The sequence below is a fragment of the Zalophus californianus genome, chromosome 11 (assembly GCF_009762305.2).
Source record: "Zalophus californianus isolate mZalCal1 chromosome 11, mZalCal1.pri.v2, whole genome shotgun sequence".
Lineage (NCBI taxonomy): Eukaryota > Metazoa > Chordata > Mammalia > Carnivora > Otariidae > Zalophus > Zalophus californianus.
This window is the reverse complement of record NC_045605.1, coordinates 100,896,907-100,968,006: the sequence shown is the minus strand read 5'-3', so window position 1 is coordinate 100,968,006 and position 71,100 is coordinate 100,896,907. Positions and strand designations below refer to the sequence as shown.

Here is a 71,100-nt window from a genome sequence, read left to right as displayed (position 1 = left end):
AGATGAGCTGTCTTGTCTTGACACTCTACTTCTCACTCCCTCCTCTTCACTCACACTGAGTTCCCTGCTATTCCTGGACAATATAAGCTCACTCCTGCCTCAGGGCCTTTGTACTTTCTGGTGTCAATGCTCAGAAAGCTCCCTCACTTCCCTCAGGTCTTTGCTTAAATGTTATCAAATCCCCAGTGGACACTGTTCCCAAACTGTTCTATTCTTCATGGTCCTTATCAGTACTCAACTATTTTTTTTCTTTTTCTTTTTCTTTTTTTTTAATTTTATTTTATTATGTTATGTTAATCACCATACATCACATCATTAGTTTTTGACTCAACTATAGTACTCAACTATTATTATCATTATATTTAATTTGTTTGTTCGCCTGTCCATATACTTCCTTACCTAGAACATACTATACACAGAAGTGTGACTTTGTTACTTTACTGACAACTTCCTCTACAATACATACTTTATAGCCAGTTCACACTAATTTCTCAGTAAACATTTGTTAAATTTTCAATTAATCAATTAATTAAGCACGAGTCCAACAGCCAATATATTTGAACCACTGATAAGATAGTTCATCACCTATTATATAACTCTTTAGAAAAGAATTTAGAGGGGCGCCTGGGTGGCTAGTCGTTAAGCATCTGCCTTCAGCTCAGGTCATGATCCCAGGGTCCTGGGATGGAACCCTGCATCGGGCTCCCTGCTCTGCAGGAAGCCTGCTTCTCCCACCCCCCGCCCCTCACTTGTGTTCCCTCCCTCCCTGTCTCTCTCTTTGTCAAATAAATAAATAAAACCTTTAAAAAAAAAGAAAAGAAAAGAATTAAAGCATTTACTACGATGCAACTAGTTTTTTTTTTTCCTCTTTTTCACTCATCAGTTGTAAACCCCACATTTGAAAAGTTAGTCTGTTGAAAACCATACTACCAAGGGGTTAATATATAATCACCTTTTTTTATTGTTATGTTAATCACCATATATTACATCATTTGTTTTGGTGTAGTGTTCCATGATTCATTGTTTGTTCATAACACCCAGTGCTCCATGCAGAATGTGCCCTCTTTAATACCCATCACCAGGACAACCTGTCCCCCCACCCCTCTCCCCTCTGGAACCCTCAGTTTGTTTTTCAGAGTCCATCATCTCTCCTGGTTCGTCTCCCCCTCTGACTTACTCCCCTTCATTCTTCCTCTCCTGCTATCTTCTTCTTTTTCTTTTTTCTTAAAATATGTTGCGTTATTTGTTTCAGAAGTACAGATCTGTGATTCAACAGTCTTGCACAATTCACAGCGCTCACCATAGCACATACCCTCCCCAATGTCTATCACTCAGCCACCCCATCCCTCCCACCCCCAACCACTCCAGTAACACTCAGTTTGTTCCTGAGATTAGGATTTCCTCATATCAGTGAGGTCATATGATACATGTCTTTCTCTGATTGACTTATTTCACTCAGCATAACACCCTCCAGTTCCATCCACGTCGTTGCAAATGGCAAGATCTCATTCCTTTTGATGGCTGCATAATATTCCATTGTGTATATATACCACTTCTTCTTTATACATTCATCTGTCGATGGACATCTTGGCTCTTTCCACAGTTTGGCTATTGTGGACATTGCTGCTATAAACATTGGGGTGCACGTACCTCTTCGGGTCCCTACATTTGTATCTTTGGGGTAAATACCCAGTAGTGCAATTGCTGGATCGAATGGTAGCTCTAATTTCAACTGTTTGAGGAACCTCCATACTGTTTTCCAGAGTGGTTGCACCAGCTTGCATTCCCACCAACAGTGTAGAAGGGTTCCCCTTTCTCCGCATCCCCGCCAACATCTGTCGTTCCCTGACTTGTTAATTTTAGCCATTCTGACAGGTGTGAGGTGGTATCTCATTGAGGTTTTGATTTGGATTTCCCTGATGCCGAGCGATGTTGAGCACTTTTTCATGTGCCTATTGGCCATTTGGATGACTTCTTTGGAAAAATGTCTGTTCATGTTTTCTGCCCATTTCTTGATTGGATTATTTGTTCTTTGGGTGTTGAGTTTGAGAAGTTGTTTATAGATTTTGGATACTAGCCCTTTATCTGATATGTCATTTGCAAATATTTTCTCCCATTCTGTCGGTTGTCTTTTGGTTTTGTGGACTGTTTCTTTTGCTGTGCAAAAGCTTTTTATCTTGATGAAATCCCAATAGTTCATTTTTGCCCTCGCTTCCCGTGACTTTGGTGATGTTCTAGGAAGAAGTTGCTGTGGCTGAGGTCGAAGAGGTTGCTACCTGTGTTCTTCTTTAGGATTTTGATGGACTCCTGTCTCACGTTTCGGTCTTTCAACCATTTGGAGTCTATTTTTGTGTGTGGTGTAAGGAAATGGTCCAGTTTCATTCTTCTGCATGTGGCTGTCCAGTTTTCCCAACACCATTTGTTGAAGAGACTGTCTTTTTTCCATTGGACATTCTTTCCTGCTTTGTCCAAGATAAGTTGACCATAGAGTTGAGGGTCCATTTCTGGGTTCTCGATTCTGTTCCATTGATCTATGTGTCTGTTTTTGTGCCAGTACCATACTGTCTTGATGATGACAGCTTTGTGATAGAGCTGGAAGTCCGGAATTGTGATGCCGCCAGCTTTGCTTTTCTTTTTCAAGATTCCTCTGGCTATTCGGGATCTCTTCTGGTTCCATACAAATTTTAGGATTATTTTTTCCATTTCTTTGAAAAAAGTGGATGGTATTTTGATGGGGATTGCATTGAATGTGTAGATTGCTCTAGGTAGCATTGACATCTTCACAATGTTGGTTCTCCCAATCCATGAGCATGGAACGTTTTTCCATTTCTTTGTGTCTTCTTCAATTTCTTTCCTGAGTATTTTATAGTTTTCTGAGTACAGACCCTTTGCCTCTTTGGTTAAATTTATTCCTAGGTATCTTATGGTTTTGGGTGCAATTGTAAATGGGATCGACTCCTTGATTTGTGTCTCTTCTGTCTTATTGTTGGTGTATAGGAATGCCACTGATTTCTGTGCATTGATTTTATAGCCTGCTACTTGACTGAATTCCTGTATGAGTTCTAGCAGTTTGGGGGTGGAGTCTTTTGGGTTTTCCACATACAGTATCATATCATCTGCAAAGAGTGAGAGTTTGACTTCCTCTTTGCCGATTTGGATGCCTTTGATTTCTTTTTGTTGTCTGATTGCTGTGGCTAGGACTTCTAATACTATGTTGAATAGCAGTGGTGAGAGTGGACATCCCTGCCGCGTTCCTGACCTTAGGGGAAAAGCTCTCAGCCTTTCCCCATTGAGAATGATATTCGCTGTAGGTTTTTCGTAGATGGCTTTTATGATATTGAGGTATGTACCCCCTATCCCTATACTCTGAAGAGTTTTGATCAAGAAAGGATGCTGTACTTTGTCAAATGCTTTTTCTGCATCTACTGAGAGGATCATATGATTCTTGTTCTTTCTTTTGTTAATGTATTGTATCACGTTGATTGATTTGCGGATGTTAAACCAGCCTTGCAGCCCAGGGATAAAACCCACTTGGTCGTGGTGAATAATCCTTTTAATGTACTGTTGGATCCTATTGGCTAGTATTTTGGTGAGAATTTTTGCATCCATGTTCATCAAGGATATGGGTCTGTAATTCTCCTTTTTGATGGGGTCTTTGTCTGGTTTTGGGATCAAGGTAATGCTGGCCTCATAAAATGAATTTGGAAGTTTTCCTTCCATTTCTATTTTTTGGAACAGTTTCAGGAGAATAGGTATTAATTCTTCTTTAAATGTCTGATAGAATTCCCCTGGGAAGCCATCTGGCCCTGGGCTTTTGGTTGTTGGGACATTTTTGATGACTGCTTCAATTTCCTTAATGGTTATAGGTCTGTTCAGGTTTTCTATTTCTTCCTGGTTCAATTTTGGTAGTTGATACATCTCTAGGAATGCACCCATTTCTTCCAGGTTATCTAATTTGCTGGCATAGAGTTGCTCATAATATGTTCTTATAATTGTTTGTATTTCCTTGGTGTTGGTTGTGATCTCTCCTCTTTCATTCATGATTTTGTTGATTTGGGTCATTTCTCTTTTCTTTTTGATCAGTCTGGCCAGGGGTTTATCAATCTTGTTAATTCTTTCAAAGAACCAGCTCGTAGTTTCGTTGATCTGTTCTATTGTTCTTTTGGTTTCTATTTCATTGATTTCTGCTCTGATCTTTATGATTTCTCTTCTCCTGCTGGGTTTAGGCTTTATTTGCTGTTCTTCCTCCAGCTCCTTTAGGTGTAGGGTTAGGTTGTGTATATGAGACCTTTCTTGTTTCTTGAGAACGGGGCTTGTATTGCTATATACTTTCCTCTCAGGACTGCCCTTGCTGTATCCCAAAGATTTTGAACAGTTGTGTTTTCATTTTCATTGGTTTCCATGAATTTTTTTAATTCTTCTTTAATTTCCTGGTTGACCCATTCATTATTTAGTAGGATCCTCTTTAGCCTCCATGTATTTGAGGTCTTTCCGACTTTCCTCTTGTGATTGAGTTCTAGTTTCAAAGCATTGTGGTCTGAAAATATGCAGGGAATGATCCCAATATTTTGGTACTGGTTGAGACCTGATTTGTGACCTAGGATGTGATCAATTCTGGAGAATGTTCCATGGGCACTAGAGAAGAATGTGTATTCCGTTGCTTTGGGATGGAATGTTCTGAATATGTCTGTGAAGTCCATTTGGTCCAGTGTGTCATTTAAAGTCTTTATTTCCTTGTTGATCTTTTGCTTAGATGATCTGTCCATTTTAGTCAGGGGGGTGTTCAAGTCCCCCACTATTATTGTATTGTTGTCAATGTGTTTCTTTGCTTTTGTTATTAATTGCCTTATATAATTGGCTGCTCCCATGTTAGGGGCATAGATATTTACAATTGTTAGATCTTCTTGTTGGATAGACCCTTTAAGTAGGATATAGTGTCCTTCCTCATCTCTTATTACAGTCTTTGTTTTAAAATCTAGTTTGTCTGATATAAGGATTGCCACCCCAGCTTTCTTTTGGTGTCCATTAGCATGGTAAATTGTTTCCCACCCCCTCACTTTCAATCTGGAGGTGTCTTTGGGTCTAAAATGAGTCTCTTGCAGACAGCATATTGATGGGTCTTGTTTTTTAATCCAATCTGATACCCTGTGTCATTTGATTGGGGCATTTAGCCCATTTACATTCAGGGTAACTATTGAAAGGTATGAATTTAGTGCCATTGTATTGCCTGTAAGGTGACTGTTACTGTATTTGTCTGTGTTCCTTTCTGATCTTTGCTGCTTTTAAGCTCTCTCTTTGCTTAGAGGACCTCTTTCAATATTTCTTGGAGGGCTGGTTTCGTGTTTGGAAATCCCTTAGGTTTTGTTTGTTCTGGAAGCTTTTTATCTCTCCTTCTATTTTCAATGACAGCCTAGCTGGATATAGTATTCTTGGCTGCATATTTTTCTCGTTTAGTGCTCTGAAGATATCTTGCCAGTCCTTTCTGGCCTGCCAGGTCTCTGTGGATAGGTCTGTTGCCAATCTAATATTTTTACCATTGTAGGTTACATATCTCTTCTCCCGAGCTGCTTTCAGGATTTTCTCTTTGTCTCTGAGACTCATAAGTTTTACTATTAGATGTCGGGGTGTTGACCTATTATTATTGATTTTGAGAGGGGTTCTCTGTGCCTCCTGGATTTTGATGCCTGCTTCCTTCCTCACGTTAGGGAAGTTCTCTGCTATTATTTGCTCCAATATACCTTCTGCCCCTCTCTCTCTTTCTTCTTCTTCTGTGATCCCAATTATTCTAATGTTGTTTCGTCTTATCATATCACTTATCTCTCGAATTCTGCCCTCGTGGTCCTGTAGTTGTTTCTCCCTCTTTTTCTCAGCCTCTTTATTTTCCATCATTTGGTCTTCTATATCACTGATTCTCTCTTCTGCCTCATTTATCCTAGCAGTTAGTGCCCCCATTTTTTATTGCACCTCATCAATAGGCTTTTTGATTTCGATTTGGTTAGATTTTAGTTCTTTTATTTCTCCAGAAAGTGTTTCTCTAATAACTTCCACGCTTTTTTCAAGCCCAGCTAGTATCTTTAAAGTCATGATTCTGAACTCTAGGTCCGACATCGTACTAATGTCCGTATTGAGTAGGTCCCTGGCTAACGGTACTACCTCTTGTTCTTTTTGCTGAGGTGATTTTTTTCGTCTTGTCATTTTGTCCAGAGGAGAATAGATGAATGAGAGAACAAAATGCTAACAGGTTTACAACGTCCCCAGCAAATATACTGTATACAAATCAGAAAAGACCTGAAACCAGGGGAAAAGAAAGGGAAAGAAAGAAAAAAAAAGAATAAAAAGATAAAAACAAAAACAGAACAACACAGAAAAAGCAGAATGTGATCAAATATGATCAGGCTAGTGCATAGATCAGTGCCACACACTAGATTTTGGGCATATTTTGGTCTGTTAGAAAAAAGTGCCTCCTAAAATTTTAAAGGAAGAAAGACATATATGTACAAAATAAGGGTTGATACAATGAAGGGATAGAAGATGACTGTAAAGATGAAAATTATAAAAGATTTTATAAAAGGACTTGATAAGATAAGAAGTTGTTTGAAAAAAGAAAGATTTTAAAAAAAGAAAAGAAAAAAGGGAGAGAATATGATCAGTCAGGAGACTAGAACAGAGCCATACACTAGTGATTTAGGGTATATTTTGATCTGTTAGAAGAAACTGTATCTCAAAATTTTAAAGAGAGAACAACTTATATATATATGCCAAAAATAAGGGTAACTACTATGGAGGGATAAAATCTGACTCTAAAAATGAAAAATAAAAAATGTTTTTTTTTTTTAAAGAGATTGATAAGATGTTGTTTGAAAAAGGGAAAAAGAAAAAAAAACAGTTAACAAAAATCAACTTTGATGAACTAATGAATCATGGTAAAAAAAAGCCATGAATTCTATGTGCAGTATTCCCCTAGCGCTGGAGTTCTCCTGTTCTCCTTGATCGGTAAACTTGGTCTTGGCTTGCTGGCTGTTCGTGTTGATCTTCTGGGGGAGGGGCCTGTTGCTGTGGTTTCCAAATGTCTTTGCCGGAGGCTGAATTGCCCCGCCCTTGTCGGTCCGGGCTAAGCAAGCTGCTCGGGTTTGATCTCAGGAGCTTTTGTTCCCTGCAAGCTCTCGGCACAGCCTTGGAGGACCAGGACAAAAATGATGGCCTCCCAATCTCCACCCGGAGGAGCTGAGAACTCAGGGCCCCGCTCCTCAGTGCACCCACAGAGAAAAGCAGTCACTCCCTTGTCCCCGGTCTCCAGCCGCTCTCCGTGCTCACCCGGCCTGTGACCGAGCGTTTCTATCTCTGGCACCCGACCCCGTGTGGAGTCTCCAAACCCAGCAGATCCCTGTGGTGCGCTCCCACGCCGCTCCTCCCCGGGAAGGAAGGGGAGTCTCCCCGGATCTGCCGCCTGTTGGGTCCCTGCTGGAGGAGCAGTGGCCCGACTGGGCCGCGGATCACAGTTTATGGCAACCCCGAGCTGAGAGCCCGCGCCTCGGCTCCGTCTCTGCAGCCAGCTTCCCCGCTCCGATACCTGGGAGCTCTGGTGCACTCAGGCACCCCCGGTCTTTCTGTGACCCCGACGGTCCTGAGACCACACTGTCCCGGGAGGATTCCACCCCCCGCTTAGCCACTGCAGCGACGTCCCTCAGCGGAGCCTGCTTCTAAAAGGTCCGATTTTGTGCTCCGCGGCTCTAGCACTTGCCAGAAGCGGCCACGGAGGCCCCCTCCCCCGCCGTCTATCCTCCCGAATATCGCCTCGGATTCACTTCTCCGCACGTCCTACCTTCCAGAAAGTGGTCGCTTCTCTGTTCAGAGAGTTGTTGCTACTCTCTTCTTCGGTCTCCTGTTGAGTTCGTAGGTGTTCAGAATGGTTTGATCCCTATTCAGCTGAATTCCTGAGACCAGACGAAATCCAGGTCTCCTACTCCTCCGCCATCTTGCTCCGCCCCCCAATATATAACCACCTTTTAAGTTAGGAATTTTTCTTAAATGGCAAATAACACATCAACTGAATTCTATTTACTAAATCATAAAAAGACAAAATACAAGACTATGAGAGTTTTCTACCTGATTCAATTTTCAAAAATTTCTTCATACATACTGATGATTTGTTTAACTGCAATGATTCTTTCTAGACAGCCATAAAAAATGTAAACATGACAATACAACACTAAGCACAACCTGCTTGACATGCTAACATAATTTATAATAATTATGCATGTATTTTATTTTGATCCTTCAGTGAGTTCAATTTGTTACTAAAGCTTCCCAGGGGAATTCGCACTCCTGAATCCTTTCCCATCACTATAAAATTAGAAACATTGCACATCTCAAGATTTACAGAACTGTGCCTGAGAAATACAAATCAAAACCACAATGAGACACCACCTCTCACTCGTCAGAATGGTTAAAATTAACAAGTCAGAAAATGACAGGTGTTGACTAGGATGTGGAGAAAGGGGAACCCCCCCTCACTGTTGGTGGGAATGCAAGCTGGTATAGCCACTCTGGAAAACAGTATGGAGGTCCCTCAAGACATTAAAAATAGAGCTACCCTATAGCCCAGCACCTGCACTATTAAGTATTTACCCCAAAGATACAAATGTAATGATTTGAAGGGGCACTTGCACCCCAATGTTCATAGCAACAATGTCCACAATAGCCAAACTGTGGAAAGAGCCAGCCTATCGACAGATTAAAGGAAAAAGAAGATGTGGTGTATATATATGCATACAATGGAATATCACTCAACCATCAGAGAGGATGAATACTTACCATTTACAATGACGTGGATGGAGCTGAAGGGTATTATGCTGAGTGAAATAAGCCAATCAGAAAAAGACAATTATCATATGGTTTTACTCATATGTGGAATATAAGAAACAGGGCAGAAGACCGTAGGGGAAGAGAGGGAAAACAGAATGGGAAGTCATCTAAGAAGGAGAAAAGCCATGAAAGACTGTAACTATAGGAAACAAACTGAGGGTTGCTGGAGGGGAGGTGGGAAGGGATGGGGTAACTGGGTGATGGGTGTTAAGGAGGGCACGTGATGTGATGAGCACTGGGTGTTATACAACTGATAAATTATTGAACACTACATCAAAAACTAACGATGTATACTATATGTTGGCTAATTGAACATAATAAAAAAATAAATTAAATAAAATTAAAAAATTAAAAATTAAAAATTAAAAATTTCTTTAAAAAGAACAAACTACCACAACTCAAAAAAAATTCTTCTAAAATAAAGAAGTCTCTTCTCTTTTACTTTTGTTTGTTTGTTTGTTTGTTTTCATCAGCATGGGCTCATGTTTATTTGTTCTATACTCTGGTTATAATTCCATACTACGTTACTTGTTTTATTACTCAACTTGTTCCCTCTTGGCCATTGGAGGCACCTTCAGTTTGACCTCTGTTTCCTTTGGATATGCCCGAATCCTTCTCTTTGTGTTTTTGGTTTTGTTTTGCTGTGTTTTGTTTTGTTTTGTTTTTCTCTTTTTGGAAGTACAGGTTGCTCTAGGCTTATCTTGTATTTTTCCTGTCCCAGCCCTAAAATCAGTGATTTGTCCAAAGAGTCCTGCTTCCTTTTATTAGAGAACAATATTTAGGAAACAATATCTGAAGCCTGGATATTCTCATTACTACTGTGGAATCATTTCTAAGCCCTCTAGGCAGACACAGTTAGAAAATGTGTGTGTATATATGCACCTGTGTATACAAACAAATCTATCACATCTACACTTCTTTGTATCAATATATATATCGAGAAAGAAAAAGAGAGAAACATGACTTCATAGTGATGTCTTTAGTATAATCCCTTTTATTTTCACCTTTCGCCTTACTTCTCTGACCAACTCTAGTTTATTTGTTCAGCTCTAGTTTATATGTAAAGTCATTCAAAAATTGTTAACTAGCACCCCTTATGGGCAACAAATTTACCAACTAGAGTACCGTCTTTCTGGAATGTTCCTTCTATTTTTAGCCTGTGGAATTAACAGCTTCCAATCAACACATTACATCAGCTCTTTTTTTGCTCACCTTTCCGTGTCTTAGATCTTTTTGTAATAGTCTGCATTCTGTCCTGAGCTTCCTCCCACCTTCTAGCTGATTTTTTTTTTTTACTTGTAATGAGTAAAGTTCACTGGTAGTGATGTACAGTTTTATAGGTTTTGACAAATCCATTCATTCATGTATCTGCCATCCCAATACCATGCAGGATAATTCTATCAATCTAAAAATCCCCCTATGTGTCCCTTTATAAACAACAACTCACACTTCTCCTAACCCCTGGATACAACTGAACTATTATCCATTCTTACAGGTTTTCCTTCTCCAGGCTGTCATATGAACAGGATTATATAATATGTGGTCTGATTCTTTCACTTATTAAAACACACTTAAAGGGGCACCTGGGTGGCTCAGTTGATTAAGTGGCTGCCTTCGGCTCAGGTCATGATCCCAGGGTCCCGGGATTGAGCCTGCTCAGCAGAGGGCCTGCTTCTCCCCCTGCTCTGCCTGCCTCTCTGCTTACTTGTGCTCTCTGTCTATCTCTCTGTCAATTAAATAAATAAATAAAAATCTTAAAAAAACCCACACATTTAAAATCATTTATGTTGTTCTAAGAATCATCAGCTCATATATTTTTATTACTGAATAGTATTCCATTTACCACTCAACCAGTTTGCTTAACCATTCATCTTTGGGAGTATACCTGGTTGCTTCCTAGTCTTGGTGATTCTCCATGAAGCTGCTATAAACATTTGCAAACAGCATTTTGGGGACATGCACTTTCAGTTTACTGTGGTAAATACCTGCAAGTGCAAGTGCTGGGTCATATGACAAGTCCTTGTGTAACCTGATAAGGAATTGCCAAATTGTTTTTCAGAGTGATTGTACTCTTTTGCATTACCACAATGCAAAATGACTGATGGTTTCTATGGCTTCAAATCTCTAGAGTATTGGATACTGTCAGGTTTGGGGGGTTTGTTTGTTTGTTTGTTTGTTTAGCCATTTTAATAGACACATGTTGCTAATCTCTGTGGTTTTAATATATATTTTCCTAATAACAAATTCTATTGAGCATCTTTTCATATGTGTATTTCCTATTTCTATCTCCTCTGGTAAAGGTTCAGATCACTTGCACATTTATATTTGAGTTGTTTTTTCCTTATTGTTGTGTTTTAAGGGTACTCTATATTTCTAGAAAAGAATCCTTTATACAGTGACATCAGCAAATGGCAGAGTATGAGATACCAACCTTCATCGTCCCAGTAAAACAACAATTAGCTATCCACAAATGAAAATGGCCCTGGGAGGGGTTGAGAATCCACAGCAACACTGTGGAGCAGAAGCATGGAGAATAACTGAACAGGAAGGATCACTCGGGCAGCTGAGACATCTGGAGCCCTGCTAGGAACAAAGAAGAAGGTGGGCTCTCAGTGTCAGCCACATCGAGAGTGCTACCATGGTCTCCAGTGACAATAGGACTCCCCACAGCTTTGGCAATGGAGGACCTCTGTGACCCCCCAAAGTGTTCATTAGTAAAGACCCAATAGCCTGCTCCACGGAGGACACTTGTGGCTTAAGTCACCGAGGTAACCAACAACCACTCCAGGAGTGGACTCTCTGGAGAGGGAGACACTGCTGTGAGCCCCACCCCCAAGAAAGAGCCATACTTGTACTCCCTTGGCATTGGGGCCACTCCCCTTCCAGCCCTCCAGTGCCCTGGACCCTGCTCAGGGCACCCCCACTGTAGACCCCGGCTCTACGGCAGTTTCTGCACGTGCCTGAACTCCAGACTCTGGCTCCACAGCCACTTTGCATGTGCCACCCTTCAGCCACCAGAACTGCTGTCAGTGCAGCCTCCCAGAATCCTGGGGTCACAACAGCTCCACCCATACCTGTACTCCCAGCTGTTCAACCTCTCCTACCAGTGTCTGCACCTAGGACACCCAAGCCACAATTCCAGCAGGAGTGTCCACACACCAGACTGCAGAGATGTGTTCACTATAGGCATGACCCTTCTCCAGATACCAGCTCCCTGGATGCTCTGCAAACATGCAAACCTAAAGTACCAGGCCACACACACCAGGAGTGCCCAGGCCTCGGATCCTGGAGCTGCTGTAGCTCTGACTGTGCCCTCACTACACTCTGCTCTGTAGAAGCAGAATAGATCTCCAGTAACTAAAGCAATCTTGAGAAAAAACATCACACTTCCTGATTTCAAATTATATTAAAAAGCTATAGATATTGAAACAGTATGATTCTGCCTTAAAAACAGACCCATAGAACCATGGAACAGATTACAGAGCCCAGAAATAAATCAACACACATACAGTCAACTGACCTTCAACAGAAGTGCCAAGAATAAAGAGTGGGAAAAGAACAGTCTCTTCAACAAATGGTGCTGGGAAAACTGGATACCCACATGCAAAAGAATGAAATTGGACACCTACCTGACCCCACATGCAAAAATTTACTCAATGGATTAAAGACTTAAACATAATACCTGAAACCATAAAACACCTGGAAGAAAATACAGGGGGAAAGCTCCTTGACATTGGTCTTAACAATGACTTTTGGGGGTTTGATACCAAAAGCACAGTCAATAAAAGTAAAAATAAATAAACAGGACTCTGCCAAATTAGAAAGTTTCTACACAACAAAGGAAACAATCAACAAAATAAAAAGACAACCTATGGAATGGGAGAAAATATTTTCAAACCATCTATCCAGTTATGGTTTAGTATCCAAAATGTATAGGGAACACGTACAACTCAACAGCAAGAAAAGAAATAACTGTATTTAAAAAACAACAAAACACCTGAGTATGCATTTTCCCAAAGAAGACATACAAATAGTCAACAGGCACATGAAAAGGTGCTCAACATCACTCCTCTTTAGGAAAATGCACATCAAAATCACAATGAGTTATCCACCTCACACCTATTCAGATGGCTATTAGCAAATACAGATGTGAGGTATATTTTGAGGTTCATTTATCTTTATATATGGACATCAATTCTTGCAGCACTAACATTGTGATCTGAAGGGGCATCTGCACCCCAATGTTTATAGCAGCAATGTCCACAATAGCCAAACTATGGAAAGAGTCAGATGTCAGTGGACAGATGAATGGATAAAGAAGATGTGGTACATATATATATATATATATATATATATATATATATATATACATATAATGTGTGTATATATATATACATATATATGAATATTCTTATATATATATATATATGAATATTATTCAGCCATAAAAAGGAATGAAATCTTGCCATTTGCAACAACATGGATAGAACTAGAGGATATTACGCTAAGCAAAATAAGTCAGCCAGAGAAAGACAAATACCATGTGATTTCACTCATATGTGGAATTTAAGAAACAAAACAGATGAACATAGAGGCAGGGAGGGAAAAATAAAATAAGGCAAAATCAGAGAGGGAGACAAACCATAAGATACTCTTAACTATAGGAAACAAAATGAGGGTTACTGGAGGGGAGATGGGTGGGGGGATGGGGTAACTGGGTGATGGACATTAAGGAGAGCACTTGATGTAATGAGCCCTGGGTGTTATATGCAACTGATGAATTACTAAAGTCTACATCTGAAACCAATGATACACTATATGTTAACTAATTGAATTTAAATAAAATAGGTAAAAAAAGAATATCACTTTTCCATTTAATTACTGTGGCATCTTTGTAAAAAATCAGTTCACCATATTGTGTAGTTCTGTTTGTGGGATCTCTAATCTGTTCAATTGATTTAAGTGTCTGGTCTTTCACCAATGTACACTTTTTTTTAGCTTCAACTTCATTTATTTTGTTCCAATATCTACCTATGCACTGCTAATATAAAATAATAACATTAATTTAAAAGCAAATACACCAGAATATAAGTATGTGCATAGTTCCTTTGAAATAATATCCTTGAAAGATTTTTAAGGATACTTGACAATTGCCTTCATAGCCTGTGGCACATGTTCAGATTTACTCAGCTGGATCAGATCTTGGTCATTAAAGTATAGACAAGGTGTTTGGGAATAGCCACATGTCAGTTAGATCCAAGTCAACAAATAAGACAAGCATTAGAGGCCATAAATTTTGACTTAAAAATGAACTGTGACTATTAGGAAATGGGTTTGAGTTTCTTGAGGGTCTTGTAATTAGTTCTGTAGGCAATTTTTATTCTTAGAGATTTTAAAAAATTGTTTTATTTGGATATAGTTGACACACAATTTATATTTATTTTAAGTATACATCATAGAGATGCATCTTCTCTACGCATTATGCTATGCTCACCACGAGTGTAGCTACCATCTGTCACTTTAATAGAGCTTTAGAGTAAGTCATGAACTTCTATTTAAGAACGAGTTTAAGTATTCTAGTAGCTTTACCTCTTCACATAAATTGTTCAATCAGCTTGTCAGTATTTCCAAAATTCTTCCTCAGATATTGATTGAGATTAAGTTGAATCTGTAAATCAACATGAAGATATTGGCATGTTAAAATCTTCCAATCCATGAACATGATATACATCTCCTCCTTATAGCTTCTCCCTGAATCTTTCCATTGGCGTTTTTGGTTTTCTACTTTCCAGTACTACACATATTAAGTTAGATTCTACCTAATTGCAAATTAATGACCAAAGGGGCTCTGCACAAAACCTGATCTCTCTACAACGACATCATATGGAGCCATATTGGGATTTCAGAGGCTAATTAATGAGATTGAGTAGGAACTTTTAGAGAAATGGAGTTCTCAGGGGAACAGGACCCCTTGAGGGCATCCAGAGTTCCTCATCCAACTTACTTATAAAAGAAACAGTTTAACTGCTTCTAGGGACTTTGCTTGAGTTGTTAAGTGAGCACACATATATTTGCCTTATGTTGTCATTTCTTCTTTTCTTATTTTTGAAAGACATTAGTTCTATAATACAAAGTTCATACATTTCTGTATGCCCATTCTTGAAAGTTTGGATAAATGTATACAGTACACCACCCAGATCGATATACAAAACAGCCCCATCCACCTGAAATTGTCTCCTGCTTCTTTTGTGGTTAGCCTCTCCCATTCTCATAACCTCAGATCCTCATAACCTCTGATCTGCCGACCCCCCCCCGTATAGTTTTGCTTTTCAGATTGTCATAAAATGGAATGACACAAAATGCAACCTCTCGAGTCTGGCTTCTTTCACTTAGCATAATGCAGTTAAGATGCATGCATTTCCTTGCCTGAATCAGTAGTATGTTCCTTGTTATAAAACTTCATTCCTTTATTGAGATGTAATTTATCTACCATAAAACTCACCAAAGTATACAATGCACTGGTGTTTAGTATACTTACAAATTTGTGCAATCATCACCCTAGTTAATTCTTGAAGATTTCCGTCACCTCAGAAAGACTCTACACACCCAACTAGCAGCCAATGTTCATTCCCCTGCAACCTCCTTCCTCTGGCTCTAGGCAACAATTAATCACCTTCTGTCTCTATAGAGTTGCCTAGTCTATACATTTCCATCATGTCTTGTGTAATATGGGATCATTTGTGACAGACTTCCACTTGTCATAATGGTTTTGAAGTTTATTCATATTGTAGCAGTGCACCAGTACTTCATTCATTTTTGTTGCTTATAAATACTCCTCTGCATGCCTAAACCACACTTTGTTTACTCACTAATTACTTGATAGGCCTTTGGGTGCAGATGGTGTCAGTGTTTTAGGTATGGGTGCTCACAGAAGAGCCTTGGATCTGGTGTATGAGGAAGGCACGAACACAGCTGTGGGGTCCAATGTGTGGGCATTCCTGTGGCAATGGTGGCTCCAGTGTCCTAGGTGCAGGCATCCATGAAGAGGCCGTGCAGGTCAGGCAACTATAAAGTAATGAGGAAAGAAATTAAGGAAAACTTAAATAAGTTGAAAGACATCCCATGTTCATGGAAAGGAAAACTTAGCATTACTCCAGAATTTATATTCAGTTCCTTTATTACCATTTCTGTCTTGCTGTTGGTGTTCTTTAATGCTGACACATAATTCTCCTGGGTCTTGTAGTTTTTGTCCATTGTTTCCTTCAGTTCTTTGAGCATAATGAAGACAGTTGATTTAAAAATCTGTGTCCAGTCAGTGCAATGTCTATGCTTCTTCAGGGAGTGTCCAGTAATTTCTCCTTTTTTCCTGTGAATGGGACGTACTTTCTTATTTCTCTGCATGTATCTTTTTTTTTCAACTAACATCTTTTTAAATCTTATTTTATTTAAATTCAGTTAACATATAGTGTATCATTAGTTTCGGATGTAGAGTTCAGTTAATCATTGGTTTCATGTAACACCCAGTGCTCATTATGTCACGTGCCTTCCTTAATCCCATCACCCAGTTTCCCCATCCACCCACCCACTTCCCCTCCAGCAACCCTCATTTTGTTTCCTATAATTAAGAGTCTCTTATGACTTGTCTCCCTCTCTGATTTTGCCTTATTTTATTTTTCCCTCCCTTCTCCTATGGCCCTCTGTTTTGTTTCTTAAATTCCATATATGAGTCTCTGCATGTATCTTATTTTTTGTTGAAAACTGGAGATTGTGAATATATAGTGTGGTAATTCTGGAAATCAGATTCTGCACCCTCAGGTTTTTTGTTTCTTTGTTTTGCTTGTTGTGTATTTGTTTGTTTAATGACTTTCTAAACTATTTTTATTAAATGTAGTTTTTTGAGTGTGTGGTGTCTGACCGCTCTGTCCCTTCAGCTTGTGGTCATTTACTGGTTTGACATAATTTCCTTAAACACCGTGATTACATGATTTTTGTAATTCAACATTTGGCTGCTGTCCCTTCACTATTTTCAGAGTTCTGAGAACAAGTTTATTCTGACAGTTTATTCTTGGGTATTTTTGTTTGTTTGTTTGTTGTGTGTTTATGGATTTGGGGATTTGGTTTTTGGGTTTTTTTGTTTTGTTTTGTTTTGTTTTAGTGTTTCTGTGGAGTAACACACCCTTAGAATCTTCCATTTTCCCTGCCTCTGTCTATAAAGACAGGATTATGCCTTTAGGGTCCACTGATGAATGACCCATGATGATCTCCAATGTCTATGCCCTTTAATTAACCACAATAGCAAAGTCTTTGCTAGATGGGGTAAAATTACAATTCTAGGCAATAAGATCTAATATTTGGGGGTTATTTTTCAGTGTGGTACAGATTTATTTCTCACAGATGATCATATACATCCATAACACAGTTGTCTGGGGAAGCGTAGGGTCTCTCTATGTGGTGACTCAAAAGCACAGGCTGATGAAGGTGTCACTGTCTGGCTGCATCTGCGGATACATTATTGTCCTAGTCAATGTGGCAGAAGAAACAGTGGATGGCTGCACATATGCTTCAACTCACCCAGAAATGACACATGTCATTTCATTGGGACAGCCTGCTCCTTGCCATTTGTTCATGTCTCAGCCCAGCTTCAGTGGGGCAGGCACATGAGGAGAGCATGTGAAATGTTTGGACAACACTGTGTTGGTGACCCATATTATATCAATTATGTTATCCATGCTAAAATATTAATATGGAACCTTACAGAACAATTGATATGTGCTAGACATTGTCCTCAGCTTTGTATATGTGTCTTCTTATACTCTCCTTGAAAATCAATGACGGTTATGTGATATTATTATCTTCCTCTTTAAACATGGGAAGCTGAAGTCTGACCACGTTAAATCACTTTCCTGAATTTGAGGACATGCAACCTGAGTGCACTGAACAAATATGTAGCCATGATACTTGTCTACAATGAGAAGGATATGGGCATCTGCTTGGAAATATGGAATCATAGGTGACTGTGTAGAGGAAAGAGTGAGTCTATCTCCTTGTTGGGAAAAAAATCCCCAGTCCAGAGCTGCCTTGGAAAAGCAAAAGGGTTTAAAATAAAAATATATATATTTTAAAAAAGATTTTTCCAAGGAAATTTCTTGAATCTTCCTTGAGAAAGAGCAAGAAATAGCTTTTAAAAAACACAAAATAAAATTTTAAAACTGTAATAATATCAAGTACTGTCAAAGAAGTGAAGCAATTTTAATGCATTGCCAGTGAGAACACATAGTAGTGCTGCATTAGGAAACCACTTGCTAGTTTCCATTCATTTAAATATGTACTTACCATCTGACCAAGAAATCCAACTCAGAGACCCTTACCAAAATGAATAACACAATTCCTGACTTTTTAAAGGGGTAGAGGGAGACCAACCATGAGAGACTATGGACTCTGAGAAAAAAACTGAGGGTTCTAGAGGGGAGGGGGTGGGTGGATGGGATAGCCTGGTGATGGGTATTAAAGAGGGCACATTCTGCGTGGAGCACTGGGTGTTAGATGCAAGCAATGAATCATGGAACACTACATCAAGAACTAATGATGTAATGTATGGTGATTAACATAACATAATAAAAAAAGGAAAAAAATAAAGGGGTAGAGTCAGCCAGCTCTAGAAATTATCCCCCCAAAGTGATAATTGCTTTTATAAAAGCATGTATAAAGTACTACAAAATGATCATGAAAGTGCCCGGAATGGGCCAGAACACCCTACTGGCAATGAAGTTACTTCCTTCTGAGACTTGTTCCTCAATTCTTAAATGTCTGTGCTTGCTAGAGTTTTCAGATTTGGCCCAAATGCACAGACATGTGAATCCAATTGCATTTATTTTTGAAAAAAATGTTTCTTTCTGTAACTGATGTACCAAGAATGGCCAACGTATTGACCAAATTTCTTATCTATACTGTTTGTATAGACACAGATAGGACACAAAACAGCTTCTTTTGATGCAGGAATTTGAGATGTAGGGGTGTGGGTATGACTGTACCACAAATACATGCTCAATTCTGATCCTTGTTCTGTTGATAATCAGTTGGGTATAGACATGCTGCTGGCTGTTATCTTCTTAATTCACAAGATGAAAAACATTGTCCATCTCCCTCACAGTCTGCTCTCCTGCTCTGATGTGACAAGAAATATGAAAGTTCCTTGAAAAGCATAAAAGATGCTAACATTTTAGTCAAGCAATCTGAGTCGTTACTTTCCATGGTCTACCTCTTGGTTACTGCAGGATATTCAGCCAATAATATTGAAAGTCCAAACTTTGACGTTCCCAAAGAAAATGAGTTTACACTTGAGATACCCAAACAGATGTTAAAAGTTCTACAACCCCTGAGATTCAGAAAGGGAGCTATATTTGCCCTGCTATTCCTTTAGCATTCTCTAAATAAAAAGAATAAGGAGGCATTGTCTCCCTTTTTGACTGTCACCCCAACCCTTCATGTATTTGCAATAAGAGTGCTTTGGAGGTATGGCAAGTAGTGGGAAAAAGTCCTGCTGGTTTAGTGTAATAGAATACACCATACAGCAGGCAAGCTGACATGTGCCTCCAGAGTCATAATACAGTCCCCTTATGGCAGCACAGTCAGCAAGGACATCCCCGTGTCCTTCCACATCACTTTTAGAAGAAGAGCTTGCTCAACCCACACTTACCCAGTGTTCAGTCCAACTTGCTGTACACAGGCTCCTGCCCTTGACAGAAAACTGCACATATGGGCAAAAGACCTTGTTCACAGTCAGTTCCCATGCTAGTGATCAAATTGCATTATCTCGTGTTTGCTCAGTTTGTCATAGGTGCCTCTCATGATGATTCCCAAATGACTTTGATGGAGAACATTTCAGAGGTGACTGAATTCATTCTTGTGGGCTTAACAGATGCCCTAGAGATGCAGGTCCCTTTATTTGCAGTCTTCACTATCATTTACTTCATCATTCTTGTTGGGAACATTGGAATGATCGTGTTGATTCTGCTGGACTCTCGTCTCCACATTCCCATGTACTTCTTCCTCAGCAACCTCTCCCTCGTGGACTGCATTTATGCTTCAGCTGTCACTCCCAAGGTAATGGTGGGGTTTCTCACAGGAGATAAGATCATATCCAACAATGCCTGTGCTGCCCAGATGTTCTTCTTTTCAGCCTTTGCCACTACTGGAAGTTTCCTCTTGGCCTCAATGGCCTTTGACCGCCATGCAGCAGTGTGCAAACCCTGCATTACGCCACCACTGTGCCAAGTGCTATGTGTACCTCACTGGCCACTGGCTCCTACATCTGTGGACTCTTGCAGTCTTCCATCCATGTTGCCCTCACCTTCCACCTCTCCTTCTGTCGTTCCAACATAATTAATCACTTTTTCTGTGACATTCCCCCACTGCTGGCTCTCTTGCTCTGATATCCACATGAATGAGATTGTGCTCTTCACATTGGCAGCATTCAAAGTCTTTTTCACCCTCTTGGTTATCTTGAACTCTTATCTGTTCATTTTTATTGCTATCTTGAGAATGCGCTCAGCTGAGGGACAAGAAGGCTTTCTCTACCTGTGCATCCCACCTGACCACTGTTTCCATCTTCTATGGGACGATTATCGTCATGCACTTACAGCCAAGTTCTAGTCATTCCATGGACACAGACAAAATGGCATCCGTGTTCTACACCATGGTCATCCCCATGCTGAACCCTGTGGTCTACAGCCCAAGGAACAAAGAGGTCAAGAGTGCATTTCAGAAGGTGGTTGGAAAAGCAAAGTCTTCACTGGGCTTAGCCTACTGATTAAAAATAGCATGCAAACCATGTGATATTTCTATTGGACTTCTAGTATCTAAGAATATTTTTGTGAATTTTAATTCTTTCTTGTCTTTCATTTTTCTAAGAAGCTCCCTCCCTCCCAAATGAGATTGGTTCTAGTCATGCTTTGGGAATGTGACTGGGTAGGAAAAATTTTGGATATCTTTTTCCAGAAAGAGGATGTTGCTTCTATCTTAAAATGAGAATTATATTCCTGGATAATATAAGATCTTAGACTACATTGGTTTAAAGAGTTCGCAAATGAATCTCCTAAGTGTATGATACCAGAATTACATTTTTAATTACTAGAATTCAAAATAACTCTATGATTTTTGTACACGGTATAGAAGCATAGTTCTCAGACATTCATGCTCTTAAGAATTACCTTGAGAGATGTTGAAATGCAGAACTCTAGGAGCTATACAGATAATCTAATTTAGTATATTTCTGGTAGAGCTTAGAAATCTGTAGAATTGGGGTGGCTGGGTGGCTCAGATGGTTAAGCATCTACCTTCAGCTCGGGTCCTGATCCCAGAGTCCTGGGATCGAGGCCCACATCAGGCTCCCTTCCTGCTCAGTGGGGAGCCTGCTTCTCCCTCTCCCTCTATTGCTCCCCCTGCTTGTGCTCTCTCGCTTTCTGTCAAATAAATAAATAAAATCTTTAAAAATTAAAAAAAAAAGAAATCTGTAGAATTATCCCCCACTATCCGCATATACCTAGATCCTGAGCTTCCCTGAATTTCAGAGAGAAGAACATAGTTCAGAGGGTGAAAATATATCCATACTTATTCCTTACCTGAGTTCTCATAAAGTTCATATAAGAGAGTATGGATAGAGAGGACTGCCTGCATTCTTAGCAAGCTTCGCCTATATTTCAGATGAGTTTGGTGCGCAGATCACACTTTGAGAACTGTTTCCCTGGAGCAGCATTTCAAAAGCATTGTTGCAAGACCAGCAGCATCAGCTTCACCTGGAATTTTTTAGAAGGGCCAATTATAGAAACCCCCCACCCCAGACCTACCGATTCAGAAACTCTAGGAGTATAGCCCAGCTATTTGTGCCTCAGCAAGCCCTCCTAGTGGCTTTGAAAAGTTTGGAAACCACGGGACTCAACCTAGAAACACTAATCTAGAACAAGGGTTCTCAACCTTGGCTGCACATGACAATAATCTAGAGGAGATTTTAAAATACTGCTGCTTGAATCCACCTCCAGAGTGTAGGATTGAATGGATCTAGGGATAAGACCTGGACAACGGGAGATTGCCAGATGCAGTCACTTCCTCAGAGCCTGGTATAAAAAGGGGATGGAGACCAAAGAAAAGAGAAAATTTATATTTCGTACCTAGTGTCTGCTCTTTATCTGCATATATGAACTCATTCAGATCCCACACTACTTCTGAGGAGATCAGCCATATAGAGAGGAGGAAATGGAGGCTCAGACACAGGCAAAGGGTGGCAAAGAGAGAATTTTGAACCCAAGTCTGTGGGACTCCAGAGCACACCCTTTCCAGTTTAGTTCAGCTAACAATTGTTTAACACCATAATACAATGCAGCAGTCATAAAGGATATTAAGGTTAAGAATTTTTCTCTTTTGGCTCAGTTGTTTGAGCATCTAACTCATGATTTCCAGTTGGGTCATGATCGAGCCCCATGTCAGGCTCCATGCTCAGAGGGGAGTCTGCTTAAGATTCTCTCTCTCTCTCTCCTTTTCCCTCTGCCCCTCCCCCATACTGTCTCTCTCTAAAAAAATAAAAATTAAATAAAAATTTAAAAAAATTTTTTCTCTTTCATCAAGGTCCACTAATCTTCTCAGTATAACAAGATTATCTTTGTAACTAAAGCATTAGGACACAAGGAGACATGAAAAGTCACAATAATATTGATCTAACACCTCTTTGAAAGTGTTTAAATCTCTTTCAGTGTTGACATTCTGAAGAACCCAAATCTCCAAGCTCCTCACAGCTCTAAGCAGGAGCACATTAAACAACACTGGTCTTTGAAGTCATCAGAGGTATGTAAAGGGGACCAGAACCCATGTGTTCTGTCCATGCGTTGCTACTCTTACAATGAAGCCCTTGCTCTCTGGGAAGATCTGTCATCCCTGTTTTCTAGACATTTATGCTACGTACTCACTTAGATAAAGCAGCTTAGCCGGGAATCCCGTATGCTCCAGTGAATATCTACTTTTAGAAAGGTGGATGCCCGTGAACCTGAACATCAGATGTGCTCACCTTCCTCAAATCCCAAATGTCTCATTGCCTCACTGGAGAGAAATAAGAAAGACAGTAAAAGGTGAATGTGTGCCCAGAAAGCCTCCATGCTCTAACCTTCGAAGTCCTGGTGGGCTGGTGTGGGGTATGAGTCACAAGGGCTGTGTAGCACATTCAGGGGGTAGGTTTAGACAATGATTTAACCACATCAAACACCCTGTGGTGGACAGCAATGGAATAATGTAGCAATTCACCTCCTCTCAAAGATGCTTCTGTAACTTTTTAATAAAAATGTTTAATAAATGTATGCAACTAAAAGTTTCTGTCAGATTATTTCCGGGAATGGGACCAGCTATAGACTGAATGTGTGTCCCCAACTTTCATACATTAAATCCTAACATTCCATGTGATGGTAGTAGGAGATGGGTCTTTCAGAGGAGGCAGTTTAAGTGTCTGGTGAAGGGGATTAAAAAAGAGATCCCAGAGAAGTCCCTTGCCCCTTCCACCATGGGATGAAGTAGCAAAAGAGACAGCCAACTGTGAACCAGGAAACAGGCTCTCATTAGACATGAAATCTGCCAGTGCGTTGACTTTGGACTTCCCAGCCTCCAGAACTGTGAAAAGAAATAAATTCATGTTGTTTGTAAGCCACCCAATCTATGATATTTTGTTACAGCAGCCTGAATGAACTAAGATAGAATCATTAGGAACAGCCAAATGAACTCAAGCGCTCCCCCAAACTAGTAACTGTGACTTTGATTTTAACAAGATGCTGAACTTCAGATCAACAGTGAGGGGAAATCTTTTTAGTTGAGCCACAGAAGAATGAAATGATATCCTTAGCCACTCAGGTTCAATCAGGCCCAGAGACAGTTTTCTACAAGTCAAAAGATGATCCCTGGACCTGGTGTCCGATGGGAATTGTACCTGCCTGAGGACTGCTGTTAGCTCATATAACTGCCCTCTCATCTCTACCAGGCTTGATTTTTAATAGGAACCATCAAATGCTTATTCAGTGAAAAATTAAACCAATGAGTGAGGGGATGTGTGACTGGATGATTACATGAGTGAATAAATGAATGAGTGAATGAACTGAGATTGAGTAAATGAGTCAGCACCAAGCTGGGTCCCTGATGGCTAATTATAAGACTCAAGATTTGCTCATTTTATGTGCCCAAATAGAGGGCATCTCTCAGATCACCCCATAATGTTCTTTCTTCCCTCATCCCATGAAAGTACAAACCATGTTCCTCCTCACTAACCAACCCCATGCTTATATGTTAGAATAGAGTTCACCTGTCACCCTGCAAGCTTTTGAGGACTTCCAGATGATCACAAAATTCAAGAAATTAAAAATGATCAGTTTGAATGGAGCACTGGGTGTTATATGCAAACAATGAATCACGGAACACTACATCAAAAATTAATGATGTAATGTATGGTGATTAACATAACATAATAAAATTTTTAAAAATGATCAGTTTGAATCTAACATATGGAAACAATAAATACCAGGATATCTAACCTTTATAAGAAAACCTCTACTGATGCATATGGAATAGAAAAAAAATAATGACCCAGGGTGCCTGGGTGGCTCAGTCAAGTGGCCAACTCTTTGATTTTGGCTCAGGTCATGATCTCAGGGTCTTGGGATCGAGCCCCGCATTGGACTTCACAATCAGTGGGGAGTCTGCTTGAGGATTCTCTCTCTCTCTGCCCCTCCCCACACTCACGCTCTCTCTCTAAAATAAATAAATAAATCTTAAAAAAAGAAAAGAAAAAAATAATGATCCAATCTTTTCTACCCTGTGGCCTGATAGCCAGAAGGAAGCAGAGGGGATAAGAACTGGCATCCATTGAAGGCTTTCACTGTAATAGTGCTAGATACTCTCGCTCTAGATGACAGTGAAAGTCTTTATTCCTCATGGACGCCTCGTAGTTTGAGCTGTCACTCCTTGCAAACCAGACTGCAAGGACAAGACTCTTCTCAGGAATTCTCATTAGAAAGACAAACATCCAGAAAAGAAAGCACTAACACTCTTACAACCATAAGAAAATTGTTTCGTGAATTCTCCATTCTGAAGGAGTCTCTTGTGCTAGTAGTTGGAAAGAAAGAGAGGAAGGAAGGAAGGAATGAAGGAAGGAAGGAGAGAGTACTAATGCAAGAGTTAAATCAAAAGCCTTGATATGAGACAATCTGGATTCAAACTATATTAATAGTGCCTTGGTTACCCTGTCTATAAATGTGCATAATAATAGTACCTACTTCATAGAGTTGGGGTAAGATTTAATGAGATAACATATTTTATGTACTTAGTACAGTGCTTGACATACTGCCGAGAAATAAATTTTAAAATTATTTTTATTATACATTTAGCAAAAGTAATAGAGACAGAACTGGACCATCAATCTCTCTGCCTCTCTCCCACTTCATAACACCTCACCTTATTTCTCCTCTCCTGCAGGTTCTTGAACTTTCTGACCCAGACCTGTGTTTATATACTACTTCCACCTGAGGACAATCTTCCTGGCACCAAGGACCATATGGGGAAACCATAGCAAAGACCAAGTTCTCTGTCTGACTTTGTTTAACCCAACCAGTGGAGACATGATATGTTTCACGTTGTGACCTCTGTGAGTACTTCATAAAAGTAGCCATTTCTAATGTTCTAGTGAGAGAGAGCCAGATGTGCTTTGGGATGGCGTATGTGCATTTTATTGATGGCTTTCCCAAAGGAGTACTATTTGCTGAGAATGTGGGTGGAGGGTGAAAAGAAGGGGGGGCAGAGAAGATGCTGAGCACCTGTGGATGTGAAGGAGCATTTCTGTCACATCCTGACGTGAAGAGTTGCTTGTTTGCATGGTGTGAAACCCCTTCCATAAATACAGTTTTTGATGAATCCATCAAGAATCATTTATTCCAACTCCAAATTCTACCATGAGTGTGAGTGTCAGCGTCATTATACAGACAAACGCTTCTGAACTTCTCGATTGGGATGAACCTTACCGATTCGGGGGTTAGAGCATTTGGAACCCATTGAAGGTAATCTGCAACTCCATAGTCAATAGTTTTCCTTATGGATTGAGTGAAATTTCATCAGTCATTATCCCTTTAACATCTAAGAAGAAAGTAATAGGAAAAATCTTCTTCCACTACTCTAACTACATAGCAATTGTATACCGTGTTAATATATACTTTTGCTCAAAGGTATGACTAGACTTGTAACCTGTCTGTGATAGGCTGAAAGTGCTCCAGTGATTTAGTTGGGTGAATGCCAAAATAACATGCTGGCTCATGGCAAAGGTGTTCAAATACCCAATAGCTAAGTCAAGCCACCCACTTGCTTGGGGCCTGAAATTATAAACATAAGCACAAGCATGATATCTCATTATAAATATGATATCCAAGTTAATTATCATCACAGAAATGAGCAGGAACAGGGCAGGTTCAGCAGAGCGAAGTAGGATATGACTGACAGGGGAAACGAGAAAGCTGCAAGTGACAGGCGGGACACAGTTCTTCCACAAGTTCTCTGTTCCTTGAGAGAGAAGTAGAAATTGTAGAGTTTTGAGGAGCGAGGGGACCATGAACATCATCTAGTCCAACCACTCATAATATAGATGAGGAAATTCAAATATAAAAATCTTTAAAATTTGCCTGAGGTAACTTAGCATTTGAGTGACAAAGCTCAGCCTAAAATTCACCACATTCCCAATTATCCAGGCAAGGGTAATTTTAATGCAGTCTACGTCTTCTGGGACCCTTGAGCTGGCATGAACATTTCCCCTAGATTGAATTTGCCAGAATACCTATCCATAGGTTCTTATGGGTTGGGTATAGGTAGGAATGAGGATACAACCCTGTGGTCGCCAGATGACAGTTGTCTATGATTATCATGTGAAAAGTTGCCCAAAAGTTAACTTGTCTTTTAAGATTTTATTTATTTATTTGACACAGAGAGAGACAGTGAGAGAGGGAACACAAGCAGGGGGAGTGGGAGAGGGAGAAGCAGGCTTCCCGCTGAGCTGGGGGAACGCGATGCGGGGCTCGATCCCAGGACCCCGGGATCACGACCTGAGCTGAAGGCAGGCGCTTAAAGACTGAGCCACCCAGGTGCCCCTCCAAAAGTTAACTTTGTCAGAGTTGATCAACCCAGGAAGTCTCCTCCCAGTATTTTTTAGTTAGATTTGGTTTTAAAAAGGCCACTGGGGAAATTCCTCCTCTTGGGGAGCCATTATCTTAAGATATCCTATAGGCACTAAGTTACCTGGCTACATCAGGCAAGAACAGCCTCTGAGTAAAGAGAAGAGTGCAGAAAAGGATTCTGGGCCTTCCATGCAAGACTCTGGCTTAGAATAATTCCAAAGTATCCTTACTTTCCTGGGTTCCTCTTCATCTTGTCCTATCCCAAGAACGGCTTTCTAAAACCTGACTCTTCCTGAACACCAGCGTACTCTTGCCCATGCACATTGATATGCTATGAAGACATCACCTACTAGTCACTTTTCATTTCTAGGGGATCATGCACATCTGGATCCCATGTATCCTTATTTCCTTTCATCCTTAAAGAACAGAATCCAGAGGGTCAGGCAGCATTCTGGAAGAGCTGCCTCAATCATCTATAGGCAGAAACAAAAATTTTGCCCTTATGAATGTTATCTGATGGCTGAGGGAATGCAGTGAATTGCAAAGAGGTAAGGAAACCTCTTCGGAGACTTTACTTTGTAAAAACGAATGGCTATTTTTTCCCTAATTGATCTTAACCTGCTGTGTATAATACTTTAGAGCAAGGGTAGGCAAACTAGACTGCAGACCAAATTCAGCCTCTTTTGGTACAGCCCTTGAGCTAGGACTGTGTTTTACAGTTTAAGAGAAAAGAATGAGAGAAAGAGAGAGGAGACGGGGAAGGAGGGAGACAGAAAGACCAAGAGGAAGGGAGGGAGGAAAGGAAAGACAGGGAGGAAAGTGGGAACTAGGAAGTGGTAAAGCCAAGACCCAAACTTAGATCTTTCTTTTCTAGATCCAAAATGCTCGGGCTTACATCACAACTCCACCACGGACTAGCTGTTTAATCTAGACTATTTAATCTTTTGAGACCTCGGTTCTTTATCTGTAAAATAGGTATAACATATTACCTGCCTCATGGTGTCGTTGTGAGGTGCATCTGAATTAATACGTGCAGAGAATTTAGAAGAGTGCCTTCACATTATGGTACAAGAAATTATTATTATTATGTTTGACTATGCTTCCAAGGCACCTAAAGAAGCTTTCATGAAACACCAGAGAAGTAAGTTTTGAAAAGTTAAATTTTTTTAAAGATTTTCTTTTATTTATTTGACAGAGAGAGAGAGAGAGCACAAGCAGGGGGAGCGGCAGGCAGAGGGAGAAAGAGAAGCAGGCTCCCCGCTGAGCAGAGAGCCTGATGTGGGGCTCGATCCCAGGATCCAGGACCCTGGGATCACGACCTGAGCCGAAGGCAGACGCTTAACCAACTGAGCCACCCAGGTGCCCCTGAAAAGTTAAATTTATACATATTCATATCAGGATTCTAAAGTCCTTTTAATGCTTATCTCCACAGTGGATCACAAAGAGAAAATTTCGTTTTTCCCAAATGTGCTTGAATGTGTACATATGCATCCATGTACCTATTAATCCATTTATTTATAAATGTACACATGTTTATTTGTATGCCTGTATCTATCTTTCTATCTGGGAGGAGGAGCATTTTATAGCCCTGGTATTCTAGAAAGATCACATAGGAAACCCTCAGTTAGAAAAGTTTTTCTTAAATTCCGTTAAACATCAGGTCTCCCTTGCATGATTAAGGACACAGATCATTTTTTTAAAGATTTCATTTATTTATTTGAGAGAGAGAGAGAGAGAGAGAGCATGAGCAGGAGGAGGCTAAGGGGAGAGGCAGAAGCAGACTCCCTGCCGAGCAGGGAGCCTGATGCAGATCTTGATCCCAGCACCCTGGGATCATGACCTGAGCCAAAGGCAGATGCTTAACCTACTGAGTCACCCAGGCGCCCCTCATTTTTTTTATTTCTCATAATTATGGTCAAATAATAAATGTTTCATGAATGCTTATACACAGATCATTTTTAATATTACCCTCTAACTTATGCAGTAGTTCTGCTCATTTTCGCTAATTCATCAGTAATTACTCATTTGCAACTCACTTTTCTCAAATATTTCCAAAACATTACAACTGATTTACCTTGATGAATGGATATAAAAGATATGGTATACACACACACACACACACACACACACACACACACACACACACACACATATACACACACATATATATATACACACAATGGAATATCACTTAGCCATCAAAAAGAATGAAATCTTGGGGTGCCTGGGTGGCTCAGTCAGTTAAGCAGCTGCCTTCAACTCAGGTCATGATCTCAGGGTCCTGAGATGGAGCCCCACATTGGGCTCCCTGCTCAGAAAAAAAAAAAAAAAAGAATGAAATCTTGCCAATTTCAATAATGTGGATGGAACTAGATGGTATCAGGCTAAGCAAAATAAGTCAGTCAGAGAAAGACAAATACCATATGATTTCATTCACTGAAAAATTCTTTTTTGCATTCATAGTTCAACATTTCATACACTATTCTACTAACTTGAATAATAATAAGTGTACTTGGCTTATTCATGGTTGGAAACAAAAACAATGGACTTGATAAGCAAAAACCTCAACTGGAGGGAGTGTAAATACTCAGGGGTATGGAAATGAAGACTGCTTGTCTAGAATTAATTCAGTGGGCTGTGAACACCCTACACAATATTTTATAGAGGAAAAGGAGATCAAGGAGGTTAAGTACAAATCAGTTAACTATTGGCCATCTTAAGACATTTTCTTATCAGTTCTAACTACTTCTCAGTTGGCCGCCTTGGGGTTTTTATAGAGACAATCAGATGCTTGTCATCTCTTTTGGTTGGGGATCATGGTTTATTTCATATTTTAAAAATTTCCAGAAACTTTTCAGATAAAAAGAGTGGTAGTTTTTATATGACACTGTGTTTTTGCCTCTCTTCTTTTAAAAATATTTTGTTTCCTAACTCAATCTGAACATCTTTATGTCTTAATACAGTATATATGCCCATCTGTATTTATTGTCCTAAGTGATAATGTACCATTCTGCTCCTGACCACATTTCTTTTTTTTTAATTGTATTATGTTATGTTAGTCACCATACAATGCATCATTAGTTTTTGATGTGGTGATCCACGATCCATTGTTTTCTTATAACACCCAGTGCTCCGTGCAGTACATGCCCTCCTTAATACCCATCACCAGGCTAACCCATACCCCCACCCCCTCCCCTCTAAACCCTGTTTGTTTCTCAGAGTCCATAGTCGCTCATGGACCACATTTCTTAAAAGACTTTTGTTCTGTGGAATTCTGCATCCATTTTGTTCTTCTTTTTCTTTTGAATGATAGCTTCCTTCCTTCATTTTTCTCTTTAATTTGGGGGAAAGATATATATGTTTATATTACATATATCTGGAAAAATACATTCTTTTTGTGGTTAATATTAAGGTGACTAATACTAAATTGTTAGAGAATATATAAAGAATAAACTTTTCTCTAATCATCCACATCTAAATAATAATGTGGTTTATACTGAGTCACTCTTTATACGGTTTGAGAAAATTACCACAGTTTTTCCTCTCTTTCCTTTCTCTTATCCATTTCTTAAATTTTTTATATCAGCCGAGAGGTTTTAGATCTGGATTACTATTAAAACTTATTTGTCATAATGAACTTAAGAATTAGATCTGAAACTTCCATTCTTTATAAAACAGTATTTGAAATAATTATTTAGACACGGCAGTGTTTTACCTCTCACAACTTTTATATGACAAAATACCCACTTAATTTTTATTTTAATTTTCTACAAAACAAGAATATTTGAGTAACTAAGTTATTATTTTTGCACAAAACAAAACTTGCCATCCTTTATTTTCTAAATTTTTATTTATTTATTTGTCAGAGAGAGAGACAGAACACAAGCAGGGGGAGAGGCAGGCAGAGGGAGAAGCAGGGTCCCCGCCAAGCAAGGACCCCGATGTGGGACTCGATCCCAGGACCCTGGGATCATGACCCGAGCCAAAGGCAGCCGCTTAACCAACCGAGCCACCCAGGCGTCCCTTGCAATCCTTTCTTTTACTCAGGTAATAAAGCAACTCGGCAAAGGAAGATTCAGCACTTCCTGCTCTTCCTTTGCAGGAGACATGTTTGCTAGGAGCCCTGTCCTCAACCAATTCGGCCCCACTGAGTTCGTGTTCCGCGTGTTCACCGCCGTCCCTGAATTCCAGGCCCTCCTCTTCCTCCTCTTCCTCCTGCTCTACTTGATGACCCTCTGTGGCAACACAGCCATCGTCTGGGTGGTGTGCACACGCAGCTCGCTCCGCACCCCGAGGTACTTCTTCCTGTGCAACCTGTCCTCTGTGGAGATCAGCTACACCACTGTGGTCGCGCCTTTGATGCTTTCTAACATTTTGGGAGCGCGGAAGCCCATTCCCCTGGCTGGCTGTGGGGCCCAAATGTTCTTTTTTCTCACCCTTGGCGGCGCTGACTGTTTTCTCTTGGCAGTCATGGCATACGACCGCTACGTGGCCATCTGCCACCCGCTGCACTACACCCTCATCATGACCCAGAAGCTGTGCGTCCAGATGGTGGTGTGCGCCGTGGGGCTGGCGCTCCTCCTCTCCCTGCAGCTCACATCCTTAATCTTCACCCTGCCCTTCTGCGGGCACCGCCGGGAAATCAACCACTTCCTCTGCGATGTGCCCCCGGTCCTGCGGCTGGCCTGCGCTGACATCCGCGTGCACCAGGCCGTCCTCTACGTGGTGAGCATCCTCGTGCTGACGGTCTCCTTCCTGCTTATCTGTGTCTCCTGTGTGTTCATCACCTCGGCCATCCTGCGCATCCGCTCGGCGGAGGGCCGCCTCCGGGCCTTCTCCACCGGCTCCTCGCACCTCACCGTGGTCCTGCTGCAGTATGGCTTCTGTGCTTTGGTCTACCTGCGTCCACAATCTAGCTCCTCGGTGGACGCGGACCGTCAGTTTGCCCTGGTCTACACCTTCGTCGCCCCCCTCCTCAACCCGCTGACTTACACCCTTAGGAACAAGGACGTCAAAGTTGCCCTGAAAAAGGCCATCAGGAGCAAAGGAACAGCTGAAGCTCTCTGAAGTTTTAGGGGGACCTGAAGGAGGTCCTTGAGCAGGTGACAAAAACAAAACTCTTACATACAAATGCCAGATTTACATGTATTTTTCCAAAGTTTGGGTTTTTATGAAATCTGTTCCTAAAACATTTGGTTGTTACAGTTCTTCATTTTTTTTAAAGTTCTCTGAAACTTTAAAACTCTGAAAAGTGGACAGGTATACTGTAGGCTACGGTTCACTTAGCCACAAATTAAAAGTCTACATTTCCTCTGAAGAAACACCATTATCTTTGAAGGCTCCTCTTAAGAAGCAATGCTATTAACTGAATCCTTGAAAAATGTTCATAAGGATATTTCACCTAATATGCCTTATTCTTGTGTTTGTCTTTAAAGTGTGACAGGCAACTGCCTGGTCAATGTACCCGTTTCCTTCATTAAGCCTCTTTCACATGTTATGAGGTCCCTGTGAGTGGGTCTAATCTATGCTCCCACATTTCAATCCAGGAATGTACAAGTAGATCAGGAAAGGTGGAGCAGAGTCAGTTTGCTCTGAGAATTAACGTTGGTTGAGTAAACTGCCAGATTTCCAACATAAGACCTTAGTTTTGGGAAAACAAGAGTGGGTCCTCAAGTCTCATGGTCAAACACTCTAGCCGTCATCCTCTGTATTGTTCAGGCTTCTCCAGAGAAACAGAACCAATAGGAGAGAGAGAGGTGCTTTTAAGCAATTGGCCCATGTGGTTATGGAGTTTGGCAAATCCAAAATGTTCAGCCCAGGCCAGCAGGCTGGAAGTTCCAGCAGGCTTTGGTGTTGTCATCTTGAGTTTGAAGACAATGGAAGAAGAGTCCCTTCCTTCTCTGGCCCTCTCAGCCAATTTCCTTTTCTTTCTTTCTTTTTTTTTTAAGTTATGTTAAGTTAGCCACCATACAGTGCATCATTAGTTTTTTATATAGTCTTAGCCTTTTTTCTGAAGACTCTTAAGTGATTAGGTGAGGTCCATCCACATTACAGAGGGTAAACTGCTCTACACAAACTATTGATTTACATGTGAATCACATCTAAAAAACACCTTCACAGTAGCATCTTGACTGGTCTTCGACTAAACGATTGGGGACAATGGCTAGCCAAGTTGACTCATAAAAGTAACCATCACCATCCATCCTTTGTCAACTTGGCACCCAGACTCATCTCCTTAAACTATACTTGATCTCATAAAGACAAAAGCAAAGTCATACTTCTACCTAACCTGATACATATCCTGCATATAACCAAAAATGTACTAACCCTTTCCCCGGAAGAGAATGCAAAGTCCTTGGATGATGTTCACCCTTCTCCTTTTTACTCTGTAACTTAAATACTATGATGTAAAGTTAATACATTTTATGTCATATTGTAACGGGATAAGAGAGGGAAGAAAATACACACATACATACATGCAAACATATTCATTAAAAAAATAAAGAAACACGCACAACAATTACAGTCCTCTGCAAATGGTATGTGGTCAAAATTGCTCTTTATAAATCCCTTCTTCCAATACCCATTCCATATTCCCTTTTTCCTCAGAAAGTATCACAGCTTGTTTCGGTTCTTTACTTAGTGAGGTGACCCAAACTTTCCTTCCTGAAAGGTCTGGGACTTTAGCAGTCCTGCTTGAACTGAATTACCATGTTGGTCCATTAATTTTAACCACAAGGGCATGGTAGTGCTAAGAAATCCCAAGGGATCTCCTGTATTAAAGGCATGCTCTTCATTACCTCCACTGTGGAGCAGTAGTCCAAATTTCCCTTAGTAATCAGGATCAATTATTCCAGTCACACATATTCACCTGTTGATTCAGGGCCATGAGGAGCCCAAAGTGACCAGGTGACAGTCTTAATTTGTAAATCAACCACTCACAGAATGAGATTCTGGGTTTGATTTTCAGCAACCTCAGCTCTGCTACTATAGGATATACTGGTCTCTCAGGGGAGACATGGAAGTTTTCAGGTCATTTATGCAATAGTTGAGCTGAGTAACATCCACGCTGGTATTTGACCAAATATTTAAAGAGTGTGGCCTAGCCAAATTAACAAATAAAATTGATTGCTGTGGCCCAGGAAATGACAAAAAAAGGATCTGATATAACTTCAAATCTCAGTGGTATTACTCATGTTTCTATATTAGAAAACTGTGAGGAAATCCTTTTAACAGCAATTTATTCACTAGAAACTTATCATATAAAGTATTACGTCAAAATATGCAGTTATCTAGGTCTTTGAAATACATTGAATTTCAAAAAAATTCTCACTCTGATTAGTTTTAACCTTTAGAAAAAGATTAAAACTTTGGTCTAAGGAGTTATTGAAAGCAGTGTGACGTTCTTTTAAAAATAGATACTTATTCTCTACTCACATTCCTTGAGATCCTGAAAAACCACTGGGTTTTCACACTCAACAGTCAGTGGACATTATTAGATGAAGTCAAAAGAACCAAGTTAGTCCTGTTTTTGCCACTGACTTGTTGGATGCTGTACAAATCAGGCCACTTCTCTGCATCTCATTTTCTTAATGAAGGTCTCTGGATGATAGAATATCCAATATCCTCATGCCTGGATATGCTTAAATTTCAGTATTTTTTATTTTAGGCATGCTGGGTTTGTTGTTGTTGTTGTTGTTTTTTCCAGCTTTAGGTTCTTTACTACTTCCACTGCATTTCCCTCTGTTTGAATTGCTTTTCCCCCAAAATTTCATGGCTAGCTTCTTCTCATCATTTATGTTGCAGGTCAAATGTCACCTCCTCAAAGAAGAGACCTTTAAATGACTTTCCTCCTCTAATCACTAACTATCCCTTTAACTTATTATATTTTCTTGATGGGACTCGTCACTATCTGATAATATCTAGCTGACTTATTTACTGTGTTTATTTGTGTGTTTCATAGCAACAATGTAAGCACCATGAAAACAATCTTGTTTGTCTTATCTGTCTTTGTGCCCAGACTTAGACGGTGATGGGCACATCATATTACATAAATACTTATTTAATCAATCAATCTTGATGAACCAAACTCTAAATGAGTGAACCCTAAGTCTGTGTAATTATCAGCTATCAGAAAGAATATGTCCATTATATGTTTCATTGTGAAAGATCTAACAGGCTGATGGAGACAAGAGAAAGAGAAATGCAGTAAGGGTAAAGATATTAAAAATTTGCAAGTTTAATATGGCAAAGTGATATCTGAGCAGGGACATGATTGAACCTATGATGTCTATGTGGTACATTGAATGAAAACATATGGTTTCTTCAAATCCTGGAAGACCACCCTAAGGGAGTTCTTTAAAAAGTAACAGGAAAGTTAAATGTCTGTCCAGTGTCCCCCTCAATTAGTTATTTTATATACAACCAAGGTTACAAGGTCCCCTTTTTCATATAAAATATAAAATACAGTTTCAGTTCCCCAGGGCAATAATAATTTGGGACTTGGGCTGGCCCAGCTATGACAATCTGGTGAGAGTCAAATCCTTGAAGGAGGAGGCATAAATGACCTTGATTATTGAGCTTCTTAGGAAATTAAATTGGATGCTGAGAATGTTGATAAAGGGTTTAATACTGGTGTTCACTTTGACAAGCATACCACAGATCTCCCTTTGACAGGAGATCCCAAGTGCAAAGACAGTTTTAGTTTGGACTCATTATCTGGTAACAGGGAAGATCAACAAACATCCAACTACCTCCTGGGAGATAGAACTTATGGGGAAAGACCCTAGATAGCAGAGCAATTTACTCCTTTCGGGGTGTTTGTTGGGAAGGTTACTAAAGCCTCTGTCCCCCAGGCTCATGGTCTCTCTCTTCCTCTCCACCTGAGCAGTCAGACCTCAGCTGCTGGCTTCAACCTCTTATGAACATAACTGAGGAGACTGGCACTGTCTCATGATAACTCATGATAATCTCATGATATCTTCTCATGATAAAGGTAAGAGGAAGTCTTTTGCTCCCTCCTTCTAGAGTCACAACATAGCAGGCACTCGCTGACACCAGGCTAAAAAAACAAGTAATGACTTTACAAGTAAAGACTCTAGGATTTTAGAGCTCATTCGGCCCACGGCTTACAGTGTTTCTCTGAATTCCCTTGGAAGCCCTGTTCTTCTGATTAAAAAGGTAATAACTAATCTTAGCCTAAAAAATATTGAAGGGACGGCTAATGTAAATTTGGGTAAAGCTTAAGGATTAATAAAAACCCTTTTCCTGTAAGGTACTTCATTTAATCCTCTGCTATGAAGCAGGTATTATTATCATCCCTTTTAATAGATTCAAAGAAAGGAAAGAAGAATTAACATTTATTATGCAACTTAATAGGTTTCACACATCAAACCAAGTGTTCTAAATACTTTATCCCGTTTAATTTCACCACAGCTCCATTAGGTGAATATTATTATTTACATCTTCTAAATGTGAAGAAATAGAAATTAACGTGAGTTAATCTGCCCCGGTGACATTGCTGTTAATAATAGATTGAGATTCTACCTTGGTCTGGTATTGCCAAATCCACTAACCCCCTTGTTTTACACAATGCTAACTCGAGAAATCGAGAGCCATCCAGTCTAGACTCCTTGTCTTTCCAGAATGCACATGAACAAGGTTTCCCACGACACTCTGGCCACGTGGGGCTGGCCTGGCTGGAGACGTAAGAAGGAAGATGCAGATACGATGTGGAATGTGATTTGGAGACACTGAGGCCGGTGTGGATTCATGAACAGATGTCAGCCTGGGCAGATTTCTGGGGATGACACTGAAGTGCTCTTACCTTGCCTCTGCCCTGTGCAACATGTGTAGTAACAACTTGGAATAACAAGGTGCTAATATGTGGATATAAGTTTCACTCTCTTCGAACCATAAAATCCACTGTGTCATCTGTCCAGGATATGGACACCATCACTCTGCCCACTTCTGTTCTCCTAGCTAATGCCCATTTTTCAGATCTTAGCTTAAATATGACTTCCTCTAGGAAGCCATTTCAGAATCCCCTAATCACAAACTGTGCCAGAACCACATGGTGTATAATCTTACAACGCACTTCTTCTTTATAGCACTTAATCATAGTTTTATTTACCTAAATATAATGGCATACATATAAAAGATATGTAATATATTGTAAATCATTAATACAAATATAAACATACCAGATTCTTTAACAGCTTCTCTCTTTAGGATATACAACTACTTGGCACAACTGTGCCATTTTGATCACCATTGTATGTGGTGGGGCTTAGCCCTTAATCGATACAAAATAAAGGTGAGGTCTTGCAGAAAGGAAGTTAAGATGTAGAGCCACAGATTGAAAATTTTTTAAAATGTCAATCTCAACAACCTAAAGCAGTGAACCAATGTTGAAGGAATGATGATGTAAGCAACTGATAAATTTTCGAACACTGTATCTGAAACTAATGATGTACTCAATGTTGGCTAACTGAATTTAAATTTAAAAAAAAGGAAGGATGAGCATGTTCTGCTTCTCTGAAAATGAAAAAAAAAATGCTTGGACTTTTAGCGTCCAAGTCTGAGGAGACTATCAAAACAATCAAACACAACAAGTGGATTAATCTAATTTTGATCAGACTGAAGAAATAGCCAATGGACCCAGATCTTTTTAAACTTGACCATCCCTGTGATCTGCCCCATGCAGTACACTTCTAAGCAAGTTATTTAAAATGAGAGCATTTCCAGGGCTAAAACTGTAAGACATATCAAAACCATGTCATTTGAGGAATACCAAAAGGAAACTGGGAAGACAATTTAGGGCTACATGATAAGAGCTCTTAGTTCCTGAAGTGTTTCATGGAGAAATTGCCCAATGGTAGAGAAAAGAATGAAACATAGAAGTTACAGAGGCAGGCTTCAGCCATTGCAAGAAAAATCTTTTAGGGAATGATACCATCCAACAACGAAGCAAGTAAGTCAGGAGGTAATGACATTCCCTAGGCTTTGAAGGTGACCTGATGTTCAGATATTGTATGGAAGATTCAAGCTATCTGACAGAGGACTAAACTAGGCAATTTCTGAGGTCCTCTCCAGCACTAAGAATTCATGACCTATAGATAACTCTATTATAAATATTTTATTATAGATCCTGGAGAGCACCATTAAAATGACAGAAGTAAGGTTATCGTAAAACTCCAAAGTCATCATTAGTACAAAGATTCCAAAGCCCTCTATCAGATATAAGTGGAAAACTCGCCCCTAGCTGTGTTTGTTGTAGCTTTCTACATGTTATGTTCCTGAGTGGCAGGATTTTTTCCACAATGCATCCCTAATGTTGGTTACCAAGTTTTCCGTGAGGGTTCTTAAATAGGTGATTGGATTATGAAATCATCTTAAAAGTGAAAGACAAAATGACAAAAAGTGTAATGACATGCTTTTCATAGTATATTTATCCATGCAACATATATTTATCGAATGTCTACAATGCATACATTAGGCTTGGTGATATGGGAGATGAAAATGTAACTAAAGGTAGATGGCTGCTCTTGAACTTACGAATACTAATGATCATAGGGGAAGGGAGGGGGAAATGAATAGGAAGAAATCAGAGAGGGAGACAAAACATGAGAGACTCTTGACTCTGGGAAACAAACTGAGGGTTGTGGAAGGGGAGGTGGGTGGGGGATGGGGTAACAGGGTGATGGGCATTAAGGAGGGCACGTGACGTGATGAGCACTAGGTGTTATACACAACTGATGAATCAATGAACACTACATCAGAAACTAAGGATGTACTATATGTTGGCTAATTGAATTTAAATTAAAAAAATAATAGTGATCTGTTATTAGGCTGCTCTTGCTATGGACTATGCATTGTAGTAGATATTTTACATAATGATCTCTTTTAACCCAAACAACTACCCTCAGAACTAAGTATAATTATTATCCCCATTTCTCAAATAAAGAAACTAGAAATTATATATTGCCTAGCATCACAGAGCCAGGACTTGGGATTATGCAAACCACATCATTTAATTTCAAAACTGATCTCTCACACACTGATGCACACTGCCCCTACTCCTCATGTTTTAATAAAATGTTGAATATGACAGATGACATTAGAAATCATTCGGAGCATGATTGAAGTTCAGAAGAGGAACAGAATGAATAAGCGTTCATGCCCTAGGTGCTCTGAGTGTTTGTGACAGTCTAATTACATTTCTCCCTATATTTGTGACACAGAGCTGGGTCTATGTGGTTGATTTATCCTGGAGTGGTGCTTCTGGATTAAGATTTTTTTCTTTAAAGCTCATGAATCGTGGATCACTACATCAAAAATTAATGATGTATTGTATGGTGACTAATATAACATAACAAAATAAAATTAAAAAAATAAAGCTCATCATAAATAATGTTGAAATTGGGCAAATTGAAACAAGATTACATGTCCCCTGTTTTCCTTCTTGAATATGAGTTGATCTTAGGAAAACAGTGGAATGGATACCCTTTGAGAGTTATGTCTGTTCATCCCCAGGTTTTCAAGGAAGGAAGAAATCCAAGAAGCTGGATTTCCCTTTAGCTCCTTAGAAGAGAAGAAAAATAGATGGAGACTGACTGTCTCTCCTATTTATCCCTAAACTCACAGGAAGGATTCTTAGATCTCCAACAGCTTATGATCACATATTTCCCCATACCGCCACAAGCCAGGAGGAGCCCTATGATGAAACTTTCTGTTTCCTTCAAGTCCTGCCCTTCTCCTGAATAGATATGGATAGAGAGACCAGGAGACGGAGGGCTTTGTTTTCTGAGGTTCATCCCTGAAACTGTTGATCTCAGACCAAGCGAGCTCTTTGTCCATGGCATTGTTTTCTTTCTTCATTTTCCATCCTTTGACTAGCTTTTCAGTGTTACATCCATATATATGTGAGTCAATACCTCAGGAGGCATTGTGTGCAAATAAATGTATGAATGAATGAGTGAATGAATGAATAGCTTCCCGCTCTCACCTTAATGACCCCCGCTTTTAAGAATTCCTTGACACTTCTTGTGAATTTACTGAAAGAATTAATTTTCATTCCACTTCCACTAAAAATCATTTTGAAGGCCATAAACTTCCTCTGCCTCTTTTTCTCAAAAAATTCTTACACAATTTAGGCCAGCTCTTGAAACTTAGAAATTAAGTTGTAGATACTTATGTGAAGAGACTTGATTAAAGAGGAGGAAAAAAGAGAATTAGTTCTAATAATTCTAAGTTTCTAACTCCAGACCTGATTAGATTAGATCATGGCTCAGAGTGTGAACTAATATGTCGTTGGTTCGATTTCTCCTTCTGTCTTTGTAACTCTTGGCAGAGAAACTCTGTTAGCTCAATGATCTGGGGAAATCATTCACTGCTGATGGAATTTGTGTTCCTGGCCTATCCCACGCAACCAGAGCTCCGTGTCTTGTCCTTCCTTGGAGTCAGCCTAGTTTACACCTTGATTATCAGTGGGAATGTCCTAATTATAGAGACCATCCAGACAGAAGCCCGTCTACACACACCCATGTACTATTTCTTGGGCAGCCTCTCAGGAGTGGAAATATGCTACACCGCTGTGGTGGTGCCCCACATCCTGGCCAACATCCTACAGTCAGAGAAGACCATCACCCTCCTGGGCTGTGCCACTCAGATGATCTTCTTCATTGGGCTTGGCAATGCTGATTGCCTCCTCTTGGCCTCCATGGCCTATGACCGGTATGTTGCCATCTGCCACCCCTTGCAGTACCCCCTCACCATGACTTTAACTCTCTGTGTCCGCTTGGTCATGGCCTCTGTGGTCATTGGCTTGTTCCTGTCCATACAACTGGTGGCCTTCATCTTCTCTCTGCCATTCTGCCGGGCTCAGAGTATCGAGCACTTCTTTTGTGATGTGCCACCTGTGATGCGTCTTTTTTGTGCCCGCAGCCACATCCATGAACAGTCAGTGCTTGTGGCAGCCACACTGGCCATTGCCATGCCTTTCTTCTTCATCGCCACTTCCTATGTCTTCATTGTTGCTGCCGTGCTCAAGATCCACTCAGCAGCGGGGCGTCACCGGGCCTTCTCCACCTGCTCCTCCCACCTTTCTGTGGTCCTGCTGCAGTATGGCTGTTGCGCCTTCATGTACCTGCGCCCCAACTCCAGCTACTACCCTAAGCAAGATCAGTTCATCTCACTGGTGTACACTTTGGGAACACCAATGCTCAACCCACTTATCTACACCCTGAGGAACAGTGAAATGAAGGGGATTCTGGGGAGAGTTCTTACCAGGAATTGCCTCTCCCATAGCAAATAGGGGAGCATACAACCTTCAGGCAAGGGTTTGATTCCAGCTCATGCAAATCTCCATGCAACTGGGATTTCTCCCAGATAATGTTAAAAGTTATCTTTTAAAAATGGTATAAATTATCTGGATATCATGTTGCTATGTGTGCCAGAGACCTTTAAAATGCTTCTACTATTTCATTCAGTAATTCTCTTCTAGAAAGGAAATTAACAAATGAGCATAACAATAGAAAGTGACAAGTGTGACACTGCATCTCAGGTATCAGCTGGAAAGAGATGGCTCATTCAATAAATTTTGACTGAAAAAAATAATAAAAGGATTATATATAGAAGTATGAGTAAAGGAACCAATACGGGTGGCAACACACTTTCATCCTAGCAGTAGCAGGAAGCCATGATCATCCCTAGACCTCACAGACATAAGAGGGTACAGTATTATCAGAGACCTGTAAGATCTAGGTTTATTGAGAGAAAACACTTGGCAAGAACTGTGGGTTTAGGGGGAAAAAGCAACTATGGCCATGCAAGGAGAGAGCAGGGAGATAAATACCCCAATCTCTCTCTGCTTGTACCCTCCTAACCCTTGCTTTGTCTCCCATTGGCCAAACCCAGCTGGAGGCAAGAGAATGATTCAGTTCTCAGAAATTAGCCTTTTGGAGCAAGACAAGGCAGAAAAGGACGTTGAGAGTTAGGGGCAAACAGAGCATAACCAGAAAAAGGTTGTTTCCTATACAGTATTTTGTGTAGAAATGAAAATATGTTAACAATCCAATTTCCCCATAATAAAGTATGGGCTAAACAACTAATGTATGAAAGAATATTGTTCATACCCTCTGCCCCCTGATGCATGTCCTCCAACCAAGCTTTATTTTCTGGAAAGAGTAAAAGTAGCTTCCATGCTCAATTACCTTACTGAATTCCTGTTTTCCTGGTAATATTTTGTTATCTTGTCAGCTGTTTGGAGTTTTTAAGGGGATGATTTTTTTGTGTCTTTTTTAATATTCTCTATGTCATCTAGCATTTTAGGTAGTAATTGACTTCTCAGTAACAAGTACATTTATCAGTGGTATTCTACAGTCAATAATCCCTAATTAGGTATATAATTAAAACAGTGGTTTTCATGCAAGTTTACAGACAGGCAATGAAAAAGTTTTGTGGAAGAGCACAGGCCCTGGGTTTGCCTCTTTCTACCTGTGTGATAAGGAAAAAAAAAAATCACTTAAACCCTCTGTGCCTTGATTTCATTTTCAATCACATGGAGATTACAATAAACCTATCATTTAAGGATAAAATGAATGAATACAGGTTTTATAATGAGCCCTATAAATATATATCAACTATTATTGTCTTACTATTGCTACTATTACTGCTATCGTTATTTGGGGTACACAGAGGTAAAATAAAGGGAAAGAATTGGAGAGAATATCTTCACAGGTGATGTTACGGCCAGTTCCTGCAGCATCTTCTCTACACTCCTTGGAATGTTCTGCTGAGCTCATCAAATAGAGTTTATTTGAGTTCTACACCATTTTCAGCCTTCAGGGGGATTAGCAGTAACAATGAAAGGTAAATTTACCTGAGAGAAATCTTTCTTTTTGAGATTTACCAAAAATTTAAGTCATTTAAGATACTTTGAGATGGGAGAATTGTATTTTAATTTGTAATTTTTGTAGTAGTAATGAGTGTAATGATTTTAAAGGAAACTTTTCCCATTCTACCTAAACCTATTGAAATGATTAACAAAATACATATACTGTAGTAACTTTGGGCTGCTATAACAGAATACTGTAGACTGGGGTGGGGGGGAAGCTTAAATAGTAGCATCCAACTCTTGGTTTTGGCTCAGGTCATGATCTCAGGGTTTTGAGACTGAGCCCCACATCAAGCTCCACACTCAGCAGGGAATTTGCTTAAGGTTTATCTCTCTCCCTCTGCCTCTGCCTTTCCCCTGCTCACATGTGTGTTCTCTCTCTCTCTCTAAAATAAATAAATAAGGAAATAAATAAATAAATAAAATCTTAAAATAAAGAAAAAAACTATGGTAAGTTCTCCATAAACATGAAGCAGAGAAAACTTACAGTTGTTAGTAAAGATTGAAGCCATGAGACCTACAGGCAAACTGGGAGTTTCATGCCACTGACCTAAAGTACCAATTAATTATTGATATAAAGCAAACTGCTCCAAAATTTAATTGTTTGAAACAATAACTACTTATTAATGTTCACGATTATATGGTATGGTTTGGCTGGGCTCAACACAATGGTTCTTGTGTTCTGTGTTTGCTAGGGTCACAATAGTTGCATTAGGCTGGGACTTTGGCTGGGGCTGAATTATCTAAGACGGCTTCATTCACATTGTTGATGTTTTGGGTGTTGGTTGCACCTTTCTCTCTCTCCACATGGTATTTCACCATTTAGGGGTCCCGCACGAGCTTCTTCATACAGTATGTGGATCCAGAGATTGAAAGTAGAAGGTACAATGGTGCCTGGGTTGGTTCTGTCTGTGAAGTGTCTGCCTTTGGCTCAGGTCATGATCCCAGGGTCCTGGGGTCAAGCCCTGCATTGGGCTCACTGCTGAGCAGGAGGGTCTGCTTCTCCCTCTCCCTCTGTGCTCTCTCCCTCTCTCTCAAGTAAGTAAATAAAATCTTTAAAAAAATAAAATAATAAAATAAATAAAGTGGAAGCTACAAATGTCTTGTGGCTATGCTAGCAAGTCCTAGACCTTCATTTCTGTTTCATTTTATCATGGAGGAGGAGGAGGAAGAGGGTGATAGTGAAAATGATGGTGATAATGACAGCCGAACCCTACATGATCACTTACATGGTTTGGTTCATTTATCCTTTCCAAAACCTTAGGAGAGGAATATCATTATTATCCCCAATTCACAGATAAGGAAACTGAAGCACGGAAAGTTTAAATTACTATCCAAGGTAAAAAAAAAAAAAAAAAAAAAAAAAAAAAAACAGTAAGAGACATAGCCCGGGATCAAACCCAGGCAATACAGCTTCTGAGGCCACACATTTTTAATCAAAGATGGTCTAATGCTCTTCCCAGAACTGTAAGTGCTCAGTGCCCAGTGCCCAGTGCCCAGTGAAGCAAACAGCAAGGAGACTGTGTTACTTGAGACGCGGGGTGAAACAGAGAGCAACAGACGGTGGTATGGTAGGAGATAAGACAAAAGATGGCACGAGATAAGATAAGAAATTACACAAAGTCAAAATCATGGAGCAATTTATAGACCATAGTAAGAACTTTGATTTTACCCTAAGTAAGATGCTAGGTCACCGAAGAGATTTGAGCACAGTGGAGCATTATCAGGCTTACATTTTAAGCGAATCACTCTGCCTGCCGAGTAGAAAATCTGCTATTTTAGAGGAAAGAGGAAGGGATCAGAATCTTATTAGGCATCTATTGTAACAATCTAGGCAAGTCATCATATTTTGGATGTCTTTTGAAGGTAAAACCAATAGAATTTTAAACAGACTGGATGTGGGGTGTGAGTGGAAGAGGGGAGTAAAGGATGACTCCAAATTTTTTTGACCCATAAAAGTGGAATAATGAGATGCCATTTACTAAAACTGAGAATCCTATGAGAAAATAAAATTTAGTGCAGAAAATCAAGAATTGTGTTTTGGGTATGTTGCATTTGAAATATATTTTGGATATCTAGGTCAGAAGAAAGGTGGTTGGTACCATCATAAATTCACAATGATCAACACGTGGGTGGTACTTCATTACACCTCCCTGTCCTTATTTGCATCCTCCTCACTCTCTGTGGCTGGATTCTCTTTATTGTCCTGACACCCAAATGTCGGTGCTCCCCAGGGCTCAGTCCTTGGTCTTCTTCTTTCTGACTTCACTCACCTCTTAAAGTAGTCTCGCTTGATACCATGGTTTTAATATAGTTGTAAATGTGGGGACAGAACGAGGGGACGCAGCGGAGGCAGGCCGGAGCCGCCGCCGTGGCCATGACCCGCGGTAGCCAACGCGAGTTCGCCCGCCAGAAGAATCTGAAAAAGCGGAGCGCCTCGGTTAAGAGAAAGCGCCGAGCTGACGGGCTTTGGGCGGCCGCCCGCAAGCGGAGGGACTCGGAGATCAAGCAGCAGAAGCAGAAAAACGCAAACGAGAAGGAGGAACCCAAGTAGCTTTGTGGCTTCGTGTCCAACCCACTTGGCCTTCGCCTGTGTGCCTGGAGCCAGTCCCACCACGCTGGCGTTTTCTCCTGTAGTGCTCACGGGTCCCAGCACCGATGGCATTCCCTTTGCCCTGAGTCTGCAGCGGATCCCTTTTGTGCTTCCTTCCCCTCAGGTAGCCTCTCTGCCCCTCGGCCACGCCTGGGGGCGAGGGGGTTACCCCTTCCCAGTGTTTTTTATTCCTGTGGGGGTCACCCCAAGGTATTAAAAGTAGCTTTATAATTTCAAATATGTATATATATATATATATATTTGTAAATTTTTATATATGTAAAATTACCACAATTGCCTGGCATAGATTAATCATTCAGAAATTATTAGCGTTATTAGCTATTACCCCTACGCTGGAGCTACAGCCCACAGCAGATTTCATGATATTAAGCTTGGGCCAGTTTGTCATTGCATTACTGTGGAGTGTGCTTGATGATGTAGTATTAAACTTGTCGTGGTTGATTCGACTGAACTCCAGAAACTGGGACTTTATCAAGGAGTCCCCATAAAAGGCAAATAAGTCTGTAAAGATCATTGATATTGTGTTTACCATAATTGAGTTAATTAGATACCATCATTGGCAAATAAGATGCATGAACTTTTCATAGCTGATTTCTATAGAACTTTTCCTGATGTTTTAAAACGATACGTTGCACTTTAAAAATATTTATTGTGGGGACGCCTGGGTGGCTCAGTTGTTAAGCGTCTGCCTTCGGCTCGGGTCCTGCTCCCGGGTTCCTGGGATTGAGCCCCACATCAGGCTCCCTGCTCCCAGGGAAGCCTGCTTCTCCCTCTCCCACTCTCCTTGCTTGTGTTCCCGCTTTGCTGTGTCTCTCTCTGTCAAATAAATAAATAAAATCTAAATATATATATATATTTATTGTAGTTCTAAAAAAATGTACTATGGTAAGAACAGAACATGAAATTTATCCTCTTAAAAAATATGAAGTGTACCATACATCATAATTACCTTCTAAATCATACAAAAATATCCATGTAAATGGAGCACAGGGCAATAAGAAAGTGTATAGGATGACTAAAGAAATCAAATCATCTAAGTTAGCAATATATTTATCTGAAGTCGTAAAAAATAAAAATAAAAACACATTAAATGTCCAATATCAGGGAATAGTTTAATAAATTGTGGAACATCAATACTACTGAGTAGTCACAAAAAGTATAAGAGTGAATATGACATTTAAAAAGGAAGACCCTGGGGCGCCTGGGTGGCTCAGTCAGTTAAGGGTCTGCCTTCAGCTCGGGTCGTGATCCCGGGGTCCTGGGATCAAGCCCCACGTCGGGCTGCCTGCTAAGCGGGAAACCCTGTTTCTCCCTCTGCCGGCTGCTCCCCCTGCTTGTGCGCTTGTTTTCTCTCTCTCTCTCTCTCTCTCTCTCTCTCTCGCTCTGACAAATAAATAAATAAAATCTTTAAAAATAAATAAATAAAAATAAAAAGGAAGACATTTAGGAGCACCTGAGTGGCTCCTGATTTTAGCTCAGGTCATTATCTCTAGGATCAAGGCCTGGTCAGGCTCCACACTCAGCGGGGAGTCTGCTTGAAGATTCTCTCTCTCCCTCTCCTTCTGCCCTCCTTTCGTGCACTCTCTCTCTCTCTTTAAAATAAATAAATCTTTTGAGAAAGAAAGGGAGGGAGGGAAGGAAAGGGAAGAAAAAAAGGAAAAAGAAAAGGAAAGGAAAGGAAAGGAAAGGAAAGGAAAGGAAAGGAAAGGAAAGGAAAGGAAAGGAAAGGAAAGGAAAGGAAAGGAAAGGAAAGGAAAGGAAAGGAAAGGAAAGGAAAGGAAAGGAAAGGAAAGGAAAGGAAAGGAAAGGAAAGGAAAGGAAAGGAAAGGAAAGGAAAGGAAAGGAAAGGAAAGGAAAGGAGGAAGAAAGGAAGGAGGGGACATTTATAACCTACTGTTACATGGAACTATTTCAAGAGTGTAAAATATGTTCGTAGGAATGAGTTCATCTGAACAAATACATGCATTTGTGTGGGAGAAAAAAGGAAAACACGTCTGAAGACAGCCTCCATAAGCACTTACCCACCTGTTCAGTTACAAGAACCCACACAGACTTAAATGTCCATTGCCATGAATACAAAAGGCAAGCTGTCTTCACTCACATGGACTCTAGATATTTCGGAGTTTTATGGATTAATTTGATTTGCTTATTTTGGCATCAATGAAGACCTTTTCATGTGAACTCGCCTCTGCCCTGTGCTTTCCCTTCTCTTGCCCTGGCTGGCGTGTCATTTCATAGATGAGTTAAACTCCTCGCAGAGGTCTTCCGAGAACACCAAGTAAGTAGCCCCTGCACCCGACTTGCCTACAGCATCGCTTTCCTCCACTCTCTCTCCTATTGTCCTTACCCTGTTCTGCTTCTTTTCTAGAGCACCCACCCCTCCAGCACATTATTCAATGTGCTTATTCTTATTTATTGCTTATGATCTGTCTTCCTTCCTCCAAGAACACAATCTCTATGAGGACAAAATTGTTGTCTGCTTTGTACCCTGAAGATCCCAAGCATTGAAAATAGGGCCTGGCTGACAGCAGGAATTCAATAAGTATTGTTACATATTGAATAAAAATTTGTTATTGATAATGTACATAAAACAAGGAGGCTGAACCTGGCTAAAAGTTAATGGCAGCAATGATAAGAAGGTATGTGATTTTAAGTCCATGATGTCTGGAGGGAGGTGGAAAGGGAGAAACAAAGAAGAAAAACATGGTAAGGCAGAGTTGGAAACGTAACTATGACAACAACAACAACAACAACAACAAACACCTTTTAATGACTAAAAAAGTATCAGCAGAGAAAAAACTTGATCAAGAAACAAAAATAAGTAAGATAAGACAAAATGAAGTCAAAGATCAGAAGGAATATGGAAAAATCCTTCATAAGTTTTCTGCTTCTCAAGAAAAAGGTACCCACCATTCATAGAATTTTAGAGCTAGAAGGATCCAAGATGTCCATTGACTACCATACCTCACACCCCAGATGAGGAGCCCATGTAAGAACTTCAGTACTTGCTTGGGGTCAAGGTAACACATGGCAGAGCCATAGCTAGACTCCAGATTCCCAGGTGCCAAGGCTGGTGCTGAATTAGTGTATCACACAAGTTACATGAGCTTAGGCTGAGATGAACATGCGCATTCAACAATGTTCACTGGGACATTGTCTGGAACAGAACATCAGAAAGTTCCCTGGTGGGTACAAGAAAGGAATGAGGATACCCTCATGGAATTCCCCAGATAGTCATTGTCTACAATGACCACATAGCAGACTTGCCCAGTAATCTGGCTGAGTTGATCAAATTGGGAAATTTTCCTCAAATTCTTTCTCTAGTTGGGTTCAGTTTAAGGGGAAACCACTGGAGAAATTCCTCCTGTTTGGGACCCATTAATTTTAAAGACATTTCATAAAGGACACTAACCAATCTGACTAAATCAGGCAAGACTGGACTCTGAGTGTATGTAACAGAATCTATTTTTCTGTCGTTAAGGAAGAGACAGGCCTTCTAATGCAGAACTTGAATTAGGATTATTCCATAGTATCATCCTTCCAAAGGATATCTCTCTCATCCTGCTCCACCTTGCTCATAAATTTCTAAGAAGTGTCTCTTCTCCTGAATATTAGCATGTAAAGGACACTTCGATGTTTTTATCTGGACATTATGGCGGTATCATATACCATCTACTTGTCTTCTCCAGGGAATATTGTGCAACACAAAGTTCATGGATTTTCATTCCATTTCACCCTGTGAGAGTCGGTGAGCTCTCTAGGAGAGCTCCTTTATCTTCTATGGCAGGAACTCAACATCTCAGCAAAAAAGTTAACCTTCTCTTTAGTGAATTTCCTTAAGTGGCTGATGGAATGAAGCAAATTTCAAAGCGGTAAGGAAGCATCTCAAGAGACTTAATTCCTTTGGTTGATTTGATTTTGATTTTATTTTTAAAAATAATAATAAGAGACAGAAATTCCTATAATGTTTTACTATTGGGGAAGAACATTCATATATATCAATATTGAATTGTGGGAAAAAATGAGTTATCAGAGAGGGTGTTACTATCCACTTGTACATATGTAGAAATGTAACTCTGATAAAGCTCAGTATCGTATACCTAATAAGTGTAAAGCCATAATGAAATGGGCCTTTTGCCTTTTCTTTCACTATTTTCTTTCATGGGACCATCCTAAAAAGTATAGCATGAAACTCGCTTTTTTTAAGTAGCATTATTAAATCATAAGCAATTTAATGGTGCTATATGGAGGGGGAAAAAGTATTCCATGGTAAAAAGAGTTGGAAATTTTTCTGGTAAAATGAAGCTATTTGCTTTACAATAGGACCCCACAGAACTTTATTGTGTTAGTATGCATTGTGAATCTTGAGAGGAAGCGTGAATGTTTTCAATTTGCTCATAAAAACTCATTTCTGAAGCATCATGAAGAGCTCATGTTCTAAGGAACACAGTTTAAGAATTAGTTCCTCAAAATAAAGATTAAAAAAAAAAGAATTAGTTCCTCAAAGGATGCTTACATTCTTTTTCTTATGTGCCCTGTTCCCTTATGAGACTGAAGTTGGCAAATATGTCATAATTTTCCTATATCTATCCACATAGCTGAGTCCAAGACTTCAGTTCATAACAGGCACTCTAAGTGTTTGCTTGATTTATTTATGGATAGGGCACAGTGACCTTAGAGTTGAGGTGAAGAGGACATTTTCTAAAAGTTCACAGAAGGAGCACATATCTCTAGAATTGGGGAAAAATGAGGATCAAGGAAAGTTTTCTGGGGGAGATGTCACCTGATCTGAGCATGCTGAAAGAAGAGCAGGGTATGTCTAGGGAGTGGGAGAGGGCTCTCTGGTCCAAGGCAGCTGGAACAGATAATTGCAAAGTCCCCAGAGCAAGACCGTGGAAAGGAAATGAAAGGGTTCAGGAGAGCTGGGGTGGAGAGATCAGTAAAGAAAATGGGGAAAGAATAACTCCTAGAAATCGGGCAGAACACTTAATGCACGCAACTGTTAAGTCTCAGTATAACTCTGTAAGGTAACTAGAATGTAGCTAGAAATCTGAGATTCATAGAGGTGAAGTAACTTCATACGTGATTCTAAAACTAGTCCATGGCAGATCCAGAATTTGTACTCTTGTTGGGAGATCAAATATCTCCTAAAAGTGTAATTAACTTGATAATTGCGTGGTGGTGGCCATTAGGGGAAAGAGTTGGGGCAGGAGATGTATTGAAGAGTTCTCAAAATATTGGACAAAAGATGCTTCCCTTACTTGTGGGCACAGCGCTCGCCTAAGTCTGGGCATGCTTTTCAGCAACACTACCAGAGTCATACTAAGTATCCTTTCTGCCTGGATGTTTACACCCTTTACGTAAGTTAATCAGCCTTTGATGTAGGTGAAAAAGTGAGCTATAATGATAAACCTAGCCTCCACTCTCTGCTAACAGATTGTATGTGGATTCTGGCCTCACGTATGCCCATAACCGGCCATATGACTTTGGACAAGCTTAGTCTTGGTGGACCTCGGTTTTTGCATGTAGGATACAAGAGGATAAAACTGATGCCTCTCGAGTCCCCTTACAATTCCCAGATACAGGGATTCAACTTTCTGTATGTTTTATAAATGAGCACACATTTGACCTATGAGTGGATCTTGCTGTGCTTTCATGGTTCTCTGAATTTCCCAACATTATCAAACTTACTGGTTCAATAAGTAAATCACCAGTTTAATTACTATGCTTCCTACCATTCATTTGTCCACTGAATCTGTACTACCCAAGCCTTCCTTTGTAGTGGACGAATATAAACAAAATAACCTTTGGATTGAGAAAGCCAGAGTCTATGTGGGGCGAAGTCATTGTAGGATAATTGGGCTATAGAAGGAGCTACTGAGTGTCGGCTTTGAAAGGAAGTTTAAAAGGGCATGAGATTTAACTACAAAATAGTTCAATTTAGTTCAAATCAAATCAGTTGTGATAGGGATATACGGGTGAACAACACAGACATTCTTGCCCTTGTGGAGCTTAAATATGGCCCTGACTGGAATGTTCATCAGACCGGCGCTACCAGAGTGGAGTGCTGTAAGTATCAACTCCCCAAGGAAGGAACGCAAGCACCGGAAATCAAGCGGATTCACAGGTAGTGATGATAACAGGGTTGGAAGGTTCGCTGAGAATAGTAGACTGAAAAACCTTTGAAAGTGAACACTAGAGAGGAAAACCCTAATTTGTAAATACAAACTCCGATGTGTTTGGTTTTTCAATAGGCTATAGTCCCACCTTGGATATGTGTGTGAGTTTTTTCTTGAAATCACCTTATAGTGACTTGCCCTGGCATACGTCACTCTCCATACTACATGTCTTGCTTTATCTCCAAATTATGTTTTGCACCTAATCTTGGATGTTCTTATTTAGGTACAATGCTGCTCACTTGATGTTCATGTCTTAATAAGTTAGAATCATCTTTAAATGTTTTCTGGAATCCAGATCTATCGTATGTAGTTTTCATCATATATAATTAAAACTATTATACTGAGAGACACCTGGATGGCTCAGTTGGTTAAGCAGAGGCCTTTGGCACAGGTCATGATTTCCTGGGATGAAGTCCTGCATCGGGCTCCCTGCTCAGCGGAGAGCCTGCTTCTCCCTCTGCCTGCAAGTCCCCCTGTTTGTGTGTGCTCTCTCTCTCTGACAAATAGATAAATAAAATCTTAAAAAAAAAACTTTTTACTGAAATCTCTTTTTCATTTTGTTTTATTTTTCCCTATTTTCTCCATTACTCTTTTTATTATTCAAGGTTTAGCAGAGCAATGCAAGGCCTGGAAGGACTCAGCTCTGGAGGAACCTCACTATCCACTCTGGAAGAGATAAGAACCAAAGGGTAAGTATCCAAGGGAAACTCACCATTGTGAGAAAAGAGAAGGGAGGGCAGTTACAGTCATTGTTAATCTTTATAAATTCCGTGTAAGGCTCCATATTCACATCTCCAATCGCACATTAGAGCATGATTAACATAAAATTTAATTAGCAAATAAGGGGACTAGATGTCAAAACCAGATCTCATTGACTAAAAAACTCCATATGATTGACACTCCCAGCTTTCCTTCCCAGCACCATGTTGAAATACCAATGAATAAAGGAAATATGTTAATCTATTATATAATTGCCAAATTGCATATGTTCATTGTAAAATCTGTAAATACCGAAAAGTGTAAGTCATAAACAAAAAGATTTGCAATCCCATTCACCCTGCAATATCCATTGTTAATATTTTCAAAAGTGTTCTTTTATATTTTTATGAATGGATATCATTATTTTTAATGGAATCATGATGTAATGCTTAAAATATGCTTTTTCATGAGACTTCCTGAGCTTATTAAATATTTTTCTGCAACATCATTTTCAAATGATCGCTTGTCCCATCACATGGATATGCCACAATTAATTTAAGCATTTTCCTATTACTGATATTTTGGTTGATGCAGTTTTTACCATGATACAGAAAACCGTAATAATTTTATGCACCAACTCGTGGTTAGTTTATAAGAATAAATTCCTTAAAATAATATTGCTGAAGCAAAGTGCATGCATCTATTCAAGTCTTTTATTACATATCGCCAAAATTGCACTTCACAAATCTTTCTAGCACCTCATACTTCCACTAGCAATATTTGGGGATGTCTCCTTGCAACTTTAACAACAGCAGGGATTATCTTTTTTTCCACCACTGTCAGTTTGTAAGTAGTAAATATGATCTGATGTTGTTTCATTGTATATTTATTCGAATATTAATGACGTTGAATTTGCGTATTTGTAATCATTAGCATATTTCTTTTTTGAATTGCCTGTTCAGATCCTCTATTTGTTTTTCTAACGAGAGGTTTGTTTTTGCCGGATTATATAAAATTTCATCTCCTATCCAGTTTCCTTATTGTATTTTTGACCCACAGATCTTTTAAATTATACTTCTGTCAAAATATTCATAGTATTTTTATGGATTCTGCTTATTTGCTTGTAAATCATTTGCACTCAGAGGTCTGAAAAATGTTCACCTGCATTATCTTGTAGTTTTCTTCCTATTTTTTAAATATTTGAATCTCATGTCCATCACAAATAAATTTTGATGTATAATGCATTAGGAAGTTCATTTTTTAAATGATTCACCCATTGCCTTAAGTCCATATTAGGAAACTGATCCTCTCTAATTGATTTGAATAGTGACAATAGCAAATATATATTAATGTGTGCTCTGTGCCTGGACTGTTCTAAGTACTTTTACAAAATAATTCATTTGAGTCTCACAACAACCTGAGAAGTAGGTGCATGTATTTTCAGATCCATTTTACAGGTGATAAAACTGATGCACATAATAGACAGAGGTAATATAACACAGTGATTAAGACAAGAGACACTGGAGCCAGCCCATGTTTAAGTTCTCATTCCAACACTTGTTAGCTGTGTGACTTTGGGCAAGTTACTTACCCTCTCTGTGCCTCAATTTCCTCATCCATAAAGCGGGTATAAAAGCCCCTTTTTAGAGGCCCATTGTGAAATGAATTAAGAAATGAAAAGTGCATAAATTAATGCCCGACCCAATGAGTGCTATAGAACACTTGGCTACTGTCAATGGTTCTTTCTGTTCTAGTGTGAGGGAGCTCTAGTGCTCTACGAATACCATTTTGACTTATAACATAGGGTATATTTTATAACATAGAATCATTTGTAATATATTTTAATGTCTCATGATGCAAATTTTGTTCTATTGTGGCACTCTTTTTATTTTCTTAACATTCTCTTGTTTATTCCTCCAGGGACTTTGATAGGAATTACACAGAAATCGCACCTTACTTCAGAGCCAATTAATACTAAAATATTGGGTTTTCCATCCAGGCACATCTGTGCCAAGCTTAGCGGTTTTCTTCAAGTAGTTTCTGCTTGTTACTTCTTAGGTATATTCACTGGTGTGTTATTTTTCACCCATTTATTTTGGTGGTTGTTTGAGGGAAGGGTACTTTCTAACTAACATCGATAGAAACAGAAAGCCCTAACATCCAAAGCGTGAACTACATACTTACATTAATCATTTTACTTGAACTTAAAATATTCCAGTGGCCATTTATTCATCAACCTTTTGCTATAAAGCCAAGGGCTTTGAGTTTGTATCACCTGAAATCAAAGCCTTTCTTTTCAAGTATCACATATTAATTCTAGCTTTAGTTTTTGTAACAACAGAGTGAACATTTAGATCCATCATGTCAAATACGAATATTAAATTATTCCAATTTTCCCCGTCTTTCATTATGGTCCAGCTCACACATTATTCCACAAAAATTTTTAGCAACTTGTAATTATCAAACATTCAATTGTTAATTTTCATCATTTATATTCACATAACATCTTACTAGATTTTGTAATACTTAATAAAATTACATAATTACAACATGAATACAAATAATATAAGTTCTTTTGGGGAAAATCTAACCAACTTGTAGACATACAATTCAAGGCATAGTTGTAAAAATGCTCAGACATAGGAGAAGAGCTATAGGCCCCTTGTGTTCAGTATATCGTGGGCATCATTTGGTATGTTGAACAGAGGAAATGAGGAGTTTGGTTAATCTGACACTGCAGTTCAGTGAAGATTATTAGCTAAGAGACCCTCTGCTACATGTCATTTGGAACTCTCGTGAATATCTTATTGGTCCAAATTTTTCAATCGGTTCTGTTGTGTTTTCAGTTAGAGAGTCAAATCTAAATTCTGTCTAACTTCTGTCTCCTTGCATTGGCTAGATCACAAAACACACAATGCTAAACTAAAGTAATGCTAGCCTTCCTGTGTCACTGTAGGTGTGCTTGGTGGATTTATTATGTAAATATGAGGCTCCGTCTTTAATAGAACATAAACTTCATTTTAACTTGTTTTCAGAAATTAAATATTTTCTTTTCTTATTTAAGCTATTTTATCTTATATGCTTGCTCACAGTTTCCTTTGTTTGAGCCTTTTGTTCTCTGTACGATATTTACTTTTTAAATCAGATCATTGGGAATGGATATGCTGAGTTTTATTCTACTGATGATCATTGTTCAGAAATATATGTTTGAATAGATATTTCTCTGATTAGTCACATCTAAATGAAATATCTCTTGAATCCTTCCTTATACAGGTTGAGGAAATTAGTTCATGATTATTTTATTTCTCCCATCCTTCCTTATCAATTTCCCAATGATATAATTCGTAGTTTTGAATGTGCAGAGTTATTTTAAATTTTGCATTTTACATTATGCATGTTTTCAAGAACTATCCTTGGAATTTTTTTGGCTTATAACAATATTTGCACTAACCATTTAGTGTTAAATATATATTTTACTCTTTGGTTTTTCAAATCGAGGTTTTACATTACGACTTCCCCAGTCCTGGATTATGTATGCTGATTAATCGCCCGGCAACCAGGAGTCTTTGTTGAGGAATTGTTTCCATTGTATTTAGAAGGACATACTTCCTAAGCCCTTGTAAGTTCTGTCTGTTGCTTTTGAACATAAATCACTAAAACCTGGGTACAGAATTCTTTCACATCAATTTGTTTTTCTTAAAACTGTAGACATTACTTTATTGCCTCTTGGGTTGCCTGGGTGGCTCAGTTGGTTGGGCGGCTGCCTTCGGCTCCGGTCATGATCCTGGAGTCCCGGGATCCAGTCCCGCATCGGGCTCCCTGCTCGGTGGGGAGTCCGCTTCTCCCTCTGACCCTCTTCCCTCTCGTGCTCTCTGCCTCTCATTCTCTCTCTCTCTCAAATAAATAAATAAAAAATCTTAAAAAAAAAATAAAAAAGAAAAGAAAAGAAAAAAAGAAAAAAAAAGAAAAATCGTCATAAGCTGAAGGTGCTTAATTTATAGGTACTTTTCCCTTCCCAGATGCTTTTAAAGCTCTTTTCTTATTCTCTTGCATGTTCTAATATCTATTTCAATTTTGTTATTGCATTTTTTGTCTCCTTATTGTCTTTTCTTATCTCTGGCAGCTCCACCTTAATTTTTCCTTACTCCCTACGGTCCCCTTCTATGTGAATCTGTCTAAGTCCAGAAGTTTAGGTCCATAACTGGAAATTAGGAAAAAATATGCAAAGGAGAGGAAATATATAAAAAGTATATTATCAGGAGGATTGGAATAAAAGGTGTTTGGCCAGTTTTATATGAGCCAAACTAACTGGATGAGAAGTGAGCTCATGAATAAATTATAGCCCAGCCATAAAATGGAATAGTATAAAACAACAAAAAGAATAAAGTCTTGGTACTCAAATAGCAAGAATAACATTTGCAGACACAATGTTGAAGCCAGTTACAATACAGTACATACTTTATCATTACATATATGAATTGAAACATAAACTGATCTGCAGTGACAAGAGTCAAAAGAGTAGTTTACCTTTGTGAGGTAGAAAGACAGGAGACAGGAGAGATGCTTGTAGGGTTACTGGAATTTGTTCAATTTGTTCATCTTGGTCATGGTTCTACTAGTGTATTTACTGTGTAAAAAAAAAAAAATCAAGCTGTACCCTCAGGATTTGTGAGCTTCTCTGTATATTACATTTCAATAAGAATGTTTACCCAAAAAGTGAACACATCCATTCGTCTCATTTTGAAAATATCTACAACTACACAACTCTTTGATTAAATACAAGCAAAGAATTAGCCCTTGTAAATTAGATATAAAATACCAGAGTAAAAAAAGACACTTCACCAAGAATATCTACATGTCTTTTGCACCAGAGACTTCTACAGATGAGTATCTATCCGATCATTTATGAAGGTCTCCATGGGAAAATATACCATACCCTCTAGTGTGAATTCATCCCAAGCACTGAAACTGGAAGGTGGACACTAAATGCTAAATCAAAGATCAAATTAAAATGTTTGCTTTTCTTCCCACAGTTCAGCACTTCCTGCTCTTCCTTTGCAGGAGACATGTTTGCTAGGAGCCCTGTCCTCAACCAGTCCTGCCCCACTGAGTTCGTGTTCCGCGTGTTCACCGCCGTCCCTGAATTCCAGGCCCTCCTCTTCCTCCTCTTCCTCCTGCTCTACTTGATGACCCTCTGTGGCAACACAGCCATCGTCTGGGTGGTGTGCACACGCAGCTCGCTCCGCACCCCGATGTACTTCTTCCTGTGCAACCTGTCCTCTGTGGAGATCAGCTACACCACTGTGGTCGTGCCTTTGATGCTTTCTAACATTTTGGGAGCGCGGAAGCCCATTCCCCTGGCTGGCTGTGGGGCCCAAATGTTCTTTTTTCTCACCCTTGGCGGCGCTGACTGTTTTCTCTTGGCAGTCATGGCATACGACCGCTACGTGGCCATCTGCCACCCGCTGCACTACACCCTCATCATGACCCAGAAGCTGTGCGTCCAGATGGTGGTGTGCGCCGTGGGGCTGGCGCTCCTCCTCTCCCTGCAGCTCACATCCTTAATCTTCACCCTGCCCTTCTGCGGGCACCGCCGGGAAATCAACCACTTCCTCTGCGACGTGCCCCCGGTCCTGCGGCTGGCCTGCGCTGACATCCGCGTGCACCAGGCCGTCCTCTACGTGGTGAGCATCCTCGTGCTGACGGTCTCCTTCCTGCTTATCTGTGTCTCCTGTGTGTTCATCACCTCGGCCATCCTGCGCATCCGCTCGGCGGAGGGCCGCCTCCGGGCCTTCTCCACCGGCTCCTCGCACCTCACCGTGGTCCTGCTGCAGTATGGCTTCTGTGCTTTGGTCTACCTGCGTCCACAATCTAGCTCCTCGGTGGACGCGGACCGTCAGTTTGCCCTGGTCTACACCTTCGTCGCCCCCCTCCTCAACCCGCTGACTTACACCCTTAGGAACAAGGACGTCAAAGGTGCCCTGAGGAATGCCGTCCTCCGTAAAGCAGCCTCTGAGGCCGACTGAGGCTTAAGGGGCCCGGGGTGGATGTCTGTCTGTTGCCATGACGATGAACTCTAAACCACAAACACGGAATTATAATACTTACTTCCCCCACACTTTGCAGTTGATAATTCTTTTGCTATATTTGCCCCCGTGTCCCCAGTCTGTGCTCATTTCCTTGAAGTGCTTCAGATAAGATTGGAAAATTTGGACAAAACTCTCAAGGCAGGAGCTCGAGTCTGCTGGCCCTACTTCAAAGGTTCACAGCTCCGTCAGGGCAATTGCTCCGTCAGGACCCCCTCATACGTGCTGTGAATACAGCCTCATACCTTCAGACGCCCCGCCTCCTGACCGGGCAATGACACTAAGATCTATCATAGAGACGTCGATCTAAGAGAAATATATTTTATTATTGTTTTAGATACTAGTGTATGGCAAACGGGAGCTTATTTAATGCATCCATTTCCTTCATTCCATACATCCCAACTGGTTGCCTTCATTGTCTTTCATTCCTCCATGCCAGGTAGCGGTCAGGACTTGGCATTCATTGACTCAGCACGTACAGTACGCCAGCCATACTGAAGGATGGAAGCTGCATCGCTTGATGCCACCACTGCCTGGATAAGCCATCCATGCTGCTGGCTTTCTCGAAGCTTTGCTCTTTCCTCACGTCTTTCCGTGCCTTCTTAATGGCTGCTATTCACAGGTCCACTCAACAGGTGGCGCCACTGGTCCTGCCACCGCAGCACGTCCTGCTGGCGGGTGGCGGTTCCATCCTCCTGCACCTGTGCCCTGACCTGACCACAGACAAACTTTCTGTAGAACCTCTGTGCTTCGCACAGCTGACGTCACGCTGCCCAACCTTCTCACTTACATCCTGCGGAACAATGAGGTAAAAAGACTCCGAGGACAGGGCTTCACCAGAAATGACCTGTTCCAGAACAGCTGGGGGAGGACACCACCTGTCCCGCAAGGGTCTGGGTCCAGCCCATGAAGCTGACTTTAGTTAGCAGCCCCAGAAGAGTGAGAGTGTCTGCCAGTGGACACTAAAACCAATCTAAGGAATTGGTATAACCTTTCTAAATGCCATAGGGCTGAGTCTCCCAAAGGCCTAAAAACGTTTCTTTTTTTAAAATAATTTTTATTGTTATGTTAATCACCATACATTACATCATTAGTTTTTGATGTAGTGTTCCATGATTCATTGTTTGTGCATAACACCCAGTGCTCCACGCAGAACGTGCCCTCTTTAATACCCATCACCAGGCTAACCCATCCCCCCACCCCCCCTCCCCTCTAGAACCCTCAGTTTGTTTTTCAGAGTCCATCGTCTCTCATGGTTCGTCTCCCCCTCCGACTTACTCCCCTTCATTCTTCCCCTCCTGCTATCTTCTTCTTTTTTTTTTCTTAACATATATTGCATTATTTGTTTCAGAAGTACAGATCTGTGATTCATCAGTCTTGTACAATTCACAGCGCTCACCATAGGGCCTAAAAACGTTTCTTTTCATTGATTCAATAATTCTTGTTCTAAAATCATAACCTCAAAAAATTAAGTCTAATGAAACTGAAACTATATGGCTGTTCCTTGTATTTATAAAATGAAAAGGTATTAAAATCTCACTTCCAATGTTGGTCACATGAATACAACGTACTTAAAATCGTATTTAAATTAATATTTAATAATAAAGGGCAATGTTTATCATTTTAACGGTAAGTGATAAGAGCTAAGTAAAAACCTGCATTTACAACAGGAGCCCAATTCTGTAAAATTACATGTGCAGAATAATGAATAGTAATGAATAGATGAGAAGCAGAAAGTCCATGCTTCTCATCTCTGATCTGTAGAATTATGGGTAATGTTTTTCCTTATTAATTTATTCATTTTTCCATGTTTTGTAAAATGAGGCTGTGTTACTCTCATAAGCAGAAAAATTATAATTTCTGAAAGGAATCTGAGGCTCATATAGATTTATTTGGCCTGTAAATTCCTAACACAACACGATCCTCCACCTTTCATATTTTTCCTAGGTGAGCACTTAATGTTTTAGTTACTTCTCTTCAAAACTACTGCTTTAGATGCCTTTAATTTTTTTTAAGATTTTATTTATTTATTTGAGAGAGAGACATAGAGAGCATGAGCAGGGAGAGGGGCAGAGGGAGCGGGAGAAGCAGACTCCCCACTGAGCATGGGGCCTGACTTAGGGCTGGATCCCAGGACCCTGAGATCATGACCTGAGCCAAAGTCAGACACTTAACTGACAGCCACCCAGGCTCCGTGATGCTTTTATTTTTTTACACTGATTTCACATGGGGACAAGGAGAAGGACTACAAAGGGCTAATTATTCTGGAAGTAGTCATGGGTTTAACAATGTATTAGAAATGCCTTTGCTTCCAACTGAATGCTGGAGGAAAGGAACAAAACCCTCTGGTTGGCAGGTTGCTTATCAACCTATGCAGGCCAAGCCACATTAGGACCGAATGAATCAATTACATGTACACACTGTGCAAGGCATTGTCCGGAATGCAAATACAAGGAAAGTTCCCAACTGTGTTTCCAGGCCTCCTTTCATTTTTATTTAATGTCACAAATCATATAGAAAATTAACTTGGAACCCAAAAAGAAGGTGAACTGTTACTCTATCAGGAAGAAGGCTCGAGAGCAATGAATTACTGGGCTCCCCTGGTTCCCTTTCTGGATAGCTTTTAGCTGAATGGAAGCTCCACCTTTTTCTTATTCTTTTTCTTTTTCTTTTTTTTATTAAACACTGCACTACATGCAATACAAAATGGGAATAACTTCCATTCCGTGAAATGACACTGCTTGCAAGTAACTTTGCTAGAAACATCATTTTATGTCTTCTTAAACTCTATCACTGCTATGTTGTCCCAGTGGATTTCTCCAACTCCTTTCTTACGGTTCAACCAGTGCATGAAAGGAAGGGTTAGCCACAGTGGTGAGAGTAATGTTTCCATGTAGGAATTCCTTCCCAGCATTTCTCAAAAAACAAATATTTATTTTTAAACCCAAATTCTGAGAAAAGTTAAATGGGAAATTAGGAAAATTGGAAAAGGTATCATAACTCTCCTGCAAGAATTAAAGCATAATAAGCAACACAGAGAGGCTACTGGTTCAAAGGAATCCACTCATGTCAAGAGGACAGCAAAAGCAGGAAACATGACATGCAGAGTCAAAGGTTAAGTTTACATTTTGAGAATGAGGACAAGAAGCACTGGGCAAGATACAGTCATGACCAGATCAGTCAGTCTTGTCGGTAGCTGTTTCCGTGTGTGAGTTCATGGCCCTGTCTGCTGCTAACAGTGAGTCATCCTTGCAAATAAAATAAATATTCATAAGTGTATATGCCTAGTAAACTTTATACAAATCCTATGAGTGATGTTCCAAAAAATAACACATTTTGGAAGCAAGTAAGTCCTTAGATTGGTGGTTTTGACATGTGATTCTGCACAGTGCTGTTAATGTTAATGGGAGATCCGAATGTTTCTTTATTCAGATACCACCCAGTAATGTTGACGGGTATTTGCCAGTGTTTGGGTATTTGCTGCAGTCCACAGTACTTGGTAGGTATTAATACATCTAGTATTTATAATTATTAAACCAATTTTAGATGTCTACTGTAATGAATAAAGAGGAAAAGAGTAGTGAGAATATTTTTTACATGGCTTAATTTCGTGCCTTCCTGGAAAATCCCAGGAATTCCAATTTTTCCTTCCCAATTGTTGAAGACCAAGGAAACCATATAAGGAGTGTGTGTTTGTGCATGTCTGTATTGTCCAGTTACAACTAATGAGTGTAGATGGAGAGATGGCACTAAGAGGATGGAATGAGAGAGATGATGCAACAACACATCCTGGGCAGATAGTTTGCTTTGTGGATATTGGATGGGTCAGAAATAACCTGCTGTATCACACTGTCAAGCATCACAACAGACATTTTCATAATGACGGCCACATTCCCTTTCCTCTGTCTTTTTCTCTCCTTCTCTCTCTCTCTCTCTCTCTGTTTCTCCCTCTCCCAGTAGTTACTTTGAAAACCACATTATAAAATTATGGATTCTAGGGCGCCTGGGTGGCTCAGTTGGTTAAGCGACTGCCTTCGGCTCAGGTCATGATCCCGGAGTCCTGGGATCGAGTCCCACATCGGGCTCCCTGCTCAGCGGGGGGTCTGCTTCCCCCTCTGACCCTCCCCCCTCTCATGTACTCTCTCTCTCTCTCATTCTCGCTCTCTCAAATAAATAAATAAATCTTTAAAAAAAAAATTATGGATTCTAGTGAAAATAATTAGAAGCTTGAAATATGATGGTGATTATTGCTTGAGTCTCTCTTCGCCCACCAACTCCAATATGAGAATTGTCCAGTCGCTTCTTTTTGGTTTCAATCCAGCTCTCGTAAGAAGGAAAAAGTATGGTGCTTATAGCATTGGGAAAAAGAAGCTACTCAACAGAGATGGTGTACAATGTTGTGTAACCATTCCCAGAGACCACAAAACACATACTTGATGATCTTTATGAAACTATTTTAGAAAGACACGTTGATGCCATAATACAACAATTCCTTCAATAAATACTTATCATGAGCATTCATTTACTCATTTTTAAACAAATATTTAGAGAGAATCTACTATTTGGCAAGGTCTCTGACTCTATGGATCTAATGTTCATGAGGGGGAAAGAGACAAAATAAATAGGCAAATGCTATGAAGATAAGGAGGGGGTGGTGAGGGGGGCAGGGATTTGGGATAGAGTATAGAGGGAATGGTGACTTGGGGATGAGGAAGGGACCATATTATGTACCTGGCACTGGGTTATATGCTTGAATTCATATACAAAACACAAGATACCTGCTTTCAAGGAGTCTACTGACTGCTGGGAGCAGAAACACACAATTATAAGTCAATCTTTTTTTCTCCCTAGAGTAGAGGAGAATAATATATGCAAGAAGACCATGGTATATGATATGCCCGTGTTTTTCTCAATGTAAGTTTTGGTAAGTTCTTGTGTGTGTTCTCAAAGAGGGGTTTATATTTTTTTCCATGACCAAAGAGCTCTTAGAAACTCTGGCTCCAAAATGTCTAAGACTCCCTCCCACCTGCACAGATGAGGCCATAATCTTTCAGCAAATCTCTGTGGCTATACATAAGTGCCCACTGGCTTGTCATTATGAAAATGGGTCTTCTTATTTCTGAGAAACTGCCACATATCTGGTCTCTCGACTCTTGTCTACTGTGCACTAACTTCTTATTAGACCATCTTGGAGGATGACAGCTTCCCTCTGGATGTTACCATATGTAGAAGCATCCTTAGTTTCACTCTGCTTCCCAGCTTCTGCTTCCAAAATCCCAGCAAAGAGTTAACATCTCACCCTCTGCTTATCTGGAAAAAAGACAATGCAAGAAAAGATTTTTCCATTAACTCTGATGTGATCATAATTCAAATAACACTTGAAGCAAAAGGAAAATGTGGTGTTTATTTTGTTTTTATATATTTTAATCAAAGTGTAAGTAACATCCAATAAAATACATAGATTTCAAATGGTTCAGTTTGATGTTTTGGGGCAATTGTACTCGATAATCAAGTATTTTCATCACCCCAGAAATTTCTCTGGTTCCCCTTTCCAATCATTTCCCTTCCCTGCCCAATCAACCACCATTCTGACTTCTATTCCCGAAGATTAGCTGTGCCCATACAGGAATTTCATATGAATGGAACGCATGTAGTATGTATTCTTTTGTGTCTGGTTTCTGTCACTTAAGATAATGTTTTTGAGATTCATACAGGTGGTCGTGTATTTTAGCAATTTGTTCTTTTTAATACCTGAATCATATTCCATTGTATGAGTATTGTTAATCCAAGTTCTTTATCCATTATGACTTTGATTCTAATGTCTCCTCTGGACTCTTGTTTCTGGATCTCTTATGCTTGACACTTGAAAGGGCACTTATCATTAGATGGCTTCTCTGACCGCCCCCCATTATTCCAGTTCTTCTGCACCCTCATGCCCCACCGGCCAGAGCCTAACACACGTATGCCTAAACCTGGCCTTTCTGGAGATATTTTGTTATCTGAGTCCTTGGTGATTTTATCAGTGTTTATCTCAAACCAGCTAAGAGAGGAGGCTGGGAGTGCGGAGCTCTTAAATTATACTCCCAAGGCTGCTAACACCTCAGGAGTAAGCAAAAGAAAAGGACCTAGTGTCTACTGAACTGCTAAGTATGTTCCAGGGACCATCATTGCCAAATTTCTGGTAGGCAAATAGGGGCTTTTACAGGTTAAGTGACATGCTCAAGGTCATACACCCACTGGGTGGCAGAGCTGGAATTCCAAGCTGTCTCACTTCAAAGTCCCTGCTGTTTCTACCACATCGGCCTCAAAGAGCATAACTGGACTGGTAACCACTTCATGTGGTCCCACTTTTGGTTCTGAGCCAAAACTAATCCACTGATGTTAACAAGTCAGCCATCCCTCAACTTATTCATTTGTACAGTGAGTGATGTTTTAGTTCGTGTTGTGGTGCCCTCCAGCTCTAGATTCCATGACTCTGGTTCATGGAGCGACTCCACACCGTATAATTTATGAGTGACGAAAAATGACAGGTAAAGAAATGGTAAATGCAAAATCAGCACCTTTCCCTGACATTAAACGTGTGCCAGGATCAGGTCCCAAGTTATAACTTTTCGACTTTATTTCTTACTTCTTTTTAGGAGCCTCCATCTTAGCAACACTGGTTTCTTTACTGAACCTAGAACATGCCATGTATGGCCCCACCACCTGGCCTCTGCTCATACCATCCCCCTGCTTCAGAATCCCTCTCTCTGTGTCTCCCCACCTACGTAAACTCTGCCCGTGTCAAAAGAATGCCTCTAGTTTACACCTGCCATGAAATATTTCCTTATTACCCCAGTCTACAGGTGACTCTTTCTCCCCTGAATGCCTGCAGGATTTTCCCTACCATGCTTGATCCCTGACAGCAACCACTGTACTTGTCTCCATCTGCCATTGGTAACTTTAAGTTCTTGCTTCTTGTTCACATCTTATAACTCCAAGTCAACTGTGAGCTTCTGGAGGGTAGAACCAGAGTGTTAGCCCTCATGACTTCCCCATAATACTTAGGCCAGAACAGGAACAGGATATGGAGTCAAGCCCAAGTAATGTTTTATTAATAAACTTTGAAGAGATAAAATGTAGTCGTAAGCTTAGGAGATTATTCCAGGTCGTTCTTTTTTGATAGGGCTAATCCTCAGGTTCTGCCTCTACAATTTCACAGCATGGTAGAGGAAAGGGGCTTCCAGTTCCTGAAACCTTGAACCAGGGTAATTCTGAACTCTGGAGGAAAGACTGTAATGAGCAATCACAACAACCAAAATCTGAAAGGTCAGGACAACTAAGTATTCATACCCCTCAAAGTGTGAGCCAGGAGTGAGGGAATCTAATGAGAGAAGAAGGAGGAAGATGAAGAATCTCAGTCAGAGCCTGAGGGCTAGCTACAGACAGGAGGACTGTGACCTGTTTTGCTAAAACTCTTGATGAAGTTTTCCATTAGATCAAGACTGGCCACCCCCTTGAAGGGATCTCAGCAGGGACATTATCGTCCCCATGTGGGCAAAAATCAGTACTTGGAGGTGAAAAAAATCTTAGATTTTTTTTTTTTTTTTTTTTTTTTTAGTGGGGGAAGGGGCAGAAGGAAAGGGAGAGAGAGAATCTTAAACAGGCTCCACACCCAGCACGGAGCCTGACACAGGGCTGGATTTCACAACCCAGAGATCATGACATGAGCCAAAATCAAGAACTGGATGCTTAACCGACTGAGCCACCCAGGCACCTCAGAAATCTTAGGTATTTTAATGATTTGTGGCTCTCCAAAGCTCACCCCTATCTGACAAAATCTTATCCTGTAGTATTTAATTTCATGGGAGCTGGAGAGGATTGAAGATAAAAGATATAAAGGGTCCTTAAGAGAGTACTAATGGAGGATAGTCAGAAGAAAGGCCGGCAGGGACAAGGGGCCCCTGTCCTAAGAGGAAACTACCCTTAAAAGGAAAAAGACCCCATCCTGTTTTTCTACACCACTCTGAAAAGAGCCGTTCCCCCTTTCCCATGTAAACAACTACCTGATAGGTAGATGAGCATGTGGACAAAAGGATGTCACCCAAATGTGATTGGGTGACAGGCACATGGAGGGTTAATCAGATTAAAACAGCCCGCTAACAATCTTATAAAATCCCCTAGACTCAGAAACTCCAATGGCAACCCTCTCAGGTCCCCTCCCTCTTAGGGAGCTTTGTTCTATTGCCCAGTAAGCTTTGTTTTGCTGCCCACCGCTCTTCGTCTGGTCTACCTCTTCATTCTTCGCAGCAGCGTGACCAAGAACCCTGGGCACTAAGGGAAAAGAAATCCTGAAACAGTACCTGGGCAATAAAGAATACAAGGTTGAGAAATACTGCTCTGGACTGACAGAGCTTATTTATTTCCCTTCTCAGAGTATTTTCCTTCTCTTGGGAAAATAATACAGTGTATATTAGACACTAACGCTATACTGCCTCCTTTCTAAGGACACTGCTCGCATCCCAAACTGTCCCCTTTCCAAGGCCTCTCAGCCAGCAGACATCCACAAGAACCTGAATGCCAACCTGCCCACACAAAGTTCCCCTCCTCTTCCGGACTCAGATTAATAGCCATGTTTCAGAACATGGTTCCTGACTTCCTGTGCGGCTTCTTGAAAAACAACTCCAGGCCAACAACACTTGGAGCACTTGCCCCAAGACTTCATTGCAGTTTCAACCTCTCCAGGAGTGGAATTTTAAAGCAATCAATCTGGAATTTTCAGATCAGCGCCAGTGAGGTAATCCATCAGGTGGGTTCTCTCTCCCATGAGAAGATGAGGTGATCTACATGACAAGACCTCCAGCCCTTCCTCCTAAGGGAAGATGACCTTGCCTGAAACAGTCCTTTTCTTTTATTAATAATTTCCTTGTCCCTCCCTACTTCTTATAAAAACCTGCCATTTTGTACAGCTCCTCAGAACTCTCCTCTACTTGCTAGTGGGTTGGCACCCAATTCATGAGTCACTTAATAAAACCAATTAGATTTTCTTTTTTTTTTTAAAGATTTATTTATTATTTATTTTGAGAGAGTGAGAATGAGAGAGAGAGTACATGAGAGGGGGGAGGGTCAAAGGGAGAAGCAGACTCCCCGCTGAGCAGGGAGCCCGATGCGGGACTCGATCCCGGGACTCCAGGATCCTGACCTGAGCTGAAGGCAGTCGCTTAACCAACTGAGCCACCCAGGCGCCCAAAACCAATTAGATTTTCAAATTTACTTGGTTGAATTTTGTTTTTTAACACCATGAAGGGCCTAGTTGGTATGACTAGAAGTTCAGAAGAGTCAAGTCCCCATGGTCGACAGGAAGCAAAAGATGAGAAAGAACAAGGTACAGAGCATCCCTTCCTCTTCTCCTCCCTGAACTCCTGGCTGTGAGGTCTCCTTGCAGGGGACACCCACATGCGGAGTGAACATGCTTGCTAAGTGATCTTGGCCCCTTCATGCTTGTGTGCAATCTCCCTGAGGTAAAGCATTTCACCACGTTGTTTGCATCTAGCCTGGCCTCCTTCCCTCTGATGTCTTCATTTCCCTGGGGAGGTATCTTCCAAACAGAATGTCAAGATCTAAATTCTTGCTCCTGGTTCTGCTTTCTAGAAGACCCATGCTGAGATAGTAGTCTTTGTCGTTTCAGGCTGCTTTAACAAAATATCATGAACTGGAGGCTTATAAACAACAGAGCTTTATTTCTCACCCTTCTAGAGGCTGGAAGTCCCCCACCTTGAGATGAAGGTGTGGGCAGATTCTTTGTCTGGTGAGAGCCCACTCCTTAGCTCATCGATGGCTGTCTTCTCCCTGTGTCCTCACATGGCCAAAGGGGAGAGGGGGCTCTCTGGGTTTTCTCTTCTGAGGGCACTAATCTCATCCATGAGGGCACCCCCATGACCTAATCACCTCCCAAAGACCCCCCCCCACCTCCTAATACCACCACCCTGGGGGTCAGGTCTCAATGTACAAACCTGAGCAGTAGTAGAAGAAGGAACTCATAAATATGCCTCGTGGACAAGGTGCAGAGACAAGCATTATGGTTCCTACCTAGCTATGACCAGATAGATAGATAGATAACAGAATACCTTGTCTTCTTTATCTTCTCCATTACCCAGTTATTTTAAATATGAGTCATGAATAACTACATTTAGTTTACAGGTTAAATTGTTTCCTGTTGAGGAGAGCGTGAATGTTCCTGGTTTAGATAAGAAATACCTGCACTATAGTATGAGGCACATGTAAGCATTAGAAGAGATGTACTGATTTAGGCTGTGTCTCTGGATATATGTATATGTGTGTGTGTGTGTGTGTGTGTGTGTGTGTGTGTGTGTGTGTGTGTGTGTGTGTGTGTGTGTGTGTGTATATATTTAGCATCCCCTGCTCCTGCCCATTTCAGGATCTGTTTTTCCTGCCTTCCTAGTATATCTGTGAACTACCCCAAATCATGTCATCAGTATGTGTCTTTTCAATATTAAAACCCAGAGTTTATTTCATTCATTTGCAGCTCAGAGCCCTGAGTGTTGAATCCCTGGATCCTGAGATTCCCTTCCAACACGGACATCCATTCAAGTTGGTACAAAGGCTGTAGCCTCTCCCCTTCTGCTATAGATGGCATCTCTTCGGAATCATAACCCCCTAGTGCAGGAATTTCACCCAATTCTTGAAGTATTTACTAAACACTCCCCCTGTACTAGGCACTAGAAGGAAACAGAAGGAACTCAAAATATTTACAGTCTCACTGAAAACATAAGACGCAAGCAAACAATTCACTTGCTATGAAGAGCAGCAACCAACTGAGTTACCGAGGAAAGCACAAGTGGGAAAAGGCACCCGGAGACAAAGAAACAAAAAAAGCAGAGCTGCCTGTCTATTCCCCCTTTGCCTCACTGAGGTTGGAATGTGAAAACAACTGTCTGTTTTGAGGAAAATACTTCAGGGATATGATCCCAAATGACATCGAAAGAGCTCAATGCCCCATGAGAGCCCAGCACCATGACTTGTACTTGGGAAAAGAGTCTGGTTCTGAAAAATACATAAGAGCTGCTCTCGGGATCCCCCTTCCTACCTTGTCAACAATCCGTTAAGCCGCTGGGTCTAGCTAGATTCCAGTAACTTCCTGAGATCTTACCATCCTTCAGAGGTGAGACTTTTTAGACATTAGCGCGGCTCTTAACCAGCTAGACAAGTGCCTCAGGGACTCAAAACAATTAGTGTGGGACTCCTGGTGGGCAGGAGAGATAGCACAGGAAGGTGACATCAGAGACTGTCACTCAAAACTACACACGTGGCCTATTGCCATCCTAGTCAAGGCTCAGGTAGCCTGGGGATGTGCAGTGTGAAGGAAGAAGAATGGGAGTGGGTACGGAGACAAGTCTTCAAGTCTGCTGCCACGGATTAGCGGGTGAGTTTTTTGTGGCAGGCGTGCAATGTCATGAGACTATTTGGGGTTCTTCAGAGGCCTCTTCTCTGGGACTGCTGCTCCAGGGCAATGAATTTTCTCCCTGATCTTTTAATGATCCCTCTTTCATCAGAGAGCCATCCGTGCCCTCACTGCTATAGCTTCCTCTACCCCCACAGGGGTTGGAGTCCCAACAAGGTGGCCTGAGCCCAACAGCGTCCATCACACTTACTTGGCCTGGGGGAAACCCACTTACTCATGCCATGTTGTGGTGAGGGTGCAGAATTACCCCCTCCCCTGCCACAGGGGGCTAATCCAGTGAGCCCCCCACCTTTAGAAGTGGGACACGAGCACAAGTCTTTAGGTTCCTATAACCTTTCTCTGTTCACCTAACATCTAGCCACCAACGAAGCAAACGTCTGGTTTCCCTTCCGATACACATTGTCCAAGAGCAGCTTTTCTGACGCCCTCCCCCTAACGGGAGTGGGCAGGAACACCCACACAGCGGTATATTTCAGTAAGCGCTCCCAACTCCTGCTCTGTCTCCTTCTCAAACGCTTCGCTCAATGACTCTACCCATTTCTGTCTTCTTAGATTTCAAAATGAAGGTGAATGCTAAGAAAGGTTTTAGGGCCACTTTGTTCATTTTTAAGTAATTCCTTCGGGGGTATCTAAGCATCTGTAGAATATGGAGTACACCTCTCCTATCATCCTCAGTTTAAGGCATTTAATTACATTTGGAACCAACTATAAACATCACTTTCAGAGTCATGTTCGAATTTAAAGGGTGTTCATTGAGAAGTGTCTATTGTGGTGGCTCTGTCTTTCCTTCCTAGGGCATTTCCTGAGTCTCTGCACTGCTGACATAGTTCCTTATGAAGTAATCTTTCTCTGCCTCCTTGCAATGGCTCTCGCCAAATAGTACCATACTGGCTTTTCTTTGGGGGTGTGAAGACCTTGTGTTCCTTTCTCCAGATCAGCAGAGATATGCCTCAAGGAAATCGAACCACCATCTCTGAGTTCCTCCTTCTGGGACTCTCCAACCAGGCTGAGCAGCAGAAGCTCCTCTTTGTGCTTTTCCTGGGTATGTACCTGGTCACTGTGGTTGGGAATGGGCTCATCATTCTGGCCATCGGCTTGGATTCTTGCCTTCACACCCCC

General features: G+C 40.6%; 5 protein-coding genes and 1 pseudogene across 5 annotated transcripts in view; all 6 read left to right on the top strand.

Annotated features, from left to right (window-relative positions):
- Nucleotides 1-19,725: 19,725 nt before the first annotated feature.
- LOC113914699 lies at nucleotides 19,726-20,674 on the top strand (annotated as a pseudogene).
- Nucleotides 20,675-31,154: 10,480 nt separating this feature from the next.
- On the top strand, nucleotides 31,155-32,114 carry LOC113913541 (olfactory receptor 10Q1-like). The gene has a single exon (XM_035723141.1). It carries the CDS (start codon nucleotides 31,155-31,157, stop codon nucleotides 32,112-32,114), a length of 960 nt encoding a protein of 319 aa, XP_035579034.1.
- Nucleotides 32,115-40,416: 8,302 nt separating this feature from the next.
- Nucleotides 40,417-41,361, top strand: LOC113913542 (olfactory receptor 10W1). Its single transcript, XM_027577853.2, has one exon. The coding sequence runs from the start codon at nucleotides 40,417-40,419 to the stop codon at nucleotides 41,359-41,361; it is 945 nt and encodes a 314-aa protein (XP_027433654.2).
- A 3,958-nt stretch (nucleotides 41,362-45,319) lies between these two features.
- Nucleotides 45,320-45,496, top strand: LOC113915243 (small EDRK-rich factor 2-like). The gene has a single exon (XM_035723070.1). The coding sequence runs from the start codon at nucleotides 45,320-45,322 to the stop codon at nucleotides 45,494-45,496; it is 177 nt and encodes a 58-aa protein (XP_035578963.1).
- A 12,004-nt stretch (nucleotides 45,497-57,500) lies between these two features.
- Nucleotides 57,501-58,460, top strand: LOC113913543 (olfactory receptor 10Q1). Its single transcript, XM_035723140.1, has one exon. It carries the CDS (start codon nucleotides 57,501-57,503, stop codon nucleotides 58,458-58,460), a length of 960 nt encoding a protein of 319 aa, XP_035579033.1.
- A 12,433-nt stretch (nucleotides 58,461-70,893) lies between these two features.
- LOC113913544 (olfactory receptor 1S1-like) overlaps nucleotides 70,894-71,100 on the top strand; it is a 981-nt gene continuing 774 nt past the window's right edge. Inside the window, exon 1 of the mRNA XM_027577855.1 lies at nucleotides 70,894-71,100. This exon is cut by the window's right edge and continues 774 nt beyond it. Coding sequence (XP_027433656.1) covers nucleotides 70,927-71,100 — 174 coding nt within the window. The 5' untranslated portion in view covers nucleotides 70,894-70,926.

Bases quoted from the DNA above. Each gene is read 5' to 3' on its own strand.
- LOC113913541 (XM_035723141.1), top strand. From the start codon at position 31,155: ATGTTTGCTAGGAGCCCTGTCCTCAACCAATTCGGCCCCACTGAGTTC.
- LOC113913542 (XM_027577853.2), top strand. From the start codon at position 40,417: ATGATCTGGGGAAATCATTCACTGCTGATGGAATTTGTGTTCCTGGCC.
- LOC113915243 (XM_035723070.1), top strand. From the start codon at position 45,320: ATGACCCGCGGTAGCCAACGCGAGTTCGCCCGCCAGAAGAATCTGAAA.
- LOC113913543 (XM_035723140.1), top strand. From the start codon at position 57,501: ATGTTTGCTAGGAGCCCTGTCCTCAACCAGTCCTGCCCCACTGAGTTC.